Consider the following 72,089-nt stretch of genomic DNA (forward strand, 5'->3'; position numbering starts at 1 on the left):
GACTTCATTTTAAAACATCAAATGAAAAGAAAAAAAAAACAATTTCAATGCATTTTGTCTGTTGAGCAGGATATAGTTGATATTTATTTTTCTGTACATAAATCAGATCAAATCCAGTCAAGAAGCAAATCATTGTAATTTCATTAAATAAATGAATTAATTTCTTTGACTGTAAATTCTGTGCTGAAAAAAAATCATGGTAATTTCATCTTAAAAGTGAACTTTTGTTTTATCATAGAGATAAGATAAAAAATAGTCTGACATCAACTCATAACTTGTCTTCTGCTGCAAATACAGTTGATAAATATTTATGACAAGAATTTTGGATACTGTATCTTTACAAGATGTGTGTGGGCAGAGAGAGAAAGAGAGGAACTGGTTCCAGTCCTCTGTCATGAGTTCAGAGATGATGTTATTATATTACAATGAGGTCAGGTGGTTGAGGCCAGGTCTTCCCACCCAGCTGTTTCATGCAACAGCATTAGCATTCACACATGCTCTGTGACGAGCAGGCCCGGATTAACACCCTAGGGTGCCCAAGGGTGACTACTCTTGAAGTGCCCCCTTCCTCTGACTTCACACATAAAAAAGGGAAATTTATTGTGGCTTGAACACCATAGATTTACAAGAACGTATAACTAAAGTACAGGCTTACCGCACATACTACAGAAAAAATTAAGATCCAACTAAAACTGAATGCAACTCATCATGCTAAATATCATTATCATATCACCATCATAAATTGCCTGTATGAAGACTCCATGCAAAAACTAGTGTCTGAAATACTTCTGAACAACACACTGAATCAGCACCTGGCTGTGAACCCTTCTGCTTTTCTTGTTATTTCTCTGTACAACATACAGCAGTAACAGCTCATCAGTTTCTATTTTCATTAGCAGCAGACACAGCTAAAACCAGCAGCTGCTCACAGGACGTTCTAGTTCAAGTGTGGATGCTCACATTGTTATCTTTATAGTTGTTGTTATAGTTAACATTCTTAGTGAGGACAGCCCTTAAGACTTACCTTTAGCAGAACATCATCTTTCTTGACTTTGCAGGTAAAGTCATTCATTGAATCCTCAATTTGTCACAGTCTGTTCTGCTCTTCTCCTGCTGCTGGTAACTTTCCATTCACCACACACCTGCTCTACTCCTGCTAATCAGCCACACCCACCTCATCAGTTAACTCTGTTCACCTGGGCACTCAGCTGCAGCTCATCAGTAATCACCTGGACTCTCAGCTGCACCCCATCTATAATCAAGCCTGTGTATATACTCCTGTTGTCCACTGACTCTTTGCCAGATTGTCATTTTGCATTTGCTTCATGCCAGACCTTCCAGCACTTAGTCATGGACTGTTTTCCTGGTTTTGACCCTGCTTGTTTTTGACCTCCTCTCCTTGTGTCTTCCCTGGTAAACGCACCAGCCTTCTGTCCCTGACCTTGAATATTGCCTGTTCCTGTTTGCCTGTGGCTGTGTGGCGTCCTCCAGCTTAGATCCTGTCAGGAGAGCACAGAACTTCCAGCTTGGTCAACCTCATGTCCGTGAGTGCTACTGGCATTGTCTTACCTGCTGCCAACTCTGTCTTTGGTGACCCTGAGCCCTGCCTGTTGCCCTACACATTCCGTCGGTACCTGTTCAGTTACCTTGCAGACTAAAATAAAGACATTTTCAAACTGCTCACTGGTGGTCTGTGCTGCAACTGGGTCCTACCACCTCCACCCGTTACACAATTGCATCTCATTAACCTGCACCTGCTGTCTCAACTAGAGCTTTCCTGCCTCTTTACGAGTAAAGTTTCAGATTGAATATGCCTGGATTCTTTCTCTCTCTCATTTATCCGTCCATTTTGAATTGAACTGATAAACGTATACAACTTGGCACTAACTGTGTGGACTCGACCTTGACCACTGTGATTGGTGAGGGGCACTCAAGTTGCAATTCTCTTTTTTTTTCTTTGTACTCGTTTTCATCTCTTCCAGTAAATAATATAGAGCTACATAGACAATGGGCCAGATGCAAGAATATGTTCATATTTTTCTTAAATCTGTCATACTTTTTTCGTGAGGTGGAATTTACGAGTGTGCCAAGTCGGATTCACCAACCGCTCGTATCACCAGGAAACTTTCGTAAACATGATGAATCCCACTTGTTCTAAATGAACACGCATTCTCGAGAATAGTAAATTAACATAAATGACGCCCCCAAAATACCATATAAGGTCAGATGACCGGCAGGTTGTGGAGAAGCTCCATTCATGAAAATGGCACTAAAGACTAAGAATAAGAACTTTGCGAGCTCTCAGACTAAGTCCAAAAAACATCAGTTTATGAGTGATTGTTAAGAACTTCTAACCTTGTTGGGCAGCAGTTTACTTCTCTGTAAAATCACTTCCTGTTATATGGCCGCCTTCATAATTTTAACAAAATGGCCTTTTAAATGGTGGTTATGCTACATGACAGTTCATGTGGTTCACTTAACTTGTCATGATTCCCCAAATTATATTTAGAACAATTGTATTCCATTAACCTTTACATAATATGAAAGAGTGATAATGTAAGATTATGCCAAACTAGTGGATATGGTTTTTTATTGAAAATTTGAAGATTTTTTAAGCAAGTGTAATTTTTTGGTTCATGTTTTGTTGGTTACACCACTGGGACATGTTTGCCATAATCCTCTAATATATTGTATCCAAATGGATTAAAAGCAGAAATGTTATACTCGGTCAACAAGAAAAGAATGAGTACAAAGTATTCATGTATTTATTATCAAATTATAACCCCTTTTAGATTTGACTAAACCACATAGAAACAAGAAAGTAATGTCACGTCATTGACCCAGGAAGCTCTGTGGATCCAAACAAATTTTGACAAGCTGTGTTGGCCTTTTCAGCCTCAGTGAACTATACCAGAGGAGGGCATGGCCTTCTCAGATGCTCCTCCATGTTTCCTCCATTTTTTCCCCCTGTTAAAGGGTTTTTTACAGAGTTTTTCCTTATTCACATCAAGGGTCTGAGGACAGAGGATGTTCTGTTGCTGTACACAGAACATCCTCTGAGGCAAACTTGTGATTAATGATGTTGGGCTATACAAGTTAAATTGACCTGACTCGACTTGCCAACAGTAAGTATACAGTATGGCTAAATTTGTCTTCTGTATGCCCATCTGAGCAGTGCATATTTGTTATAATTAAGTTATTGAGATAATTAACAGAATGGTAGTTATCTTCACATTAAAGGACAGGTTCACAATTTTTTAAGTCTGTCCTAAAACAATATCAAGGTGCACAGATGAATATTGACACTTTTTACTTGTTACAATAATTTGTCCTGTGCATAGAGTACTTGCCATTTAAAGATTATTTACATTGAATGCACGTGATGGGAGACATAATGCATAGTCCTCTGTCCTTACAAAAATGTACTTAAAAGTTTATATAAAGCTAATATGAGGCTTCAGCAATCCAAATTGGTCAAATCAAGTCAAAATCTTTGTAGCTTGACTACACTCATCCAAGTCACTTGTACCTGTCTCTAATCCAGTAACATCTGATTCTTACTGTGGCAAAGTTACACAAAACAGGCCAGTACACCCCATCCTGGGTGGGAATACACACCTTTTGTGTCCCAGAAAACAATGCCTTAAGACAGAAATGTAAACTAGAGGAGAATTTCACTTCACTTGAATTTTGCCTCAAGTGGAAGAAAATTCAATGTGAAATCCACCAATGAGATCTTGTACTGTGTGGAAACAAACAAGCAGCAGGAAAGTAAGTGGCCTGTAGCACTTATCACAGTAGTTCTGAAGGGCAGGTCTGCAAAACAGGCATTCAGCATCATGAAAGGATTGTGCAATAGTTATATAAGGTCTACCACTGATGATTTTCCTCCCACTTATACGATTATGGAATATATTAGTATTACTAATGTCAGGCATAGACATTTTGATGAATTAAGAAGTAGCAGTTATATATATATATATATATATATAGTGTCAGTAAAAGGAAATACATTCTTTTGTTTCCATTAAACAGTAAGATGATGGCAGAAGCATGCTGCCATTACTACAGAGTTGAAACATGCACTGTTCAGTATGGCATAATTTGTGACTTGCAATCATCAGTGTTTCTGCTTCAGTTTCACAAGTCTTATTAAAGTGACAACTACGACGAGTCGTGACTTCATGGCATTTTGATGGGGTTAAGCTTGCTGGTAAATTGTGTTCCCGCACCACAAGAATAGTATAATGACTTTGCTTCTATAAATACAGGAAATGTTCCAGATTGGCCTAACATCCGCGATAAAAGCAGCAGAGCATTAAATATAGTCCCACTTATCTTTAGTGTTGATTCCTTTTTTTTTTTTTACTGCTGCATTTTGAAGAAGCTCTGGAGCATGGTTATGTTGCTGTGTCCGCAGATAGCAGCGCACAGTCTGCAGACGGAGACAAGCTGCTAGTTGCAATTACAGCGGTACCCACCAACACTGCCATACTACATCACTGCACTCGCTCGAGGGGCTGAAAATGTTCCATTAACTTGTACGTACATCCTCTGAAACAGACATTCACTACTTTTCACACAAACAAGGAAATGAGATTAGAACGACTACACCATTAGCTAAATATCACACCAGGTGTGTCTCCGGTGATTACAGGGGATGTTAATTTTTATTGCGGCACTGATTTACCATTTTAAAAGTCTAAAGGAACACACAAGTTTTGAAAACTAAACATTGAATTGGAAAAGAAAATGTGCTGCAAAAAGAATAAGTCAAATTAATTACTTAAACACAATCTATCACACTTAGTTAAAAACAGCTCCAGATACAACTGAAATTGCACTTATGGGCCATAAATAGAAGGTGGAAAAACTTATTCTCAGGTAAAACTCTGATGCTATGATATTATGATGACTTGTATTGTCAAGTAGAACAGTATGTAAATTCTGAAATGTGTTGATACGCTTTCTAAAATTCTCTTTACACTACAATTTACTAAAATTGACATGCAATTAAGGACTCTATGTGGTTGTGGGTATGCATCAGAAAATAAAAGAAAAAAATATTGAGGCCTTCATGATACACATGGGTGCATGCAGTGTGTAGTGTGTATCATGATAATTTAATCAGCTGTCCCTCTTCAAATCAAACCATCCAACACCCACAATTGAAATAAAGTGAGTAAAGAATGTTTATGAGCATGTATTGCAAGGGGAAGGTGGGGCATCTCTAGTAACATGAGTTGCTCATATTGAAGGGGATAATGAAGAGGGCATTAGTGAGGGTAGAAACAAGGGGGTGTGAGTGGAATACAGGCCAGTAAACTAAGGAAGAAGGGAAAAAAGTTGGAAGAGAAGTTAAATGAATAAACGGATAGTGGAGGAAAAGAGGTAAAAAAAAAAAAAAAGGAAATAAAGTGAAGACAACAGCGATTTAACACAACCTAGACTAACTGGTGCCAGAAAATCTCTCCTCTCCTCCTCTCCTCCATTAAAAAGGACCCACGGCACTCTGGCCCACATCTTAGTCCATTTCTCCTCATCCTCTAATATTGGTCTTAAAAGTAATTTACAGCAACATATGTGGCGAGGCATCAAAAGTGCATTTAGCAGATGAAGATGCCATTCATGACAGAAATGTGGTGCCTGGAGCAAGGCTACAGCTCTGTATTCTCCTCTCTCTTTTCTCACTCACACAGACACACAAACAGCTTATCTGTCCACCACCTCTTCTCTCTCTCTCTCTCTCTCTCTCTCTCTCTCTCTCTCTCTCTCTCTCTCTCTCTCTCCTCATCTCCCCTTCACGTCTTTTTCCAGTGTTTTTGTCTATCAGATACTTACTTCCGCCTCCGCATTTCCATCCCTATTTCCCCCACTCACCACATCCTACTCAACTCCCCCCCAACCATCCGTCAATCTGATTTCATGGCCATTTAAAGGGAAACCATTCAACATTAGTTCCTGCTCAATGTTTTCCAAAATACGTATGCCTTATTCAAGCCAAGTTGCATCACAAGCCAGGATCTTATTTCCTGTTTCTGTGGTATGAAGCAGCTTAGGCACCACTGCAGCCCTCTGGACATGACGCCAGTGTCTCATAGAGGCTTAGGTCTTCTTTAACACCTCCTTTAACACTGTGTGTCAACTCACAGTTTTTAAGACTCTGAAATGACTCGACAGGGGATCAAATCCCAAACCTCTTACAGCCAGTCCACTGATCTGTAGCCTTCCACTAAAATTTGAGCATCAGCCATTACATGTCCACATCAACCTTCCCGTTTTGTCCTGTCTGGCTCTCTCCTAGCTTTCCTAACACACATTCACATTCCTTTCAGTCGTCTCTCTCTCTCTCTCCTCTATGTCCATTTTCCCCTGGCCTCTCTCATCCATCTCTCTCTGTAACACCCCCCTATCATCCTTTACCACAGTTTTTTTCCCACAGATTTACAGTATTGCCTTTCGACTTCTTCCCTGTAAATACTTCCCATCATCTCTTCACTTTCTCTCTCCCCCCTCTATTCAGACAGTATGATGTTGGTAATATGTTGTTGGGTTAATGGGTTCATTTCTCAATGTCCTCCTCCTTTTTTAAGTCTGAGAGGAGAAAAAAGGAGGAGATTACACTCCGAGGAGGATTACAGATGATCATTATTAGGCTGTCAAACGTTACCTCAAAGTAAATACTCCACCTCTGAATCAATTCAGTAAAGTGTGTTATTTCAACATATTTGGATGAGACATTTTGGGACATATACTAAGTTGCTATTTAGGGTATTTTCAGAGCTGCATTTTTTTTGTCCAGTTGAATCAGACTGTGGTTTGTTTCCCCCCTTGGTACAATTTATTTGGGCAGATCTGAATACAGTTATCATACTGAGATATTGACCAAAACATCTGTATGGAGCAACTTTATAGGGTGTGGTCCAAACTCTGGAGTGTTTCATATGTAGCGGGAATGTGATCAAACCAACTACTAGATGAATTCTACAAATGGCTGTGCTTTGCATACAGAGATACGGATGAGCAAAATCATCAGTTCCAAGCAATTAGCTGGACAGCTGAGAATTCAGATCTGACCTGGACAAAAAATAAGTATGTTGCATTCTTGATATTTGAGCAGATAGGATCTTATTCAGGACCTTCAAAAAATGTATTCCACAGCAAATATGTAATGCACATGTGACTGCCTTCAGGCTCTCTATGACATATCATAGTGTAACAATACTTAACTCATTGCTGCACCATTGCACAGCAAATCATATTCCATCCTAGCATCAGGTTTGATTTTAGATTCAGGGAACAATCTAGTATTTCTTTTAAGATAACCTGAAAAGAGACTCATATTTCGTGTCTCTATCAGCTTCCATCTCTTCTCTCATTTTTCTCCTGTTGAGCAACAGTTGTTGGGTGCATCCACCGCCAAGCAACCATTTCCAACACCAAACATGCTGCTGTTGCTCAGTGTGTTTGAAAGGCACCCTGCTGGTAGAAAAGGGATTAAGAGAAAGGAAAACAGATTGATCCAAAAAAAATCAACAGAAAAGAAGACAGGACAAGTCCTGCTGGTTGTTTTTTAAAGCCTTTTGACAGCAGCTACTGAGAAAAAACAAGAGAAATCTCTAAATGAAAACAAAAACGTTGTGGTAAATACTCCACAATATATCTCAACATAGGTTTCTGTTATTGACACAAAATGTCAATCTGCGACAGAGTTTTGCAGAAGAGTTCACTTCAACATTATAGAAAAATGGGGCACCCAAATGGAAAAATGAAATATTCTATTGGAAGATTCTTAGCCTGAAAGATAAGTGAGAGAAAGGGATGAAGGCGGTGTAGGGGGATAAAAGGAGAAAGGAAGACAGGCGGCTTTTTGTTGGTGTCAACATCATTTGGAAAAGTGATAGAAATCAACCCTGCCTCGCTTACTTATCTGCGCAGTCTGAGCTGTTGTTTCCACTTTTGACAGCCCTGAAAGTGTCTCTGCTTCCCAACGCACGTGTGTTTATATACTAGATTTATTTGCATGCACATTTATGTGCCTGTGACATCCCTAAAAGAATCTGTGTGTGTGTGTGTGTGTGTATGTGCAAACAGATAAGGCTTTGAGCATCTGAGATATTTCAGAAATCTAACGCAGGCTTGATGCCCTTGCTGTGTGATCAAAGAATACGGGGCTTCTTTCATTACCTTTGACGGAGGAACACATTTGGATGTTTGCCTGCCTCTCTCACTCTCTCTCTCTCACTCTGCCTGAAGGGAGAGGAGAGTGTTGGTTATCAGAGAAGCGCTGTGCATCGGAGAACCCTTTTAACAAGGTGGAAAAGCAGTGCTGCTTTGGAATTCAGGAATCAGGAAGGCTGGGTGGCTGCAGTGCTGATTCACGCTAAATTAGAGAGCAGGGTGAATTCACCTTATAGGTTGTTTCTTTGGAAACTGGGTTGCGTATGTGCTTTACCTCTTTGAAAGCATAGACTATAGCATGACAAATCATTCATATAGTCTCAAACATAACATGTATATATGAGCTGCATGATGCATCTTGAGGTGAGCAGAGCTCTGCAGTAAATAGAAAGCCTGACCTTCAGAAAGAGAATCTTCCATCTGCTGGGCTAAAGTATCCTGAATCCCTACCAGCTTCAGGGATGCTGTTTTGTGATTGACCTTCCTCTTTGGCCTCACTGTGGAAGGGGAAATGAATAAATAAATAAATAAATAAATAAATAAATAATTATTATGTTTCTCATGAAAAAGAATGTTTTCATTTCCTATGTAGTAACATTAGATGAAAACTATGCTATTACAAAAGCTTTTGAAAAAACTCTGCGCTGTATCATGTGTTGAAGGAACTTTATACTGTTAATTACTGCTATCATATTGAGGCTGTTATCTCTAAAGAGAAATAGGCTTGGTCCATTCATAATACCTATTCATTATATCTCACATAAAAGTGCTGTTTTAAATTTGAAAAAATGGTGTCTCGGGAGACCATGATGCCTTCCTTAGATGTTTGCTATATGTCATTTTTTGCTAAAACCATACTAGTTGTGTATTATTCACAACTATATTAAACAACAAGCCTTAGATATCTAACAAACATTAACACATTTGTAGAAAAGGCAGCTGTATGTAATCTACAGTAAAAGCTACTGTGTTTTTGTTATCACATGTCCTGGCATTTCATATTCTATTCTGGTGTTTTTAGTTCCAAGATATGAAAGTAACAGATAAATTAGACATAATGTACTGTGTAACTCATGCAGACACTCTTGAGTTTAAGAGCAGCGTACACACTGTAACAAGCTTGCGCCTACAAAAATGAGCAAATGTAGTTCTTCCAGCAAAGAATGTGTAAAAACTAAACTAAAAGGAGACTGATAACGGCTTATGTCAGCAAGGTGGGAGAAAGTTGGGGTTCTCTGCCAAAGTCAACCAACAGAATACCTGTACATTGGAAAAACTACTTCATTACTACAGTATGGTTGACATAGTCTATCACCTTTCCTCACATACAGCTTATGTAGGCATGTTGCAATGTTTCAGTTCTGTAGGTAGAACTAAAGTCTGTTTTTGTATATAAGTAAGTGCTAAGGTAATGTTTTCTGGGCCACTGAACAGTATTCTGTTGGGTGGACAGTATAAAGTGAAGAGTCAAATACGAGGGTGGCATGAGGTAACGCTGAAGTCAAGAACTGAATACAAACAAAGACACAAAGTAGTTCTTCCTACTTTTACTACTGGACCAAAACACATGAAGTAAAGTGACTGGCCAGCAATATTGCCAAAAATATAATCACCCACTTCCAATTACATCTTTGATTCATATTTCTAACATGACTATACACATGTATTTTCACCATAAAATCATATTTTGGGCAACACTGCTGGTTGACATACTTACTAATAGGGGTGCAAATGAGAAACAGCACAAAGTACACAGTAGAATTTGCATGGACACCAAGAACTTGCTTTGTAATTAATGCAACACATTGGCAATAACCCCTCAGGCTGTGCTGCCTTGGAGCACTAAAGCTGTGATGCAACTGACAAGTTTTTTGGGCAATGTGACGGCACATCTTTCCTGGGAAAAGAAATTGAAACGGTAACAGATAGAAATGAACAGCAAGAAGTTTCCAGGACAATAGACTTGTTTTCTGTTCTCTACAATGGAACCCAATATTTTTCAAAGCAACTTTCTCTTTTGGAGGTTGGAGATGGGCACTGGCACTGGTTGCATTGAGTAAAGGTGAAAACAATTGTAGACTGAAGTAAAACAAGACACATGATAATGGATCCAGCTAATCAATAGAAATAATCTCCCATCTTTGCTGTAGGGTAATAAGGTTAGGGTTAGGGTTATACTGTAGAAATGCTCATACATTTCTATTTTTTTTTTAACTCAGAAGATTATGCATTTAAGTGTCAGTGTTGCCATTAATCAGTCAATAATCACCCTTCTGTCTGCTGGTGTTAAGCCCAATCATAGTTCTGATGATCATTACCTTTTGATCACTGCCAGCCTGTCAGAGGCTGTGTTGCCACCTAAAAACCTGCATGCTGCTACAGGTACCAATGAGAAGATGAAATACAAACAGGGAAGCTTTAAATCTTACCAGGTGCCAAGACATTGAAGTTACCAGGGCAGCAATAATTTGATCTGTGTCTCTGTCTCTGTCTAAAAGGTATAATAAGCGAACACGGTACATGTTAATAATCTTACTGGTAGGGGAAATGGCACAAGTGTTCTTGCCTGGTCAAAACATATTTTTTTGCAGACTGTGAGCCTTCCTTTTGAACAAGTGAAGGCTGTATTTTACTGTGCCTGCCCTGCAAGTATACATTTATCATTTACTCACTTTGGTTTTCTCTCAAATACACACAAACTGCAGAGAAACCATTAACTATTAATGTTCTTATCACAGACTCTAAAAAAGTATGGACAAAGTCTTAATGATGTGCCTCCAGTTTAGTGATTTGACTGTCGCTATCTTTTTGAAGCTAGAAGTGACTATATTTGGTAAAGAGTGTACTAGCTGCTAGATGCTTGGTTACCATGATGCATTTAAAGCCTATGGTTGACTTTGATAATGCTTAAGCTAATTCTATTTTTTGCTTGTGAAAAACAGACCTAAAAACAATAAAATAAAATGTACTTCTGGCGGCTGTGGCAATGTGCTGCAGCAGGGGTGGCTGTGGCTCAGGAGGTAGAGTGACCGTCCACCAATTGGAAGGTTGGTGGTTCAAATCCCAGCTTCTCCAGTCAAGACACTTCACCTCAAAATTGCTCCTGTTGCTGTGCCAACAATGTATGTGTGTGAATGGCTAGTTTCCCTGTGTGGTAGCCCCTGCCATCAGTATGTGAATGGGTGAATGAGATGTAGTGTAAAAGCGTGTTGAGTGGTCATAAATTTCTGGAAAAACTGACCAGCTGACTCCTTAGCTGGCATTTTAGTGATTCTGACAATGACCAAGACTTTTTTAGGAGACCAATATATCACAACTTTCATGAATTGAAAATACACAATAGCAGTAGCTATGACTATACTCTATATGACTGATTGACTATAGTGAATGTAAGGTCATGCCATACTAAAGTTACCATTGTAGCGACTTGTCAACCTCAAAGTAGCCAAATCCACCCTGCTTTATCATTTTATTCTAAATGGGACCAGCATTTACAAAATGCATATCATGAGTTGTCCTCCCTTGACCATTGGAAAGATGTCAGGTTCAAGCCACTTCTGCATTGGCTTTACTTTTCAGACCAAGAACTTCTTATGTGGTTATTCGTAGTTTTTCAGGGACTTCGAGATTTTTTTTTTTTTTTCCTTTTGGGCCATCTTGAGAAGGAACACCTACGTTTGCAGCTCCCACACAGATAACATGAACCTGCCATAGAGGTGAGCACTTGGTGGGATGAGAGATACTCCTCCAACAATTCTTACGGAGTGGAGATGGATTCTTGTGCTCACCTCTTCTGGTAAAGAGGGAGAGGGATGGAAGAGAAACTGTGGTTTTGTACCTTTGAGGGGATCATCTTGAGATGTCTGAAGTGGTAGATGAGACTTTTCCCAGAGGGACTCCACTCATCTCCTCTCCCTGCTCCTATCTGCTATCTCAATTTCTCCCGTTTTGTCTCATCTTACCTCCACTTGTATCCCCATATCATCCTCTCTAAGCTATGTATTTGTCCTGACACTATATGCATTTACATATACGTTAGGCAATACAATAATTATCACAGTTGTTGTATCAACAACTTAAACAGCTGTTTTACTAATAAGTAGAGTAATTAATGATATATTACAGTAATAATCCTTAAGATTTTTAAATAAATGTCTGTTAAGTCACTAGCTTTCACAGAATGATGTAACATAATGGATGCATTTGCAGTGGCTGCTGCGCCAGAGAGGGTATGTGAAGCTAATGCATATCACATAGGTGACACTGTTTGGATCTCTGAGAAGTAATGATCAATAATGCACCTGCTATTATTGCTTATCACCATAGGTGAACAAAGAGAGACCAGAGGCTAAAGAGAACAAAACAGAGATCTTTGAGATTAATACTTTATCAGAGCTGGAATGCTCATCAGTCTTTCTAATTATTTATGTAGTGTTGACAGGATAACGGTGTTCAGAGGTCTGCAAGTTTATTGACTAACAATGTTGCTGAAAAGTTAAAAGGACTTAAACTGTGTAACTGAGGGGTTTTTGCAAATTGAATAAAGCATTGCCAAAACATCTCAAACTAACAATGTAATTGATTTGAGTGTGCAAACCCTTTTGTGCAAACATACTTTTTGTAGCCTATGTTTTTTTTGGTTTTGTTTTCTCGTTTCTTTGGTTACACATAACCCAGCTGTTTTATTGTCTTTTGTTGAGCACTTTTTTATTCTTCTACTTCACTCACTGTTTAGATAATAGACTCTGGTATCTGCTTTTTTTCTCTTCACTAAGCATTTAGAAAATTATGGCTTCTGCTTAGCCACAGTCTGCATTCAATCATTAATTGATTGACATCTTGGTGCCACAGCACAGGAATTACTGATCATCTGGTTAACAAGTAACTTTAATGAGCTGCTATCAAATCGCAATTATGCTTCTTCAGTTATCTGACAACAGTAACAGAGTATGTTAACTAAACTGTGAATTGATGGAGAGCATAGGGAGTTATCAAGAGTCATTTTACACCAATGGTCTGAAAATGCTAGTGTGCACTAGCCTGGCTAATACCAGACCACGTGAGATTGAGGTAGGGTCTGGTGAGGAGCCGTTCATTTCCTCGTATTTAAGGTGGTTCTGTACGCTACTGGACAAATTTACAGCCAATCATATCAACAACAGACAATGACATATTCAGAGCCTGTAGAGAGCAGCGAACACATCCTTTTTATGAAGGAAAATCATGTTGCGCAAGTTTTTGTTCTATTTTCAAAGTGAACTTGCCTTCCAGTTTATTTAGCACAATCTACTGCTGCTTCGAACGGTTGCTGCACCTCCGTGGCCTCCATGCTGGATGTAAACCGAGTCGCTCTACAGTCGTTATCATCGCCTTGAGCCCGCCTCCCTGTTCTGTGATTGGTTCACTATCTCAGGCGAAAATGTTATCTTGGTGGCCATGCTAACTTTCTGAGAGAAGTAGAATCTCGCTGGAATGAGAGAATGGGTATAACCATGCTAAGTGTGCACTATTTCCACATGCAAAAGGACTCAGTTTGGATTCAGCTGTCTTGATCTTGAAAGAAAGGTGTCACAGGTAGCATTATACAAGGTTTACACCAGATACATGGCCCTGCCTGAAGGGTTAGGGTTGAAGGGTTGCCTGAATAGGTCTTTGTCTACTGTGACCCTGAACAGTATACATGTGTATAGAAAATGGATAAACAATGTGCCATAGGTTCAACAGATCCATACAATAGTTTGCAAGGATAGAAATACTGTATGGGTCTGATTTAAGAACACAAATAAAGGGTACCAAATTGCGTGTGCAGTGCAACAGATTGCACGTTCGGTTAGTGTGCGATTTGCAGGTGATCTAACTAACTAAGAATAACTGCAAATGACAACAGGTGCAGACAGCAGTATTTAAAGCGACCCTTACCCTTGTTACATTTTTACACATTTTTTTGTTTAGGTTAAAATGCTATTAATAAGGTAATGGCACTCTAAAATGTTAGCGAGATCCACCAGGCATAGAAACTTTATATCATTCTCATAACATTCTGTGAAAACTCGGACCAATCATATCATTCAGTCCGAATGATATGAGGGAGTGCAGGAGTGGGACATAGGAGGGAGGAAGGGTTGTTGCTGTTCAAGTTGTTTCAAAGTGCTGTGTGAAATGTAAAAAATGTAAGAGTCGCTTTAAATGAGAGTTTTGTGTGTCTTAATGGAGCGTTTCAATGAGCAGTTCAATGAAATCTGATCCCATGGAATTAGAGGTTTTAGTGGAAGAGGTTAACAAACATACTGAGTTACAGAAAAAACATATTACCAGACAAAATGCTATATGGGAGAGTATTTGTGACAAAGTCAATGCTGTTAGTGAAAGCAAAACTATTGGAAAAAAATCTGTTCTCTGCATATTCTATCATTGTGTCTTTGTCTCCTCCTCGCCACAGCAGCAGCCGGTTAGTAAACCTGCCCTTCAAACATATTATTTATAGACGCACTTATCACCAGTAAAATTACCTTCGTATTGTATTTTTTCCTCTCTGTATTTTGCACACTGGGGTAAAAACTCTACATATTACATGTTGATCATGGCAAACGTACTAAATGAACAGCGTATATTATCTTGCACCTTTGATCAGTTTGTGGATCAGTATGCACATTTATTTTGTGATTATGTCAAATTTGCACACGTTTGTACACACCCAAATCAGGCCCTATGTATGTAGACTGCATTGAGAGGTAATCTAAGTGTCAGTCTCACAGCGTTGTCTCACACAGTTGTCGACCCCTTTGGAGCTCTCTGTTTCATGTTTTGGGACTTTGGGTGTTTATGTGTCAGCTTTCTCTCTCTCTGTCACTTGGTCATTTGGTATTCGTCTTTTAGTTGTTCTTTAGCCTGAACTCTATTTGTCTTCATCTCTTTGCATTTCTCTGTTCTTTCTTCCTGTTACACCTCTTTTTCTCCTGTTTTTCTCTTTCTTACCAGACCATCTCTGATCTTGTGTGACAGAAGCAACTTTAAAGATTCCCGTTTTATGTAGGAAAACACACACACAGACAAAAAGACGCTCACACTAATGAAAGTGTAAAATTCTCACTCACGCGCATCGGGTATTTTTTGTCTTCAGTTTTGACTATTGCACGGTATCCTTTGCTTAATCTTTACTGCTTCTGCACACATGAAGGACAACACAGAAATCCATACACGCTCACACACATGCACACACACTTGCTCCCTGCTCCAGAGGCCCCAGAGCAAACGCTGTTATCAGCACTCCACAGGAACAGACCAGTGACTCAGCCTGTCTGGCTCTGTGTGTGTGTATGAGTGGATCTGTGTGTGTGCATGCACAACGTCTCAACAGCCTAAAGACTCACAGGTTCAGTCAGATGTCCCCAGCTCTCTCTGTTCTCAGAGTTGAAAGGACATACACACCTACAATAATATTACAACACACACATATGCTACAATTGGGAATTTTGGAAGTTATGACCGACTAGTCACTGAACTAAGGATGGCTTGATAATAATCACCCTGTGGGGAAAAGTAATGTTTTTGGATGGCACAGCAGAATGCATGTGTCAGCTCACCATGGGTTGCCAGAACAAAGTGGGAAAAAATAAACAAACAAGGATGAGTCAAGAGTGGGAGGAGGATGAACACACACATGCATGCAAGCACACACACAATCCTATATATATATATATATATATATATATATATATATATATATATAGAACAATATCAAATGATTTAGTTGCATTCAGAAAATACCACTGTTCTCTGAAGAGGCTTCACTGTCATTTTTACACCCCTCTCAAAGCTAGGTTTGCATAATTTATTATATTTTTCTGATATAAATATATTTACCAGATTAAATAAGCCTTTTGATCTCAGATATGTCAGTAGTTATTAACTTTGATTGACTCAGTATTTTGTGTTAGTGTGATACTTATGTGCATGAGATAAGAGAGATAATGTTTCACAGGCCTTAAAAGCCCTAAAAGCTCATCTAATAGATATTTCCACAGTGACAATGGTTCAAATGATTGCATGTAATGAAAAGTTGTCACTCGTAGTGAGGAACCCACAGAGAATAATCTGGAGGGGGGGGGGGGTGAATGTCTCTGTGAATGTCTCTGCTCACATTAGCGTCAGCAACAGCAGGAGCTGTCTTCGCCAAAAAGCTCAGATCAACCAAGGTGACAGCGGCCACCCCTAAAAAGTGCCTTGCCATCCCAGTTTTGGACAATCTATTCAAATGTATATATGGAAAGGCTGGCCAGAAATGTAAAAGAGTGAAACTCTGATGTCTGAGTGCAAGTAACTCAGACATCAAATGGATAGTGGCGGGGTTGTTTTGTTGGAGCATGTTTTGTTTAGTAATAGTAACTTGTGTTTGATTGTGTGATGGACAGATTAAACCTGACTAAAACTAAATATTCACTGTACTTACACGTGTCTCTGGATTGCCTGCAACAACCAATGTCTCTGAAACTGCTCATTCTGCTGACAAACATGTCCATATTTCAGATCAGTCATTCAAGTGCAACATACAAAAGCACCCAGTGTAAAAATCACTAGAATCACTCACTCCAAGCCCCAAACCAAAAGCCACATTAGTCATCAAAGTTCATTCAAAGCCTACAGTTTGCACTTTTGTTTCTCACACATTTTCAAATTGAAGCTCAGAGAAAAAGCTGTTTGACGTTTAATCATCATTACTGGATAAACATTGGATATCTTGGTTCATTGGCAACATGGACGTTAGCGATGGACTGATGTTCAATGAAAACAGACGTATATTTGGAGAAAATGTTGAAAGATTTGAAAACAAAACAATTTATTGATTTATAATGTCTCCTTTAGCTATTTAGCTATTCAATGCTTTAGTCATATGTCACAATAATGTGATTTTTTCTGGACATTCACTTGGACTATATGCAGGCTATGTAAGGAGGTCTTTTTGGAGTTTGATTTTGCATATTCTAGTGCACACACCTTGTGCATGTACTTAGTTTTCTTAATAAATTGTTGGGTTAGCATACTTTTCAAGTTTCCATTTAGTACATTCTTTTGTTACTATCAAGAACATTTTATAGGCATTGAAAACCAAATTTACTCATTTAACCATACTTTAGTCAATAGATCACAGTAACTCTGAATGATGATGGTACCTAAGCTTCAAACGTAAGCTGATTGCTATAGTCCCTACTCGTCATTTCATAAGGAGGAAATATTTTATAGGCAATTATAAACAATATACATTTTTTCCTCACAATGGATTTCCTAAATCATCTCAAAAACATTTCAAAACATCTCAAGAATCAATGAAGGGTTGACAATCACTGGTTCTTGTCAAAAACCATGTTGAACAGCAATGGGCCACAAGCAGATAAGACATAACACACCTGAACACAGTAGATAGTGACTAGTGGGAAACAATGGAGGGCCTGTTTGTTCCTGCTAAGAAAGATTTCTCATTGACACATTCCATACACACACACACACACACACACAGATGAACACAGGCACATCCCGCTCTTACACAAACATAAATGAAAGAACATTATGAAATGTTGCATTTTTATCAGAATAGTTCATGTTAGCTGTATATTGTGTTCCTAAAATGTAAAGTAATTTCATCATAGTAAGGACTAAGTAACAAATAGAATATTGTGGATCAGAGTGCTAAAGACTTGTACTACTTTTGAGTGTGTACCTCGTATAACAACCCATTACTTTTTATTACTCTGTTTTGTCCATGGTAATTTGATTTTGAAGGCTGAATGGGTGATATAGTCAGGCCTGCTCTGGTGGGTGTTCACCCCGGGGGGTCTAAAGGGACAGCATGTCAGCACAACTGGAGCAACAAGAGGTGGAGTGAGAAAGTAAGAGGGTAAGAGTTAGCAGCACACATACTTCATCTGAGAGGGACTGAATGAAGTGAAAAAGAAAGCAGAAGAAACAAAGTAAATGTAAAGACAGAGAGGAGAGACAAAGCTGATGGGTGTTGATGTGAAACAGACTGCTGACCTCCCTCTTTGACTTCTGACCTCTTCTGTCACTCAGACAGGAAGTGTACCCTTCTCCTGGCAGGAAATACACTTATAACCTTTGGATTTATGGGAGTCAGTAATATAATTGTCTAATTACGATGCTTGGATTTATAGGAGTCTGTGTTCATTTCCCTGGAGAGGGGAACAAACCCTCAGGATATCATTGACATTTTAGTTGTGATGGGTATATTGAATGACTTTGTTGTAAATGTGATAGTTACTTGCCACTAAAGTTATGTATAGATGTCATCCACTTCTCCAACATTGCGAGTAACCCTTGATATAATAAATTTTTTAAAGACATATTGTTTTGAGAGAAATGTGTATGAACCCTAATTATGTGTTCCTAAACAGGAAGCTGTAGCAAATTTATGTCAAACTAGGCACGGTGGGTGTTTATTGAGGCACAACTTTCTTTTAACTGTGATGAAGCAAAGTGATCTTTTAAACTTTTATTCTCTCTTTATCTTTTCCGAGTAACAACTACTGAATCATTGCAGCCCAGAACTTTTCTATCTGAAACTATCTAACTTTTTGTTTCCATTTTACAAATGTTTGCCAGGCCATTTTTTTGTTGTTGATTAAAGTGGTCTGAAAAAAGGTTTGGACAGCATTTACTGGGCACTTTGTTGTTTTACAAAGAAAACTGTCTGGCAGCAGGGCTAGACGGAGTTGCAGAATAAAGGACGAGAGGCACAGAGAGAAAGAGGGAGATGACACACACATGAACGCAGCAAGTTAGCTCTGCAATAAACGGTAAAGTGGACCACCTCATGGGGACGGAACACAATGCTGTTCAATTAGATTTCAGCAGCATTTGCCTCAGACCCAATACAGAGGCGAAGGACCCTTGCTGATTGCAATCAGTCAGAGTGGCAGGCAAATTGGATTACTATTATACATAAAAACTATTGAATGTGTTTCTTTACCTCCCTTCCCTCTCATTGCTCTTTTTCATTAATTTAATTTTCTTGCTGGCTGTCAAAGGGTAAATATAGGTATATCAAATATTATACTTAATTCAGTAGAATGGAAATTATATTTTGTGACTTCCGGAGGATGGAGAAGTTGTTTTAGGAGACTGAATTTGATTATGATGGGAAAGTACATACTGTTCTTTTAAAGTAGGCTCTGTGACTTTGTTGTTTTCTAAATGCAGTTTAACTAAGTTACTGTATTTGTATTTGAGGAGGCCCGCTGTGTCTCGTTTTTTAAAGACATGACTCATGACATGAGATTGGTCATAAGTGATGTGTTCACAGCCACCTACAGTATGTTTCAGCAAGATGTAATTATACTTATTGCTATGGAGACCATTCAAAGCTATAGCCACTATAATATCAGTTAATTGCATATTAAAGTTAGAGATGTTCAGGGACCTACATGACGTGCAGAATGATTCCCCAGCCAAATGATGCGTCAAAGGTCCTCATGGTTCAATAACTTGTCTTTTAATTTTACTTTTTTGTGTTTGATACTAAAGAAGAGCTTTGCTGTGAACAGTTAAGTCTAGTATATACATGTTCCAATGTATAGCATATATTATCTCTGTTTGTCCTCTAAAGCCAAAAGCACACCACAGGAGTTCTTGCTTTGGAAGTGGCACTCACCTTGGCAACTTGGTGTAATAGCTCAAGGATGTTAACAAGTCTTGTAAAGGTTTTGTGATGTGTGACCCCACTATGATTATCTTTTAATAGACAGTCATTAACTTTGGCTGAATTTGGCTAAGGTTAGGGAACAATTGTGGTCATGTTTTTAAAGAAAACAACACAGACAGGAAGCAAACACCTGCCTCCTGTGTCAAGGCCTACCTATCCAAACATCACAACCCCCTTTGTCAGCAGACTTTGAGCCACTGTAACCAGGGGTGCATTAATGAACAGGCTAACCTGGGCTACAGCCCCAAGGCCTCCACCATGGGGGGGGCCTCTAAAAATTGAGAATAATTATGTAGGGTATTGAACACTCAACCGTAACGCACATTACGCTGCACTACAGTCCCCCCATATCTTTCATTTTGATACAATGTAACAAAATCACACCATCCAACACGCAGCTTAGTAGACGGCACACAAAGCGACAGGCAAGACGACACATAGCCTCGTAGTTAGCAACAATGAAGCGTTCACACCCAAGTGGCGTTGTAATTGTTGTGATGTAATTGTGCATGTGTGTGTGTGTGCGTGTATGTGTGTGTGAGTGCATGTTGGCTCATTTGCAAAAATGAAATGCACATAGTTAATGTTAGGCCTACATACATTAAATAAATAAATGGCACAGAGATGAATCAGTTATTTGTTTGCAATATGTTTGATTTGTTGCATGGAACAGTTATTACCATCCTAAGTGAAGTATTGTGCTGATGTAGTTGTGTGTGTGTGTGAGTATATGTTGGCTCATTTGCAAAAGTGAAATGCACATAGTTAATGGTACATACATTGGTACATACAATGGTACAAATAAATGGCACAGAGCCGAAGATGACCTTGTATTGAGTATAGGCAAAATATAGTGTGTCAACCACTTAGGGATGGGGGGCTCATAAAGTCCTGTAGCAGAGGTGCAGGTTGGGGTGGGGGGTGGGGGGTGGGGGGGGGGCATTGCTTGAGAGTCTAAACTCAGGGAGTGGTGCGCAAAGTGTGTGTTCAAGTGATTTTTTTTATTTCAGCAAACTGACCTTTTCATAGACTTGCCAGGCAGACGAGGAAAATTGACAAGGTAACAGCAGATGCCTGCTAAATAACCAATGTGAAAAATATACTTGTCTGCTAGATGTTTCAGAGCCTTCCATATTCTTTGCAGGTAAGCTTTTCTGAGTGAATTTTCAGACACTGAGTAGCCTCATCTCCCTAAAACATTTGACTATAATGTTATAATAAAGGTAAACAATAAATACATTGATACCTGATTTCTCTCCACTCGATCCAACATGACCATATTAATACTAGACACATACGAAAAATCAGACTTTGTAGTCACTAACTTCTCTACCTTCCACTCTTTGATGGGAGTGTAAACGCTCATCTCACAATGTGTATTTAACCTTGAGAAACTCATTTCTCATTTCCACAATCAGTCTTCCGTCACCACAGAGAGGGGAGCTGTTTGTATGCCCCAGATAGTGAGTGACTCTTCAGAAGACTCGCCTCTCTGATTTATGATGTAACTGTCAAGTTGGCCAGTTAGTGGTGATTGACGGTGCTCAATGATAGCATTGCAACACTGCACATTTTGCCCAATGGTGTTTCATGATAAGACACAAATTTTCACTTCAGATTTTCCCACAATGGCAATCACAAAACTATACTGCTTGATTGTTTCATTAAAACAGATTCATCACTTGAACCTGCAAATCCTCTTCCTGACTTGCAAGTTTATATGAATCCTGAATGACAACATAAGTTAACATTGGCTAACATTGGTCAAAATGATGTTTGATACATAACATGGCAGTGTCAGGATTTTATTTAATATGGTTCTTTCTTGTACCTCCATTAACTGATTGTTGGATAATTGTCTTGGTTTAACATGCTATAGCTGAAATGGATCCTTTTTTAAATATTGGTCTCTCCCTTGTTTAATTGTTATAATTTCTATTCATTTTCTCATCAAATAAAACATTTTACTGCATAATCTGATTACATGAGTGTGTTTTTTCCAAGCCAAAAGGTAGAAGACAAACTATCATTGCTTTTTTTTATTCATTTTTGGTAAGTCTAAGTAAACCTGTGGAGAGGCTTCCACTTTGTCTGAAAGTGCTGCTAAAGCCTGAGGCGGTAGACAGCTAGAATTAATTGTTTTTCCGGCAAGTTGAAGAGGATTTAGTTAATCACATCATCCTTAAATAGTGACGCGGTGTAGTGGCACACCTGCACACGTTTTTATGACGTAAAAAGCATTTTCATACTGCACAATGTTGCTTTATCTGAATAGTTATCTAATATTTTAACCCTTAAACTGCTTAGTGATACCACAAATGTACGTTTTTGTATTTTGTTTTCAAGGCAGAACAAAATGAGAACATTCCACTAAAATGAATCTCCCTCATGCTTGCAAAAGGTGAAGTGTTTTGTCAATTAAAGATTGATCAACTGTAAGATTTTACAGTGTCAAAACACCATTTATCTAACTGCTTGAATTCAGCTTACATAAATGCATAATTTTGTGACATTTGAAAGATTCACCTGACTGTTCAGGAAACACACCTTTCCCATGAGGACAATCTGGATCACAATGAAAAGATAAATATACTGCAAAGATGAATACAACATTAAAGAAACCTTAAAGCTGATTTAGAGTGCACAGAGGATAAGTGGATAGGGGTTTGGCATGTGTGTGTGTGTGTGTGTGTGTGTGTGTGTGTGTGTGTGTGTGTGTGTGTGTGTGTGTGTGTGTGTGTGTGTGTGAACTGTGGGAGGTAGGAGGTGGTATTTATGTATGTGAGGGCAAAGAAAAGAGGGGATGTGACAAGGTTGAGCAATTACAAGGCAGTGAAGGAAGGAGGAACAGAGCAATAGCAGAGGGTGGGGAAGAAGTGGATAGCGTGATGGAAAGAAAAAAAAACAACAAATAGGGAGGGAGAGGCAGGAAGTCCCCACTGAGATGGACATGTCACACACTAGTGAGCCTGACACACTGAGAGGGAATATCACATTTCTCTCACTTTCTCTTTCTGTCTTGCCGTTGCTCCCCACTTTTTTATAAATATATATATATTTTTTTTTCCTTTTCCATCTTCTTTTCCATTCTCTTTTTCAGCTGAAAGCACAGTACAGTAACTGGTGCTCAAAGAAATCTTTTGGGCTCTTCTGAATAGCATTTCTCCACCTTTGAAATGCTGCTGTTCAATAATGCATGACTTTATGCATAACTTACCTCTTGATTTTTCTGTCACTATGAGCATTTCAACTCTATTTCTTCATGCAAGCTAACATTATTGTTTATGGTAGCGCTTTATGCTGTAATATTGCCTTTACAGTCACCCACACACACACACATGCTCAAACTTGCACACGCATGCCCACAGACACATATGCATACAGGCAAACAGAGCATTTGGCTCATGCTGGGAATTACCTGTTTACCTAATTAACAGCACTTGGCTGGAGGCTAAAGATATGCAAACCAGGAAGGGAAAAATAAACAGCACGAAAATAAAATATTTCCCTCTCGACATCTTCTGGAGAAACAGCATTTCCCTATCATTGAAAAAACAAATGTCACTTTAAAGTATTTTATTCAAAACATTGATCACATTACAAACGCCTTTATTCTGATTAAATCTCAACATGGCATATGATTAAAAAATAACACTATAGCTGATTCTTTTCTTTGATATTTCGTGCTGTTTTTGTAGCTCTGAAAGCACATGATGCGGTGTAGCATCTCTTCTGACAAGCTGGCGAGGCAAGTGTTTTTCTTTCTCCATATCTTAGGGACCAGGCCTTCTTATTATTATTTCATTTCTGCTTCATGTTTTGGTTGACACACGATGAACGCTGTTGGAGTAATTTCTTTATAAAAGAAATTATGTGGCTATATTCCATATAAACTGCAGTGAGACGGTCTAATATTAGTTCAGAGGAATGTAGTGGGAGAATATGCGGAAATGATATAGCTATCATTCTCTCCTTCCTGTGAAACCAGTAGCACCCCTGAGATTGATAACCTCCTTGTTTATACTGCCTTAATCAATGTGTGTGTGTGTGTGTGTGTGTCTGTGTATGTGTGTGTGTGTGAGTGTGTGTGTGTGTGTGTGTGTGTGAGCGTGTGCGTGTGTGTGTGTGTGTGTGTGTGTGAGAAAGAGAGAGCAAGAGAGAGAGAGACCAAGAGAGAGAGAGAGGGAAAGAAAAGAAAGAGTATCAGAGTAGGTCTCCCCTGTCTGACTCCTTGATACTTTTATCTGTTTTTGATTAACACTGGGGATATTAACCAGACACAGGAAAACCCCCAAATTACACACAAATGATTACACCAGCTTGCGCATACACCAAAGCCCCCAAACACACACCCACGCACACTGGAAGAAGTCTACACAAACGCGCACTTGCGAGAGTGAACCCTCTCACATCCACCCACACTGCTGCAGACACCCCGAGTGAAATGTATTGATGAAAAGACCATGAAACTGGCTTAACAAGACTAATTCACACTTTATAAAGACCTCTTTCTCTGTGTAATACAAGGCAAAGGAATTAAACATGACCATATGGTTGCTAAAACAAAAGAGGCTTCTGAGGTTTTTGTTTCAGCTCTGTTACAGATGTCACTAATGTGCCACCCCATTACACACACATACAAGGGACATGTGCATACACACACATGCAGCCTTAGACTTATAAACAGCTGCAAGCATGTGAAGTCACACAAAAACATACAGACACACAACCACACCCAGATACGGAAAATGTCAAAGTGAAAAATTAGCACAGGGCCAATGGTCAGACACATATTTGTGTTTGTTCATTTAACTAAACAAAGCAAACTAATGGAGGCTGCTTCCATTAAGCATAAACAATAGCTTCACAGATCTATAGGTTTGGCAGAATTCAGACAGCACATGTGAAGCAGTATTTTTCTTGGTTCTCATATGCATATCAATATGTTTGCAAAAATACCAACTTATTCAAAATGTTAACTTGAAAATGTTCCAATATGAAAATCACCTAGAGTATAAAAACAAATTCAAAAGTCAAATTAAGCAGTGCATTATGCAAAAGCTGTAGCATATATAGTGCCAAGCAATTATGGTTTTGTGCCAGATAACTTTCAGTGCTTGCTGTGTTATTAATAAAATACTGTAGTCATTGTCAAACCACACCAATAACAACAAAAACTGATTATAGTAATGGAGGGACATGTAAATGAATTGCAGAGGTTTGTACCAGAATGTTAAGTCATGCCTTTGCTCAAGACTGGTCAACACCTACAACTGTCATCACACTTTGACTCAAATGTTGCTGCTGTATAATACGTGACAACAACTTTTCCAAACTAAGCTTTGCCCACTTAGAATTAGAGAGAAACAAAAAGACAAAAACAGAACTAGAGAAACATCTCAAGTGAAATAATCTAAACTGTTAGAGAACAGTGTGTTCATGTAAGAGACCATTACTCATGGTGAGCTGATTAAGAAAACCTGCGTCACAGCCTATACTGCTGGAGAGGTCAGACAGTGGACTGATAAATAACAGCTTTCATTCACCAGCATTACAGGTTCACATCCTCTTTCACAGACTCACTGATGATGTTGAGGCCGATCACAGTCCCCAGCCTCACAGACTGATGGAAGTAAGATGTAAAAAAAAAAAAAAAAAAAAAGCTTTTAATAAAGCATATGTGGATAGATGGATACAAGTCTGGACTCAGATGAGGCTCTGCAAATTGATTACATTGGTGACCCACAATGAACACTGAAGGAGACATTCACCATAAACACTGAGAGGGGGAAGACCAAGGGACTGTACCTTTAAGGGAGACGTTTACGGGGTACTAGTTGCGGGTTTACGTTGTGGTTGCAGTTTCACCTCAGTCGCTGTACTGTGTTGTTGATATATATGAAGTAGAGAGTAAAAGCTGACTCGACGCATTTCCGTGTCGTCTCTTCACTTCTCACACTCCACAACATCTCTTTGTTGACTTTGTGAGGTTGTAGGTTGAACTCAATGTTAACCCATCATGCTATCATGCTAACATGGTCATAGTGACAATGCTACCATGCTGATGTTAAGTAGATCTACCTTGTTCACCCCCTTATTTTGCATGTTAGCATGCTAATATTTGCACACTGGCAATAAATACAAGGTATAGTTAATGCTGATGGTAATGTCATCACTATTGCAGGTATTTGGTAAATAAAACTACAACAACAAAGCCTTGGAAAAAATGACATTTTCGCCTGAAGATAGCACTGGAGTTAATGTCAAGTGATCACTACAGTTATTACAATTCATGTGTTAAAAGATGTGTCGTTTCTCTCAGAGTTCTGCTCAGTGGTGAGCCAATAGTTGTAGCACTGAGAAATCCTTACAGGGGTTACCACAAACCTTGTGCTGATTAGTGACAGCAGTGGATACACAGCACTGGGTGGCAGTGCGGTATGGTCTCCCTGAATCACCTGCTACTGAGCAGTGTGCTGGACAGATAAGTTGGGTTTTGCAAGTGTCACCTTGCCCAATTTTTTTATTTTTACATGAGTAGAAGGTCCATCTTTCACACTTAGACAGGATTGTGAAACCTTAGATGTTTAAAAGTTGAGAACAATCTTACAGAGAGGAAAAGATATGTGTGGGCTTTTTTGTAACTTGTAGAGTTGACCATTTTAATGTCCTTCTTAATCTCCCTCAGAAGACAGTGGGGCTTATTCAGAAGGATGCAACCACATTTTCAACAAGAAATGAGAAAAGAGCTTATTACTGCTGCTACCCTCAAATCACATAATTGGTTTCCAGTACACAATAGAATTGACTTTAGGGTTAGTTTGATTGTCTATAAAGCTTAATCAATTCACTCCAATATTTGGGCATGCCTAGAAGCTATGAGCCACCCAGACCTCTCTGGTCATCTGGCACTGGCCTTCTTAGGGCGCACTCACACTAAGGCAAGTTGTTCCGTACCATGCTGGCCCACACTCACATTACCTCAAACCCAAGTGTACTCAAGCACGGTTGCCTCGGACACATGCGTTGCGCAAAAACATAGACAGACAGTTTACTCTCATAAAACATGCACAGGTGTGTGTTTGCGTGCTGTGTGCCGGTAAAACACAACACAGCCGATCAATTAACACAACGCACTATGATTAAAAAGTGCAAGCTTGTTCTTCTGAGTCATGTCTGTGTAGTATGCAGTACTACAGATACTTGTGTAAAAAAGACTGTAAATGCAGACGTAGTGATTCAACTCTTTATGGTAGTAAAAGTAAGACTTTAATGACTTAGAAGTCGCCAAGTAACTTACTTTAACAAATTCTGTTTATATAACGCAGATTTGTAAAATATTACTTTATGAGGGTCACAGTCACAGACAATAAACTTAGCATTTCATAATTGTGGTAGCAGTGGTGCAGCAAATGTAATAAAGTCAACGCAGCACGCTGGATTCAAACTAATATTAAGCCTATTGCCTATTCATTATAATGTTGATGGACATAAATTGAGTTCTTTTGCCTTAATAATGATAAAATAATACACAAAAAATGGTTGGATTGGGAACCCATATATGCATAATGCCTCCTCGTTGCACCTAGTGTTGCTTGAAATGACCAGGGCTCAGCTAGTGTTGCCTTTTAAGGATTTAAGATGCGCTCAGACCTGTTCTTTTAAAAGCAGCCTCAAAGCTTTTATTTTTGAATAATGCCTTTAAATAATGTGCATTTGTTATTTATAAATGAATAGTTATTTGTATGCTTTTTGTGTGTTGTGAGTGTCAAAGAATGCATTTTTTAACAAAACATTTTATATATTCAAATTACACAGATGCAATTTAATGTTCAGAAGATCACATTGAGTTCCACCACGTCACAAAAGAAACTTTATATTTCCACTTTCTTGCTCATCAGCATGATTGTTGGAATTGGCAAACAGGGGATTATGTCTCTCAGAAAAATACGTAAAAAGGGCTTGATTTAGGTAACATATTTTATATGCTGTTCCTCACCAGCAATAAAAAACACCTATAAAATTGGAGAGAATCAGTCAAACCATAGCAGTTACAACATTACAAATGCAGCTCTATGAACAAATCATTCTAACCTTGTCACTTTGGCCCATTTACACAGGGTATTAACATGTGATCTGTCTCTGGATACATAATCTGGAGAGTGACATCTGATTCTTGGGTCTTTGCATTTGCACCTGGTAATAAAATGCATTATCTCCGTTATGCCTCAATTGTAATGGGATCTCAATATGCAAAATAATTAAGCAGCGCTAGTGGTCTTACAATTATTTTTATTAATTTTTTGATTTTTTGATCAACCAGTTGATCTGTTAAATGTCAGAAAATAGAGGAAAATGCCAAAAAGCCCAAGGTGATGTTTAACACATTTCCAATTTGGGTCCTTTTTTTTCGTTTCAGGGCGAAAATTTGAGTCATCATGGCTCGTTGACTGTGAAGTTTACACTTGACACTAACAGACATCGGGTATCATGAGGTATTGGAAAAACAATGATTTCTACAAATACATAACATAACAATGAATGGATTTAATGAACTATCACCGGTGGAGTGAGGAAAGATCAAGCAACGTTGCAGCATAGTAAAACAAAACTGCAATCTGTAACAACAGCCACTCCAGCATCAGCCTGAAGGTAGTGAACCATGATGCCAGCAACAGTCAGTGTTGCAAGTTACATGTAGTGAAGCATCATCCCGACATTTCATACAGCTGGGATTGCAAACAATTAGAGCTTGAACCCAGAAAAACAAGATAGACTTTATTCAATTGTCAAACTACATGTTAAAGAGTGTGTGCATGTTCATGAGCATCTTAATGTGTGTGTATGAATCAATGGCATCTACAGCTGGTGATTAGCTTCACAGTGAATCTCCACTCTCAGTAAAATATTTTTACATTTCCAGCCTCAATGCTCTCTTAGCTGAGACTAAAATGAAAACAGGGGTGTTGAGGTCAGCACTCTGACGGACAGCACTGCATAGCAAAATACATCAGCCGTGTTACTTTGATCACAGGGAATCATCTTGCCATCAGGAAATATTTGAATTTGTGTATTTTTTAACTTGTCTGCTTCTGGGCATGAATCCCATTTATATTCCCCACAAATCTGTGCAATGATTAGTGAATGAATATTTACTATATTAAAGCTAGCAAAGCTAGAAATGTGGTGACTATGGCAGTCTAGTGGTTAGTCTATCATAGACAGCTTATGTAAAGCCCTACTTGATAAAGTATTGTATCACTTATTACTTGATGAAGTATTTTATTGCTATAGTAAGGATGCAACAGTAATACATTCTTACATTTGCTACTGGGATGTTAGGAAACAGTATGATTTAGCAAAAAAGGTGAATAATAATGATCACATTACTGGCTATTGTAGGCTATTTTTGTGGTAATTACCTTGACCTTGGCGCAGTCTGTGCTGCATTTTTCCTCATCATCATGCCTCCAACAACAATACATTCATTTCTAATTAAAGAAGGTCATCAGTAATACATCACATTTGTGTGAGGCCACTATCAGAGTGTTGCTGAGAGTCTGTCTGTAATTTTTTTAATTAAGTAACCACAAGGAAGTACAGACGAAAGCATCAACCAATAACAACTAGAATGTCTTCTGGGTAAACACAGGATAATGCACCAAAGCCACCCAAACTTTCCTCCAACACATCCTCCTTACTTACACCTCTGACAGAGTGTGAAAGAAAACACTCTGTCAGAAATCAAGAGTGAGTAAGACGTATCTTGGCCTTCTTCATGTAGTACAGGGCAGAGTTGAGCTGCAAGGAAAGTAAGGGCGCTTTCATAACACTAGTTTGATTATTTGGTCCACACCAGGCAGTAAAATTGTTATTATGTAGCGTACAGGCTGCGGTGTGGTCCGTGTTCACACCTGCAAACGAATCAAGATTGGTCCGATTGACGTTCCCTCATCTTCTGGTAGGTCGGCATTTGGTGCGGTGTCAAGTGGACCGAGACCACCTCTTTTTGGAGGTCTCGGTCCACTTGATTTAGTGCGCACCCAAGTGCAATTGATGCTACCAACAAAAACGAACTGAACTAAGAGCTTTTGGTCTGAATGGACTGTTAAGTGCGCACCAACTGCTGTTAGTGTGAAAGCGTCCTTAGTGTGTTCTATAATGGTACCACAGGACTCCAAATAGGTTCATACATAGAGAAACAAAATAACAGGAAATGTTAATGAAGTAAAGAATATATGTGTGTCTGTCCTTGGTGTGCTTTGACATAAATTCAAAATTTAATTAGCTAGTCTGCTCTCTTTTTTCACAGTGCAGGTGAAAAATTAACAGCCTACTTCTTTTCTCTGATTTACTTTAATATCCCACAGTCTGACAGCAATTATCTACACTCTTACCTGCTTTTTCCAAAGAAGTAAACACCAAAATTTAAAACCAAATAATAGAACAAACCAGACTGCACCCATTGAGCCAAACCACTCTCAATCCATTACTCTTCACACGTGTGAAAGTGTGTGTCAACTATTTTCAATTAAAGGTCAAGGTTGATTCAACTAATCCTGGATCGCAACTGTGAGACAGACTCCACATTATTATTGTGGGCATACAATGCTTTTAATCATTCAATTCAATCATTCCTCATCAACTTTTGATTTAGTCATTCATATACTGTTATGATGTTAGATTGCTGTGTCAAACGTAGTCAAAGGTCCAAAACTTGAGATGAACATATTTCAGACATCAGGGCTTCAGAGGCTCCTACTCTGAAAGCTCCATTTACAAAGTTACGACTACTTCCCTATTAAAATGACATCAGATTGTTCATGCATGCCCATAAATGGCCATCCGGTTCTGTAACCTTTGCTACTAAGGTTGTTTTCATTGTCCACTCGCATATGTTGGATCAAATTTCAGCTCAAACATATAAGGGTGTATTTGAGAAGTTGACATTTTGAGTAAAGGTGAAAAAGAAATGAAATCCTACTATTACTGTTTGTTTACATAGCCTCAGGAGATTCACAAGCCTGTCGAGATGCAGCTTCCAGAAGACACAAACTAAACTCAGAGGCTGATAAAAATTCCAGTAAAGACCGAGAATCAAAATAAAGACCTGGAAATGTACATGATATGACCCCTTTAAAAGCATAAAAGTAAAACAGTGATCTACCCCTATAACTACATATTGCTCAGACCCAACATCAGCCCCAAACATATACACGCTCAAAACACACAACACACTTACATAAAATACATTACCAAGGCCATATTACTTGTTTTGAACTTTCTTCCTCTGTGCTGCTTGTTATTGTTTCTCAGCTACACTCTTCTATCTTCTGTGAGATTTAGGCTGTTTTTTTTCAAATATAACAACCGTTATGATGATTTCACAAACCTCACGGAACTGTTATCTGATTACTGCAAGAACAACATAAGTGTGTTTGTAACTCTCATCCTACAAGGGAGAGAAGATCACATTGTATTCATACACAGTCTCATACACACAAAACCATTGCCTTGACGTGTGCTTCTCAATCACACACCAAAACACATTTGGATGCAGGTGTTTTGCCAAATGAGGCCTCTGAGTAATTCAGATTTCAGCTCCTCAGAAATGAACTATCAGACTGAAAATTATTTCAGAGATTTGATTGCAACATATGTATTTAATGTCTTTCACTCTTTTCTTTCTTGTTTTTCTTTCCCCCCAACATTTCACTGTACTGCCGGAGATACATATAAAAAGGCTATGTCTTTGCCATTTGAATTGCTGCAGGGCGCTTGACAGTATGGTAGTCTATTTTCTTATACTATACAAACTATACAGTGCACTGTTTTATCTGCAGTCACATTGCAAGTTTTCCCAAGCTGAATTTTACAGGAAGGACTTAAAAGGACCTTGAATCTCTATCTTAACAGAATCCAACAGTCTCTGTATCCAGGCAACAGTGCCAATGTAATTTCCATGCAACTGAGCTGCTTCATCTTGGACGTATACTGTACATGCAAAACTAGGTCTTTTGTTACTGTTGACGATATTTTAACATAGTATCACATTGAGGCCAATAAATACCCCTAATTAGAAGCCAGAACATCTGAAGCGGTCTGTTCTCAATGATTCATTAATCATTCAGGAAACTTGTATAATCCTGTAGATGAAGCTGCAACAAAATCAGTGTGAGCTAGACTGTTAAAGAGGCAATCAGATGTTGTTTAAAAAAACTCTAAGAAGCATGAAACCCTCATTTCATTCAGAAACATTCTCGTGAAGGCTGATCTTTGTCAACTCTTTCACTTGAGGATACAAAGCCAACTACAAGTTAGCAGCTCCTTTCAAAACAATACGCCACAGAGTGAAAGACAATAATACATCAAAACAAGGAGAACAATGGAGAAAGGAACAAAACTGATCAACTGTAGGCAACATTAAGACACCAATGAAAAATACACTATAAATGTGCAACTTTTAACTATGAAACAGAACAATAAAAGTAGAGAAATGCCTTTACCTTACTTTTGTAAATACTGTGATTAATTGCCAATATTGCTTACCACTGGCACACTGTGTGTGTGTGTGTGTGTGTGTGTGTGTGTGTGTGTGTGTGTGTGTGTGTGTGTGTGTGTGTGTGTGTGTGTGTGTGTTTTTTACCATCTGTTTTTTAGTTCAGCAAAAGGCAGTGGATGAGACAAATAAAGAAGAGTAGCACGAAGAAGCTGAGGAAAGTGTGGATAGAGGAGAATCAGAGGTAAGAAGAGTAAAAAAGAAACAAAAAACTGCAGAGATAGAGGTATTGAAGTCAGCCTAATCTCTCATTGGTCTCTAATTTTAAAAAGAGATTACAGCTATGCAGTTTATATTCAACAACCATAGGCAGAGTTTGCGGGGAGGCAGGGGGCACTGCATATTTCCCCCTAGTGGCTGAAATATGTCACGATATTGAGTCTAAAATATGGCCAATAAAAATATTTATTTATAAAAAAATGTATTTTATTTTTTTTAAATGTATAAATATTTTAAATAATTCAATAAAACAAAACGATTGTATGAAATAAATATGAATCTTATTATATTATATTTTGTAATAAATCCATTTTTGAGCAGTCATGTGACATGGCGTTGTGACGTTAGCGACGGTTCCCATCTCATTTACGCAGGACGCAAAAAGGGCGTTTACCGTACTTCTACACTAGGTGTGCCCGCACGCACACAGACAGGTGTAAAAGGACACATGGAAAATGAAAGGCTAACAGTAGCTAGAAAACAAATTGATATTTTAACAGACTTGAACTTCATTATTGGCTGCCAGTGTGCTTCAGTTGTGTGCTCATGTGTGATGCACTGTGTAGTTTGGCTTTATGGCAGGCTTGGCACTGTTGTCTGTTACTATGTGTATAATGTGTAATAGCCTATGTCACAGAATAGTTAGCCTATATTGCACAGCATTCAGCGTGGACAGCAAAGGAATCATTTCATTGTACAGGGAAATGTGTTTCCTTACTGTGCACATGACAATAAACACTTTGAATCTTGAATCTTGCCCTGACGTTAAAAATGTTTGCTCCCCCTAGCACAAAAGTCAAACTCCGCCTATGCCTTGTAATAACTTTAGCTATGCTGTTTTCGTTGTGGACGGAATAGAGGAGAAGAGAGGATTTATTTTTAAGAGAGAGAGAAGTGGAGAAAGAAATAATATTGTTGACATAGAGACCAAATGCCAGAAGTCCTGACACTAAGTCACAACGAGATATTGACAGTCGTGACTTGACTGACTTGTAGTGGTAATCATTTACTCTACAAGGACGCATACCACCCCAGGGCTGCAAGACACAAATCAATAGAAGTGGTCACATGGAGAATACTTTCAACTTTGCAATTCAAATTTCTTATTTTTACATTAAATCAGTATTCTAAAAAATAATAATAAGAAAGACTAGAGAATAGAGAGAAAGAAAGAGAAAGATACAACAACAAAATGGTCACAAAGTAGAAAATGGTGAAAATAAAGATTGACAAATTGACACATGCAGGCAAATGAAATGAATATAAAGTTAGCATTTGTTTTGACAGGCCACAATGATGTCACTGACAGAGCACTAATTAACTGATGTCCAGCTGATCAGACCTCAAAAAACCTCAGTTCACTCTGTCACGTCATGATGACTGCTGATTGCCTCCTGTCTAATCTGCTGGTCCATCAAGGTGCTGCCTTCACATTCAACCTCAGTGTTATAACCGTATACTCTGCCTTAACTTTGAATTGTTTGTGTTGAGTTTGTTTGTTTGTTTGTTTATCACTCATGGTCAAACGAATGCAATACATGTCACAATCTGCTCCTCTGTTGCTCTCTCCAGCCACACTCCCTCATTCCCAGCCCCCTACAATGCTCTCTGTCCCTGTCTCTAGCCTGCTCACTTCTCAAACACCATGTTTTTCCTCCAAACTCAACCCTTAAACTGTCCACCAGATGCCCCTTGGACTTTCCCTCCTTTCCCCAGCTACAACACCTGTTCCCACCTCGCATCAGTTTAGCAGTTACCTGGCCTACTCCGCCTGCTTCTCATCTGTCACTCACTAATGACACAAGTCCATTTCCATTGTTCTCTGCCAGATTATTAAGTTGTCATTCACTTCGCCGGTATCTGTTCATCTGTTGTACCTGAAATCTGTTACCTGCCAGTCTTAGACCTTGCTCGCCTATTGGACTTTTGATTCTTGCCTCACAGTACTCGATATGCATTAAATCACCGAACTGCATCAAGCTCTACCTCAGACGTCAGCATTTGGGTCCCTCCTCTGTATCCCTGTTGCCCTTCTTGCACCAACCATGACATATAAGATCCCTCGTGCCATGGAAAATAAAATGGAATATAATATTTCCTCCTAATTATGTATTATAAATGTGATGAATGTAGTTGAAATAGCCAGACAGTTACAGTAGATTAGCAAGCTAAACTGAGCAAGGCAGAGACATGGAAGAAAGTAATCTAAAATGATATATAAATAGAAGGCACATTGCTTTGTGAAAGTACAAAAAGATTTTGCTCTCACTACTAGATCCAAGTAATGTTCCCTTCCATTGTATTTCACCAATATAGGCACATTTACATACTGTAAGCTGTCACACATTTGGATCTATTTCTCATATGAAACTCACTATGTTCATATGTATAATGTCTATATGCCTGTGTATGTTGTGTATCATAATTAACCCTTACTAACACTGGCTGCTAATATATCAAAATATATCACAGCGACACTTAGGATCTTTATTTTGAGTGTGAAGAGATTGAGCCACTGGTCAGAATATCCTGCTATCCCACTTTTTAGACCATGTGCTTAGCCAATGTTCAAAATGGGAGAAAAAATAAAACATAACACACTAGATTTGTGTCACCTTTTAGAATAGACAAGAAAATCTGAATTGGACTGTGAGCACATCCATAGAGACAATGTCAACTTTCCATTTCCAGCTTACACAGTTTACCTCTTTCCCTAACCCCCATTAGACATTAATCATGGAGGGAATACTAATTCAGCAGTGAGGGCCCTGAATGTTCAAAGCAAAGAGGAGAAGAGCTAGAGAGAGCAAGAGATACAGAGATAGATAGAGGGGAAAGAAAGGTAAGAGTTCAGAAAGTGAAAGAAGCAAAAACAAAGAGGGAGAAAAAAGAGATAGGTTGTCTCACATCCAAACAAACTGTAATTCAGTTTGGTGAGTCAGGAGAAAATTGCTAAATATACTTGCAATGTGATATTTGTATTGTTGGTGGGATCTCCTGGCCTGTATATTAGTGTATTTACTAAAACACTAAATCAGTTGTCCTTGTCCTGGACAAAATCCAAACTGCATTTTAGAGCTTGTATGAATGTGCGAGCTGCCTATGTAATGAGACCCCATGCTTCTGAGAGACAATACTTCAACTGTGTTGGATTTTGAACGTGAAGAACTTGATGTTCTTGTTCGCACTCGGTAGATGTTCTGTCTGTTCTGCAATATTGCCAATGTGATTAAGGGTCGAACATAACACGTTTTTTTGTGTTTGTTTTATAGCATTAATTGTGCTGCTCACTGACTCACTCACTCAAAATTACTGGCTGTCACTGATTTCCATTGCAGTTGACCCCTGTAAACTATGCACAATGCACAGCATGTGTTCGTATGGTAGGAGTCTGCTGTCATATTCCGTCCACTGTTGTGGCAAGTTATACACTTTATTATAATGTGCTTTACGTTTTGTGTATGCACTTCTGCAAATTTCTCAATGTGGAACAGTGTTATCACTCCAAAAAAATGTATTTCACAGAATAAGCACTTTGAAGTTGTCTCCTACCTCAAGACCACTGGTGTTTAGCATTTCTTAATACTATACTTTTGAAGTAGACCTTGTGTTACCTCAGACTCATTGCACTTCTTTTGATTTGAAATAAATATAAAAGTCAAGTTCATAAAGTAACCTTCTTTGCATTCATTTGATTCCCAATCAAGATACTTTACATTGTTGATATGGACTTAAAAACTGTTGTGAAATGCGAAATAATAGAATTTTAAACATGCTATAAAAATGTGATTAATCTCGATTAACTATTGAAATTCAATGCTTAAGTGCAATTTCAGATCAAATCAAAAATCTAATCATTTGACTACTTATTATGCAGCAGCACTACTTTTTCTATACTTATTTGTCTGCCAGTCTCGTGCCTGTCTGTTTGTATATGTGTATGCTGTCTCTGTTTGTCTACCAATGTCTTTCCATGGTTCTCCTTCATCTATCTATTCTTTTTCATGTCTGTTCATATCTATTCTTCTGGAATTTCATTTATTTCAGCAACCTGTCCACATTTCACTTGAGTTAAGTTGTAGATAAGCACCTTATCTATAACTATATCTCCTTCAGCTTTATTAAAGACCTGATAATTAATGAGTTTGTCTGCTCATTGTCAAAGACAAGAAACTAAGTTGAACATAAACAAATTGTGTTATTTGTGAGAATGTGTGTATGGGTTTGTGTAGCTTGCTACATTTCTAACAATAATAATAATAATAATAATAATAATGCATTTTATTTAAAGCACTCAAGGACACCTTACAAGGCACATATAACACAACAACAGTACATCAAACAATATAAATCAGGTAACGTTTAGTGCAAAGATAAAGAATAAATATGAATGCGACTACAAAGTGCATTAGTACAATAAATAAACAAGAACGTGATTGCATAGTTAGTGTGAGACATAGTATGCCACTCTGAATAGGTGCGTTTTCAAGCGGGATTTAAAGGTGGAGCCAGAGTCAGAAGTGCAAATGTCTGGTGGAAGAGAGTTCCATAGGCGGGGGGCAGATTGGCTGAAGGCTCTTGACCCCATGATGGTTAAGTTAGCAGATGGGGCAAAGAGCTAGTTGACAGAGGAGGATCGGAGAGTTCGCGAAGGTGTGTAGATGTGAATAAGTTCAGAGAGATATGATGGTGCCAGGTTGTGAAGGATCTTAAAAGTGAGGAGTAGAATCTTAAAGTCAATGCGGGATTTGATAGGGAGCCAATGAAGTTGCTGCAGGGCGGAAGTGATGTGTTCAATAGAGGGACAGTATTTGTCCTCAAATAAAAGCTGAGTCCCTTACAAGCTGTTCAGTCTCTGCATAAGTAACAATAAAGTAAGAATTTTTTGTCAATCATTGAATCATCATGAACATCATGAAGAAAAAGGAGAATTATCGGTGAAACTTCAACATTTAGGCAGCATTGAAAATGAAATCAGCCCTATGTCAAACAGTGCAAGAGGCTGGCGGAGTGTTGTTTAAGGTACCAGTGACAAAATGAAATACAATCTAGGAAGCTGAATTGGAGCTACAGATTAATGAATTTAAAGGCTTATCAGATGATAGAACACTGCACAGTGATTTATAATAGTCACAGGCTTGATTGCAAAGCTCTGGAAACATATCACAGTGGCAAACATTTAATCTTTGTTGCGCCGATCGCAAGGTAAATAGTCGATTATAAAATGGATAGTTACAGTCCTGGATAATGATTGGCTGAGCCTCATTCAAAACCATTAAAGGCAATCTGCTTCTGCTCATACCTAACAGCACTCCTTAGCTGTTCTAAAATCACTGTAAACCACAGCCTCTTGTGGTTTATTGCTTTAAAACAACATTCACGTTACAAAGTAATCCACCAGGAATATGCTCTATGTGACTGGCCAACGTCCAGTTGCGTTGCAGTATATTTTTCCCGGATGACTGCTGCAGTGTTTATCCGGACCCTCTGCAGTGGCACCCCTGCTGCATCAATGCACTGCCCCCATTCAAATTAATGAGAGGGAAACTTTTTTTTACAGAGCTAATGTCAATCTAAATCCCAATACAAAGTACAGCACTGTAGTAAATGTGGATTAGCGCTACATTAGCCTCAGACATCTAGCTTTAGTATAATGGCCAAAGTAAACTCACAGAAAATATTAAGAAATCAGAAATCACAAAACAGCTTACAGAGTACCTACAGATAATCACATAATGTTCCAAAAAGGGCATCTGGTGCATAACACTAAAAATAAATAATAAACAACACCCCTCCATGTTGTTGTTGTTGTATAGTTGTCAGTTAAACTGCAGCTATTGTTGTTGGGGTTACTATTAGCAACAAAATGTTCAACTGAAGTCAAATGCTGGTGGCAGAATATGTAGTAGGCGTTGCATAATAATAAAGACATGAGATTAGTGTTTAATATTAGAATATTTTTCCCTTTGTTATATACCGGTAGTTCCAGGGTAGGGGGTAGTCATGGCCACATTACATATGTATATGTTGATATACAAAAAAACAAAAACAGGAAAGAATAGTATATAAAAGCAGCTAGCAGTACACAGATGTATGGACACAAACATTAGTGTACTGCATAGTGGGACAGCTTTGAAGCATACTACTTAGTGTTATTAAAGATTACAACCTTGATTCTGTAATTTGGTTTTCAGAGAGATGTCTCTGATACGATTATGAGTTGTCTATAAGAATGGAATCGATCCGTCTTAGTCAGAGGAGATTATATGATTACTGATGGGCAATTTCTTTATCAGAGCACCAGCCAGCAATTTGTTAGCTTTACTTTCAACGTTTACCATATATTCACAGGAACAAAGCATCTATTGTTAATCAAGAGTGATGACAGTGTTCAATTTTTTTCTTTCCATGGTCCACTTCTGGGTCTCAAACAAGTTTCTTATAAAATGCTGATCTCTAGACTGTCAACCAGTCAATAAAGAAACCAGATGTGACCCACCCAATCAAACTTATTTGAAGCAGAGAGAGAAAAAATCTTGACTGAAACTTCCCACCATAGATCAGGGGCATATCACCACCTACATATTCAAATTACAGTCTAATCACATTGGCACCTTTGATGTGATAAGAAAATGGCCAACTGTAAATTGCCAAGAACAGGAAGTTGATACTGACATTGTCAGATTGGTGCAGATAACATGTCTTTCCAATTGTGAGATACAGACTCTAAAAGATGTGTTCATAAATATGTGTGACCAAAAACAACAATAATGCCCAACTTCTTTCTTGAAATAGAGTTGTTGGTTTTTTTACATTTGTATTCATACTTTTCAGCAATATTTGGTTCACAGTAAGAACATCAATCCAAATTTACCATTTAACTGAGGTTCACCAAGGGCACTGTCACAGCTTTATTTTGCTTATCATTATGTTGCGCTGGACAACCTATATTTTAATGCATACATGGCTACTGACTTTACTTTGTCAATGTGATGCTCACTGACTGTGATTTTGGCAGGGCAGCCATTCTCCCTTTGTATGTGTCATCTGCATATGACTGAAACCACTGATGCATATCTGTCATGTGTGCATTTCCCTAGAATGCTCTCCATGGAAAGGTCTGTGGAGAATAACCAAGAATGAATATTGCTGTCAAATGGATTCCAAGGAGCAAGCCTGGTTTAAGCTTTCTCCACTTCCTCCATATACTGTCAATGTCTCTGCTAGAAACCATATAGAAAGAATATTTTTTTATTTTTAGTCATATGATAGGCTTAGAAAGAATCTGTGTAGTTCAGTGGACAAGAGTAAGGCACACTCACTGTGTAAGGTTAATGACTGTTTCTCCCTGACTCTTTTTTATGAGATAAGAAACAGTAACAGCACATATAATGTAGGTAGAAAAACACTTGCTTATTGTCACACAAGCTTGCTCCCATGCAACCATCCCCCCATAACACTCCCTCTGTCTTCAACACACTCTCACTATATAAGCTGAGTCTAGTATATGGTGTAGTATTAGGTTAGCTTATTGTGTCTTTCCAGTATGGGTTGTTTTTCCCGTTTTGTGGATTTTCTATTTTAAATCGGATCACTGTAATGAGAGAGATATGAAGTCCTCTGCACAGAATTAACTCTAGTACAGGTCAAGCACAGGTAAGGCAAAACAAACAAAAGAAAAGAAAACATCAAATGTGAAGGAAGAAAACTCATCTCTGACACATCTGATCTAAATGTGTTTCCTTCATTTTTGTTCATTTCATGTTCTTGTTCTCTGGAATATTAGGCCATTTTTTACTGGGTGCTGCTGACTGTGCAATTGTTCTAAACCAACATTAGCACAGGTTGGGTACTGAGATAGGTCTCTACTGGCTGAAATCCCTGTCATCTCTACTGGCTTTTGGTGACTCCATTTCAGAGTTTCTCTGAGTGGTTCCTCAGGGTTCAGTGCTGGGTTCAGTGCTGGGTTCAGCACATTCATTCTTAATGTGTTGTTTGTGGTGTATCTTGTATGTTAGAGTTAATACAGTACATCTTATAATAGTAAAATGTTGAAGTTTATCCTCATGTATCTTACAAGCAGTTGTGGATTACAACATTGGTAACAATAACCTACTATCTAAGACTCAGCCCTATTTTTATTACATTAAAAGTTATATTGATATAACTTTAAATGTATAAAATATATTTTTTATTATTATTGTTAGTATTATAAACATCAAAGTTTAAAACCAAAATTCAACATACTTGTTTTTGTATGAATTTCAACAGTTGTGAGACTAATTACAGACTTGAAAACTGCTCCTTGAGCTTACAGTGAGAGGTAGTCTGAGCAGGTGGAAAAGTACAATGAGAAAGTGACTCTTTTAAATTTTATTCTGGTGAAACTTGACTGAGAGCTCAGAGATTCATATTTTGTATAATGCATTAGGGTCTTGGAGACTGGATAAAAAATTAACTGTAATCTTTGTTTCTGTCTCTTCTTATTTTCATTTATTATTTCTAATTGATCTGTCTGCTGGTCTGTGGTTATACAGAACCTTTCATTTTCTCTCTCCTTCTTATCCATCCCCCTTCTCCTGCCAGTGTATTGTTCTCTATCCCTTTATTTTCATGCTGTCTTTTCGCTCTTCCTCCCTGTGGAGCCATTCTCAGATTTGTAGTGTTTGCCAGGATGATTTGATAAACACCATACGCCAACATGTCTGCTCTTTAGTATTAATGAGATCAATCACAGCCTTTGCTGTCTGCTCTTTCTCTCCTGTCTGTCCGCAGGCTCCAGAAAGGAGGAGCGAGACACAAGCAGAGAGTAAGATACATAGAGGTACATGAAGAGGGCCTGTGTAGGTGTGGGACGTTGGTCTGAGTGCATGAATGTGTTTGCATGTGTGGCACTGGGGAATAAGTGTATGTGTTGCAATGTGTCTCAAACGTTAGAGAAATAATTGGTTTTGCGTATGTGAATGTGTTTTGAGAGAGAGAGAGAGAGAGTAGGTGCATGGGAATGTATTGTGTCTCAGTTGTGGGTTTGTGTGTCAGTAAATGTGTGTGTGATGCAGCAGATTGCAGAGGGCGAGAGCGAGTGGGTTTTGCTGCACACTAACAGATGGCAGGAGAGAGGGGGCTTAAGTTTCTTTTCAAGGAGTGTGTGTGTGCGTGTGAAACAGTCAGATGTGGGTACTTGTCTTTCTTATGGGGACAAAAAGAAAGTCCCTTCAACATAAATCATTAATTTTAGGATGAAGATGTGGTTTAAAGTTAAGGTAGGTTTAGGATGATGGATTAGCCTGAGAGTTAGTCATGTAGTGGTTATGGTTAAGATTAGAATATGTTTACATGTTTTTCTACGTGCAGCTATTTTTTCATGCAGGAGATAAAGCAGGACTCTATGTTTCATTCTCGAGAGTCTTCACTTAACAAAATGTATACAGCATAAGCAAGCTTGCTCTTCAGCTGAAGTGCACACACACACAATCAAACAAATACACATGAACACAAGCACACACATTCGACACACACACACACACACACAGGCAGGTGTTGCTGCAACTTCATCAGAAAAGTGAAGAGCTTGGAAATAAAAACACATATTTCTCTTCTCTGATTTTTAGCACCTTAGGGCAATAAACGATGTGGGGAGAGGCAGAGTGAGAGGAAGGTGGTGGGATGGTGAGAGGGCTGCCATGAAAGTCGTGGATGGACAGAAAGTGAGAGCTCAAGGGGAAGAAAAGAGAGTGAGGTGCTGAGATGAAGTGTAAGAGCAATGCGTGAGAGAAAGTTAGCAAAGTATGTAAGTGTTTCTATTGAGTGTTAGAAATAGAATGATAGGATGAAAACATAGACGGAGATATTCCTCTTCATTTCACATTGCAAGCTACATCAATATGTGTCAGTATTAGTTTGGATGATAGTCCAAGATCAAAGTGAAGGTGCATATTCCTTAAAAAAGCACATTTCACAAAAATACAAACTGTTATCTTTACCAGTTTTACTTTAGATAATCAATTATTACAAAATTAAAGAGTGAATTATTTTTATTGTAGTTAAAGGAAAGTTGTTACCCTAAGCCTAACCCTTTATTTATTTAAACATATATTATTAATATAACATGTACATGAAATACCATATTTCTAAAGCCATTTATGTTGTGATTTGACAATTATCAACTACATGTCAAAGTTCCATCTCAAAGCATAAACTGACCAAATCATCATCATGCTGGGCTGTGTGCGTCACTGAAGACTTGTTATCTGCATGTCATCATTATGGCATTGATGAAAGACACCAAATCTAAAGAGAGTGCGAAGAGGATGATTTTACTCATCAAATCAGTTTACTCCTCATGGTGAGTGCTACTCAGCCTGTAACACAGCTGTTTAATATTTTCTGTGGCTGTGCTGGGAGCTCCTTAAAGTCTGACAAAATAACCTGGTTGACGTTTGCAGGATACACATTTTTAAGGTAAAACATTCATTTCAAAGTTGTGGTGTGGAGTTTGAACAACACGGGCATTTACCAGGTTGGGAGGGTCTGAAAAAAAGGAACGAGTAAGTTACAATATGGTATAAGTGTAGGATGTGTTTTTGGAGCTTGGCCCAGATTGAAAGCCAAGATATCTCAGCCTTTGTCAAGTACCCCAAATGCATGGAAGTGCTGTATTGCTGGGAAAAAAAAACATAAAAGAAAAGCTTTACAGACATGGTGTTACATGGTGTGATGTGTGCACCCAAATGATGCAAAATGTATTACAACATGAATGAAACCACATGTATATTCACACAGAACCACACACATTCATACAAAAACAATGCATGGACAACCAGGGGCAATAACACATCTCAAACTAACTTCAGAGGACCAACAAGTCAACAGATGGCTTATTTCCCAAAAGCTGCCCTCCTGAGAAAAAGACGGTAGCAGGAAGATAAATGGAGAGCTTTATTTTATTAAATTACCGTTTTAGTTCATGACTGTCTGATTGTTTTTGTTTTTTTTTGTTTTTTTGTTTTTTTTTGGGGGGGGGGGGGGGTCCTACCTATTTTTGCAGTCAGCACACCTTCATAAGCTGAATATATAAGATAAAATAAGAAATATAATGCTTTGTGACACAGAAGGGGTTTAATAGAGTAATTTGAATTTATCAGAGCTAGTGGTATATTTATCTTCTGCCATAAGGGGATCACATACTGAGATAAACTGCAAAAAATAAAAAAAATAAAAATCTGCCTTAGTAAATCCAGCCTTAGTGTAATATCAATAATACAATTTTAAATATACTGTAAGGGAGGGTGTTAAAACCAACAACCTTATTGTGCATCACTACTTAGGACATCATTACTTTGATTCAAAATAACATGAATTCCTAAATAAACATTTTATAGTAAATGGACTACACTTATATAGCTCCTCTCGAGTCTTCTGATCACACTAAATGTTTTACACTACATGCCAACGGTCACCCATTCAGACACACGGTCACGCCGGCTATCAAGCAATGTGCCCACATGTGAACTGGAGGAGCCGGGGATTGAACCGCTGATCTTTCAATTAGTAGATGACGCGCTCTACCTCCTAAGCCACAGCTGTCCCTAATTTTAGCAAACACCCTGAAGAAATGTAATGCTATGGACAGGCATCCACTCACATAAAAATATCCTTTAAAAGTGCAAATGTACAAGGTGTTCACATTCAAACATTCACTCTTTTGCTCATCCACCTTCTCTGAGAAACAAATGCATATACAAATGCATGTTTTGTTCTCCTGATCATAATCACATTTATGATCTTCTTTAGAGGAGATTTTCAGATTTGGCAGAAATTGAATGGTGTGTCTCCACTACCCATTAGCTATCACTGAGTAGTACACACACACGCCTTTTTCACAGTCTGTCTCCTAAAATTATGTTTCATCATTCAGGAAAAGAGCCACGTTGCCTTCTTTTCTTTTTCCTACAGTTTAACTGTATTGTCTACTATAAATAAGCTTCTTAGAATCCAACTGCTCAGTTAAGTACTCTCTAAAGCCAATTATTATTATTTTTTGTTTTCTCGAGTATTCTGTCATAAACTCTTTTTTTTTGTGAGTGGCCAATGTAATCCCAAAAAACAAAAAGAAAATATTCAGCACTAAAGGAGTAGTCATAAAAGGGGATTAGGAAACCAGAATGAATATTTGTAAATCACTCTCAGAGACAATATAATTTACATGAGGAAAGAGTATTCAGAATTCATGCCAGACTCCTCCTATACATGTTATTGTGCATCCTTTTTGTTATTACCTCATGGGATTACAGGGCTATCGAGTAATCCATCATTTCTATACTTTACCTGCTTAAATTGTTTTCATAGCACAACAAGACTGATTATTTTATAATGCACCGATTAGAGAGGACAAATCATTTTCATTATGTGAGAACATGGGTAAAATACCTGTAAACAATTAAATGCACTGCACTGCACACAGACTGCATTACCAATCTGACAAAGTGAGCATATACCCCATTGCCCCAGACCCCCAAAGCCCCTGAAACCACAGGAACTGTGAGCATTTATTTTGTGTTAATTTGATTAAATACAAACCTGTTTGGCAATATGCACCACTAAAGCACAATAAGCTGAAATGATATGGGCCACAAGGGGGTCCTTAATTTTTACATATTGTTCAAAATTACAATTTTTTTTATATATTTATATTTAATGAAATTACCACAAACAAACAAACAGCAAACTTGGGCCAGGTGGGTATTCCAGCATTGGATCATGGTTTCTGGGGCTCAAGAAAATCATAATGAAGCTGGCTTGTGTAGCCTGCCATGTGCTGTACCTGATAGGCACTTGGAGGCAACATGATACATACACAATGCAGAAATAGTGGGAGAAAGGTGGGATCAAAAGGGGCCAGGAGATCATTTTTGTTCCAGGGCCTTTAGTGACTTAGCCCAATTCTGGTATACGAGAATGTATTTGTTCCACAAAGCTGTGAATAGCGAATCGCCTGGCAAATAGGTGATGTATTGTCTCCATCTCAGCCATAAAACCCTGCAGCTCCCCTTACTGTGTCAGCAGGCCAGTTGGTGGCCTCCTTCACATGCCCTTTTTGATTGGACTGTGCAGTAAAATGGATTTACTTTGGAAGTCCATTTATTTTGGACAGGAACTAAACTGTTGAACCTTCCAGATACAGGTGTATTTAACCTGAAGTATCTATTCAAACCTACAGTACTACTGTATGCAACTTCTGCAAGAGAAGAGATGGTCATAGTAAGGGAGTGGATACAAATGCAGCCATTAAAGTTGTCTTATATTTGTAAATCAAGATGTTTTGTTTGTTTTACTTTTTTATAAGAACTTTATATGTATAAAAGACAAAAAGCACAAAAAAGGATTCACTTAAAACACATTGTCATAAAGGAGGAATTGTATCCACACTATATGGATAGCTACAAGGATGAAGAGTTGGTTGTGAGTAAGAGTCTGCTGGTTTCTTGAAAGATGTCCTCAGGGAGAATTCACAACTGTCAGTGTGTGACCAGCTAAAGCCCTGCACTGCTACACTGTCACCTCTATGAGACATGAGCACACACATGACTTTACTCTCACACAACAATGTGTATAAAACTTACACACTGACTACCAGGAGCATCAGCAAGAAGGGCACACAAATGAAGGAATGGAAACACAGGCATGGTCAGTGGTGTATATAAGTACACAGGCACACTATAGAGGCCAGAAAAGAGGGCTTTGGCTGGTGACAGTGTCTGTCCATGTGTCAGTGTCAGTCTCTCCAGAGGAATGAAGCAGAGTGACACAGTGCCCAGTGGTTACGCACAGCCTGTCATCACAAAGTGACATAAATGACCCACTTTCCTTTCTAGCAAGACCTTTGCTGTCGCCAACGCTTTTGCTTCTGACTTTGCATATTTGGCTTTACTTTCCTCTAACTCTTTCTTGGCCTCATTTTCATACTCATTCTGGGATGCCCCTGAAACTATATGTTCAAACATAGATGGTGGATAAAATTAGTGAATACAATGTCAGCAATAGGGACAATGAGCACACATTTCTGCCTTCCTGTTGTAACAATCAGTAACAGTCTAGCTACAGTATGCTACACCTTTCTTCCAGAAGATAAACACGTCTATGAAGTTGTCTGTCACTTTTGATCATAAAGCAAAGCTGCTGAACACATTTTAGTTTCACTGCAGGCATTATTAACTTAGATATTGTCAGCCTTCCTCTCCCAACAAAAATTATGGGTGATCGAATGAAAAGCTAAAATAAAAAGACACTGTTGACAGGGGATGGATTAAGCGTGGAAAACAGAAGATGATGTAAACCTGCAGCAGAAGTATAATGTGTGTCAAAAGTGGGTTATCAAGAAGGGAAGGTTGATTTCATGGAAGGGAGGAAGGAAGGAAGGAAAGTAGGATGGTATATCCTTAACATGGAGTGATGACAGCATTAAATGCTTTGACAGGCAAATTAAGTGATTAAAAAGCAGCATGGCTCTATAGATGAATAGTCACAGATGGAGAGAGGCAGGTTGATATATTGTTTAGGAAACAGACAGTGAGGTAGATATACACAGACATATTTATGACAGTCAGATAGGTAGTTTTTACTCACAGCAGTAGTCTTGTCATCTCTCACCCTTATAAATTATATTTGTATGCAACTGCTGTGCTTTCTAAAATATATATATATATAGATAGATATACATTTTTAAAGGAAAAGCTACTTGTATCTCACAGGAGTTCAGACCAAACCAGAGGTGAATAGCATTATAACAAAAAAGGGAGTGAGATTCCAAAAGGTTCATGGGTGGTAACCTGGTTGTGGCAGCCCTTTTTTTCATTTGGTCGCAAATTAGTGGAGTTAGAGCCATCAGCCGAATGAATTAGAACAGGCGCTAACGGGACCACCAATGTATCTCGTAAATGACCCCACTAATAATGCCTGGATTGTTATCGAACTTCTACAGTAGTACAAATAAGGTCTTTACTCATAAATCCATGCATTGAAAAGTTTGTAAGTACACCAGAAGTTACTTACCTGATGTCTTTTACTCTGCTGCTACGATCGCTGAAATACCGTGTGGTCGCGCGAGATTACGACAATGTTTACAGCTTTAGCAGTAGCAGGAGAGTAAAAGCCATCAGGCAGATTAAAGTCAGAATTCTGACTTTAAACTCAGAATTCTGAGATAAAAGTCAGAACTCACTTTTTTTCCCCCACAGTGGCCCTAATCCTCTTCCATATCTACTGAAATATTTGCATTTCTTCAATACTTTATTTTGTTGTTTTTTTTGTTCTTGTTTTGATGTTGTGTTTTTCTGTGATTACCCCAGGTAATATTGAGCTGATCTTTGCCCTATTGTTGGCCTTCATGTTAGACTAAATCCACTTGAGAAAAACGGTTGTTAAAAAGTGTATTTCATGACATGAAATAGTCACTATCCATATTGGTTTTGGATGTTGTCTAAGCCAAATTTAAAAAAAAACAAACCCAAAAAAGCAAACAAACATGTAAAGGTGATGACAAATCTGTGTATTAGAACAATGCATGGATCAGGGCCTTTTGTATGTGTGTGCAGAGCTCTCTCCCTGTTATTGTACAGGCATTACTGCTTTTTACCTTGTGTTGTTTTACACAGACACGTTCTTTCTAACCAGTGCTTTTACGCATTGTAAACAATCCGTTATATGCTTAGGTCGCACATTCTGTACTGCCTTTGATTTTACTCATATGTCATATATTTTACATGCACAGACAGACACACAAAACCCCTCATCCACAGACACACACACATGCAGGATGAGCGATTTTTAGCATGACATTGAAAATTCCCTTTGATCTTCACGTTAGCAGAAGTCTGAGCTGTTTACTAATCAGCAAGTGAGAATAAAAAAAAAATATATGCATGCACAGTATCTCAGTCATACACATACAGATTAGTGTGTGGGTACAAAGAAATGTTAGCAGGCTACATGAAAATCACTGTGACACTATTCACTGTCATGTTGAATCCACTCTGATAATCCATGCAACGTCAAATGACTACAGTCATTAACAGGACTTAAATGCTTAACTTCTGGATCCCAGTTTCTGACAGAGAAAGAGAGGAGAGTAAAAATGGAGGAGAGAAATGTGTATTGTGGGTGTTGTGGAGATTAAAAGGAAGGAGACACAGGCAGAAAGGGGGAGGAGAGAAAGAAGAAAAAGGAACAGTAAAATTAGAGATGGGGAAGAAAGAGCAAAAAGTTATGCTTAACCAGTTTTATGTGCTGCTGCTGCTGCTGCTGTTCACAGATCCAATTGAAACTACTATTTTTGGTTTTCTCATTTCAAGAGCCAAACCGTTTGGCTGATTGTTATTTTTCTCGTTATATGAGCTTATACTTCTGTTATTTGTTCTGTACCATAAAAGTCCAAAATAGTTTATTGGCCATTTATTTTATTGTAGCAACCAATAGTTGTGAATTTTATATGATGGATGAAGATGAATAAATCAAGTAGTGGCTGTGTCTCCTCAATCTCTGTTATCTACTTCCTCTTTCAGATTCCTTCCCAGATGGACTTCCTGTGTTGCCCTGGAGACCATTCATCACCGTGACAACCATGTACACCACCTGCAGTTATTGCTTGAGTCATTATTATTAGGCGAAAATGCATCATGATGTACAGTATACATACAGCATATGCTAAGTGTATGTGTTAAGAGAAAAGAGAGGAAAGTGAGAGACAATTCATGCATACCTGCGTCTTTCAACTGTATGTATATGCTCAATATCTGTACATCCTCTTCACTTCATTCCCACAGATTCACTCCACAGCATAGCACTTTATATCACTTTAGCCTACTTTACTGCTGTGTTAAACAGAGGACAGAGCAGTAATGAAAAAGAACTATCCTGATTGAAAATGCCACAGTTGTTACTGCTAGCTGGCTTGCACTGAGCATTCACAAAAATTGGTAATTTAAGCACAATTACAGCATTATAAAGGCCGAGAAGGGACAGCAGTGTTGGCCGCTGTGGCAGAAAAATGCAGCGCTACAGTACATGAATACACAGGTGTTCAAGCAAGACACCCAAGCGCACATATTGCATGGTGTCTTACTTATTACCATTGCACCCAGAGCTGTGAATTCAGTTGTGTTAATAAAAAAAAAATCAGTTGTTGCAAACTGTCTGCAAATTACTTTACAGAAAATGAACACTCATTATGAAATTAATCACTTTAAAATGGCAGCTCTAATACATTAGTGTGCTTTTACTCATTAAACAATTATCAGTGACAAGCAAAACCATGTTGCTGTGTATAAACATAGAATTAATGTCAAGATTATGATCAAAAACATAATCAAAAAACCAAACAGCATATACAGTGCAGTAGTTTATATTTAGGATTGGGACCTACAGTGAAAGGGTGCCCTAATTGATATGTGATGCAGCAACAGATCTACAGATGTACAAATCATATAATTAAAAGAGACTGACATGTCTTGACTATTTAGAACAAAAGGTCATATGTCTCTCTCTACCTAGTGCCTTTACTTATCTTAAATTGTAATATATTCACAAACATCATTAGCTTCCTACTGAAGAGACAGATATGCCCCTCATTATATCATGTTGCGACAGAGAGAGAGAGAGAGAGAGAGAGAGAGAGAGAGAGAGAGAGAGAGAGAGAGAGAGATCATTAAAGATTGAATTGAATTGCATCCCAGTGAGATTAAAACATTTAAAACCTGACACAGAGGGTGACAACTTTAATTAAGAGTTTCACATCACAAAAAGCCATGAGTGACCAAAAACGTAAGTTCAGTATGAGCAAAAATAAGATTTCATACATTTAAATAAAACAAAAGATAAATCAAAAGTACATAAGTCTTCTTCTGGCTGAATGACATGTGACAGAGAGAGGGAAATGAATTGCGTGAGAGTTGTGATCTTAGATATAACACAGGACCTTTCTGACAACACAAAAGTGTCAGGAACTTCTCAGCATGAGAGCTCATTATTGAGGCTCAAAAAGTTTACTTCAGAGGGTTTTCCCTCTTTTCTTCTCTCTTTGTTTTCTCCAGTTACTCAGAAAAAGAAAAACATCTAAAATAAAGACAGAAAGCAACAGCTAACTGCAGCATATTGATATAATGGTGAGGGCAGAACTGCTCATTTGGTCTGAATAGCTTGTATTGATTAGTGTAAACCTTTGAATTGATTTTCATCTCAGATATTTTTATATTATTTAAGGTCCCATGAAGGCAACATATTATTCCACAGAAGATTTAAGATAAAAAAGATGAAAAAATGGGCTATATAATATTTACAGACACATTACTGTATTTCAGCCAACACCATCATACCAAGAAAACCCAGGTTTCTATGGAATTCACATAATTCAATTTTAATTCCTAATTTTCATTGAGATAATTAAAACTGTATTGAAGATTACATTATCACTTTGCATATTGAACTGGGAATTGCCAAATGCATTTTCAAATTGCATTAGAAAATTGAAGATTGAATTGCCATTTTGCAAAATAAATTGGCATTTGAATAAAGGTGCAGATACGCTTCCATAGTTTATTTCCCTTCCCTCTGCCTTGGAACAGATCAAGGCACTGTCCAGTTATGCACAGTAAAGTGGCAAAGTGGGGAGAACTGGCTGGTTCTCAAACCCTGAACTACAAGTATGACTGCCCACTTTAGGCAGAGACCTGAAGACTAAGAAATGTGAATTGAGTCTGATATTATGTCTCTCTGCATAATTTACTGCACTCACTCTGAATGAGAGAACAAGCTCATTTATCTCAAAAAGATGTCTGTGCCAGTCCACTGCTTTTCCTCTGCCAGCTGATTCAGGCACTAAGTTACGAGTCCCCTGGAGCTTTCCTCGAAGGTGTACTGGTCACGCAGACCAAGGACATGCTAGAGTAAGTACATCTCATAACTGAAACACCAGGCAGCCTCACAGGAGCAAGCTGCTGGAGAAGATGTTGTCTGATTTGCGTTCACAGTTTTCAATGACTCTGACTACACAGATACATGTATTGAAATGGTATTCCAAGTCACCCTGGCAATGAGCGACTTAGAAAACAGAGACAATGTCAAATCAAATGTTGTGTATGGTACAATGAGTACTCTGGACGTATCGCTTAATAACATGCATATCAGTGTATACATATGCATAAATTTATCTCATTACAGTGACCTTCTACAAATAAGTGGATGTACAGTCGTTGTATATGTTTAAATATATATTCAAGATTTCATTAAGAAACAACCTGCTCATATGCCTAACACAAAGCACCAGACATGTACCTTTGGCACCAATTACCAACCTCGTCTGCACGAAGGTCTGCCTGTGTGTGTGTGTGTGTGTGTGTGTGTGTGTGTGTGCGTGCGTTGTGGTACAATCAAAGTTACAGACAGTGAGTGAGAGCTATCTATCCAGTTGTTAATAAGATGTTTTCCATTTCTATCGCGGTTACACTGAGACAGTGAGGTGACCTGTCTCCTCTAACTACCAATTAGACGTGCAGTCTTCTGTCTTCGCACCCACACGCTGCTCTGTAAGCTGCCCCCAGATGCTTAACTAACCAATGCGAGAAGAATATAATTGTGATTTGTAACATTTGTCTAGATAAAGACTTAAATACCAGACACTCCAGAGACCATCAAACTACTATTATGCCATTTTCCCCCCCTTTTTAAAAAGAAGAAATCAGGAGTTCAAACTTTGTAGGAAGTCCCACATATAAAGTCTTCAAGGCCCAGCAAACACATATGGCAGAGATATACAGGAATATATGAGACATTTTTAAGACATCACCTACAGTAGACCTCTACTTTTGACAGAATTATATACTCTATATTCATAGTACTGGGAACTGTTAATAATAGAAGTTTTTACTTGGATGTAAAATGTTTGTAAACAATATAATTTACTATTATGCCACTAATCACTTAGATGTATTTCATAACCTTTTATATTTGCAGTATAAAGAATTAAATTGGATGTCTGTTCTCCAGGACAGCCTCACTGCATAGTTAGTGTTGTGTTTTTTTATGCAGAACATTACCTAACACAAAAAGCAGCAAAATACCCACAATTCAGCACCAGCATTTTAACCATCTCACTGAATTGTAATCATCTATTTGCTCTGCTTCTCTTCCCTCTTTGCCAGTCTGTGCAAATTAAGCTTGAAGCTTTGTCTATTTTCTCAACCAACTGCACAACAGTTGTTTTTTTTTTTTACCATTTTAGCAGTTTGTTTTCAATATTTTGCATAGTGGCAGGTGCTGATTGTGTATTTGTCAGGCAGGAGTGTAACACTAGTGACTTATGATGGTGTTATGTGCATATACTCTATGTTAGCTACTTACCTTGAGGAAAAATCTAAAACTTTAAATTTTACTACCTGCAAATATGATGCTTAAAATATACTTCATAAATATTAATTTGGGTGTTTAAAAATCCATAAAACCTTTGTTTGATGTAAAAATGAAAAAAGGGCATGAGCAAACCTTTAATAATATAATTTCATAACTCAGCTATAGTTGTGTGCTCGTGTCAGCCCTTGCATTAATGACCTGTCAATACATTCAAGATGTGAGAGCAGTTTTCAGTCTTTTGTTTTGATTTTTAGTGGTGAGGCTTCTGCTGTGTTTACATTTAGATTATGGACTGTTTTTGTATTTATTCTGTGTTAATTTTGTTATTCATTTGCTTATTCTAGATGAGCTGGTGTACGTCATGGAATAAGATTTAAAACCCCAGTCCATCACTCTCTTCTAGGGAGGCTGTGACTGACAAGCCTGTTATTGCACCACACAGGAAGAGAAACAGAGACAGAAACTGGGACTGAAAAAGCTACAGAAATAAAACCCATAAAATAGAAAGACAGATACTTCCTGCACAGTGTATGCCCAGGAAATGTAATGTGTGATTGTCTGTACAAGTGCATAACCTTTGCTTGACTTTACCAGATGAAAAGACAAATGGAGGAGGGGAGAGAAACTCCTACAAGACGGGTCTCATGAGTTGATTATACTGTAGTATGAGAAAGGTCTTTCTCTAACTGAGAGCAGTTTTGCTTGAGACGTTGATCCCTCATCTCCCACATATTCCGTGATCTGTCATTCATTTTTGTACATTAATGTAGTAACACCAGGAATGACAATCACACTCAGTCTTTCACAAGTTATTCTTATCCCCTTAACATCCTTCGCCCGCCGGCGGGCGATTTGCCCCTCCCGCGGCTGAAATTATGATACGCAGCAATATATACAGCTTCAACTTCCGTCAATATGGACATGCTATACATCGTTAGAAAGGTTAGAATCTCCGCAATGCAACCATCCAGTTGATTTTACAGAAATCATGAGCACCAAACCATAAATCATTCATATTTACCGGAATGGTAAATGTGAGGTACATAAAATAAACAGCGACTCCCTACCTTTGAAGCAGTCATGAAGCCCAATTATGTGTCCATTCCTCAATTGTTTATATTCATTCTGTCCATAAGAATCCACTGATCAAAAGTATCAAAATAGTTTTTCATAAAATTATTCCAGCTTCTGAATATTGTCCTGTAAAGTCCATTGTTCACCGTCTGCCAACTTTGATCGTCAAATAAAATCCAAACTTTCCCGAGCCTTAGCGATATTTTCCTTAGTTCCTGTATAGTGTTGTTGGGTATGCTTGTTTTCCTTATCTTCTTACCTACAAAACAAAAGTGTCCCTATCTTTTTCTGTTGAGTTTTCATCCCGGTACACCCCGTGAAAGAGACCAAGCGCTCCCAGTTTGGAGGACCAATAGGCTCGGTCTTCTGTTCTTTGCAGCCCTAGTATAGCCTAGGCTTATTGGCTATCAACATGTCAATCATTCAGGATTGTAGCCAATAAATTTACCTTTCCAACGATGGTAGGCATGTCCATGGGGGGTTAGGTTGACCCAAACTATAACGCCGCGAGCAGAGCGCATGAGCTTACTAGTGACACACGCTCGTCCGGACATTTAAACTTTTTTCTACGGCTATTTTGGATATTTTACGACGCCGAAAGCTACAAAGAGGACCAAGTATGTACTGGAAGAGGCTTTGGAGGCTTTTGGAGATGGTTATGGTATCTGAAAAAAGTGAAGATAGTGAATATGACTCTGAGAAAGAGGAGATGTTTACTGACGGACTTCACTACATCTTAGATCGGTGAGTAACGGTATCTTTGATAATGTTTTATAGATTATATCTGTTTATTTATTTATTTATTTATTCAGCCATGAATGAAAGCTGAATGAACGTTAGTGGGTGGGGGGTTTCTGCTTATTCAGAAGTACAGTAGAAAAAAAGTTAGTAGTGTGAAGTTAGTAGTAGTGAAAACAGTACAGTAAAGTAGCGTTTCACAAAATGGCTGCCAGCCACTAAATCAAAACAACACAGCCAAGGGGTGGTGGGGGAGGGGAGGAGGTCTGCTTATTTAGACTTATTTAGACTGTAAAATACAACAGTATTTGCGTTACTTTTTTACTTTTATACACTTTTTTATAGTTTTTGTATGTTGTTCATATTTAGTTCATATTCTGTGTATTTTCTATAGTTTATTCATTGTTCATATTTTGTTGATATTGGCACAGTTGTACATATAGTACTAGTACATTTGAAGAATAAAAAAAAAATCCTTGTTTGAAATTCAGTTCAGTATAGTCTGTCATTTTTGTTACTTAGCATTCTGTAGTGTCTTGTCACATGACAATATTTCAATATAGCCAGCTAACATGTGAAGACCCCTTCAACCACTCATCAAATGAATGTGTGAAAAAATGTGTTTTGAACCATGGTGAAAGGTTTTATAGTCACCAAAATGCTGCAGCAATGTTTCCAGTGTCACAGAAGTGAGTAAATGCATTTGGCACAATTTGGCCATTTGGAGACGTTTTGGAGAGGTTTGGGAACGCCAGTGACACCACTAACTAAAAACGCCATAACTTTCATAAGGTTAGGCCTACAGGTCTGAAACTTCATCCAGGTGTGGTTGACAAGATGTAGAAGGTATGTGGTATGGTGGTATATGCCTGGCATAAAGCATTGCCTAGTTATTGTTATTAAAAAATGGCATAGTTTAGGCGAAGCCATGTTTGAGCTGATGTAGTTTAGGTTGTGTGTGTACATTTTCAGAAACTAGAGTTTGTCAGCTTTCAAATGAGGTATCATACATGCATCTAGGACTTGCAGTTATTGTGTTATAAGCTTTTCCATTTGGGTATGCAAAATAGGCGAAAATTACCCAAAACAGGTGGATGCTAAGGGGTTATAGAGTAATTAAATATCAGGCTGAAAAGCAGTATTTTACAGCCTTCTTTTGTTGAATATTCAAGATTGTTACATCTTTTCTGGCCACTAGAAGATAGATCACTTTATAATGCACTTACAATGAAAGCCTCCTTCTGTACAAAAGAATAAAAAGTTCATGTGTAGCTAATATAAAGCTTCAGTTGCCCACATGAGTCAAATCAAGTAGCTAGCTATATTTCAATGTTACAGTGTTTTTAGTATCCAAATCTCTCTTTTTGTTACTATACTTTCACCAAAGCTCAACAGGGAATCACTGAATGAGGGGACACAAAGAGGGAATTTGATGCTTAAAAGACTGTAAATGTGTCAAATATCCACTTGATATGATTGACTCAGACTGCTGAAGCCTCATATAAGGGTTAGGGTCAGATCAACTTTTAAATACATTTATGCACAAAATGACTCCATGCCATGGACAGACTGTGGATTTATGATTTCAGTGTTCATATGGGCACTTGACTGTTGTTTTAAGACACACTTGAAAAATTGTGGACCTATAACATCAATTTTAGGCAACTGAACAAATTACCACAGCTTTCCTTTTTTGTTGAAGCCAGCAGCTTTTATTTTCAGCTCCAACACAGTAAATCTAGGAGGAATACTTTTTTGTTTCTGCTGTGTCACATTAAGTTTTCATGGAGTACCAGCCTCTAAGATACCTCTCCAGGAGGGAGACCAGAACTTTTTCCACAGTGTGATCAACTTGCAAGTCTTGTCACTGTGTGTTTGAAGAGATTAATCTCTGCTCCCTTTCACCTCTCTTAATTAACAGAGGTATAGGAATGAAGTTAAAAAGAGGGAACTGAAAGAGAGACATCAAACAGCGAGAAAGGAAAATGAGAGGTACAATAGATCTCATGGCGACCACAGACTGTGCTCCTGCTCTAGTCTTCAGATTAGCAACATGCTTCCTCCATTGGCTGGATCACCATGGTAATGGCAAAGAAAAAAATGAGAACCTTGCTGAGTAAGGCATAACTGTCATATCTCCTCTTTTCTTTGCCCTCACATACATAAATACCACCTCCTACCTCCACACACACACACACACACACACACACACACACACACACACACACACACACACACACACACACACAGTGGAAATTGATAATATCATATTTTAGAGCTACATGAACTATATCTACATGAGAGGATATTAATGTTTGATGACAGTACCCACGATGATTTACAAGAAACGAGGAATGACAGTAAAGACATATTGAGATAATGAGTCAAACTGACACACTTAATTCACTTAAAAGCATTATGTGAATGCAATGAAGTCATGCAGCAGACCTGCACTTTCAAGCCCTCAAATATCAACAATTTTGAGAAAAGATCCACTTGTGTGGTCTTTGGTTGAAGTGAAAGCCTGCATGCACTCTTGGCCCTCCGAGGCAAAAAGACATTTTGAAAGAGTTCCCAGGTGCAAAAGCTTTGATTGCTGTCTTGCACACAAAATTGCTGTTGATGTTTACACAGCAACCTTACAGAACTGGCTATAATGATGACAATGTTGTCTAAAAAGCAAATTATATAGAGAGATACAGTTCCAAAAGTTTGGACACACCTTTCCGTACCCTAGAATGAGAATAAATGAGCTGTGACTTCAGATTTTTTTCTTTTTAATGTTTTGCTTGCATAAAATAGTAGTTCAGCTAGAAAGTTAATTCCCACACGTAGTCGAGATCAAGTACGACATTTCATCATTGTCCTCATTATCTCCACGTGTAGTGATGTGTTCTTTTACGTTTTCTGAAAATCCTCCTCTCTATCTTAAGCTAAAGAAACTATTAAAAAAATTCCATTGGGGTCGGCTGATGATCCATTGTTACAGAATTGAAAACAAGAAACAATTAAAAAAAGGACATGCACATCTCAATACCCAATAGGGTGGGTGCTGGATCAAAAAATACATTGCAGAGCTGAACAGAGAACTCCACACACCAAATAGCTCCCATTTGAAGACACAAGTCTGAGGAAGAGCCTTGTGCTGGAAACGTCACAACAGAAAAACAAAAAGTCCCTTCAAACGGGAGCTATTTGGTGTGCGGATCTCTCTGTTCAACTCTGCAGAACTTAAAACAAGTCGCTTTTTCTTGTGTGTCTGTAAGCTCATGAAAGGTTTTGGATACATGGGTTTCATACGACAGTGATGTCTGCTACCCACAAACAAACACATACAGTGTGCCTGCGTATGTGCTGAGAAGAGTTGCTTTGTTGCATGTGTGTGTGTGTGTGTGTGTGTGTGAGAGAGAGAGTGATTGTGTGTATGTTTTAACCCTCTTTAAATATTTTGTACATCTCCGGCAAACCCCTTGCATTGCAGTAGATAGATCTTGCCCAATTCATACACGGATTTGAGACAGCAAAAGTACCTCAGGCAACTGTTTTACCTTTTAAAAGTTATAAATGGCCCCAATTAAAATTTTTAACTTTGAAATCCTTCGAACTCTAATTAATTTGAAGGGAAGTGTGTCACATGTCAAAAGTATTCTTTCATGTTACTGTGTGGCAAGTAGCTTTTTTTTAGGCCTGACAAATTAGAAAAGGATGCTTCAGAGAGAGATGAAACACAAACAAACGCAGACTTGATGAATAAAAAGTGAATGCTAAGAGACAGACAGGAAAAACTCTTTGAGCTACGTTTGTTTTAAAAGCCCCAGGCTAACTGACTCATCTAATTCTGAACACCTGTTTCATAAGTTTGCTTTATTCCACTATTTCAACACCCGGAGAAGCTCACCATACTATCTGCCTCTGCTCAGTAAAGTCCCAGTGCATTTGTGAATGGACCTCTATTAATGTGTTAGCCCCCAGGGATAAACAAAAACTATTTTCTACCACGTAGTGGTAGAGTTTGTAGTGAGATTGTAAAGATTTTGCATGCTCCATTACTCCAACATCCTTAATCTGGAAATGCACAAATTCATTTGGAAATCTCTTTCCGCAAGGGGACTTTTTTTTTTTTGACAAATAACAAGCGTATCTACCAAATAACCATAAATGTTTATTACAAACCAGCTACTATATACATTAAACTGATAACTGTGGGCGGCAAGCCAATGCAACTTATCACATATTCTAAACTTTTTCATGTTTTTCTTTATTTGCATTTATCCTTTTTTCCCCCCTAAATTTAAGTGTTCAAAGCTCCATGTTTGTCCTACATTTTATTTTTCATGTTATTTCCTTCCAACGGACGGATCTGCACTGTAACTCCATAACAAAGTACTCTATACACTGCATACAAACTTTTTTAAGTACAAACCAGCTCTATCCAGCAATTACAGTACTGTGGAGGCTTTTAATCATCAGTAATCATTAAAATAGGATTACTTTCATACTCTCTATAGCCCTGAACTCAGAGGACTGAAGAATGGCCAGGGATTCAGAAAATCATGTTTAATAATTCCTTTAGAAGGAACAATTTACCTGCCCTAAAAAAAGTATTATGTTCATGTACAGCCTTATTCAATCTAGACTACTGTTACCTGTGATCAGTATTAATTGCATGGGTTGTTCTTATTCCTGGGAACCTTACATCAACAATAACTAACAATCATATGTGAATCTGTGTGTTGGTTTTTTAGGCTCATATTGCTTGAAGATTCTTTGCTTTTCGGGTCCTTTTTATGCATACTTTTAACTCACTTGCATATTTTACATTAGTCCTAATTTATACTGGGGTAAGCTATTTACCCACTTCTGAGAAATGTTAAATTATCCCCATTAACTTTCTTTTTTAACCAAGAGCGCCCATTAAAGCAACGGGGAAACATCTGTAACCTACAGAAAGGAGGTTGAAACTGCTGACACTATGGATGTTTGGATCCCACTCCTCATCCAGCCTAGTATCCTAGGAATTACAAATGGACGAATCTGCACCTTGCAATTTACATTTACATTTAGTGCCAAAGCAAGTAGTGTGCTCTTTATGTAGTGAAGTGAAAAGTAAGGGGGTGGAGGTTGAGTTGGTGGACGGATATGTAGCATGTTTAACCCTCTAGACTCCAGAAGAGTCTTCACTTAAAAAATCATTTTCCTACCCAATCCAACAAACAGCTCTATCTCAAAAACAGAGAAACTGACAAAATTGTGTTTACATTTTTAAAAAATGCATCTCTCACTTTAATTTGGAACAAACCTGTGGCATGAGTAGCAAAAAGAAAAAAAATCAAGTAATTATCACTATAAACCTGAACCTCACCTACCCTCAAGATGTGTTGAGGCGATGACTCAGTTTCTACAGAATGAAACGTGAGAATATAACTTTGCATTTTAATCATCTTCCTCACAAACATTCACAGAGCATTTATTTCTTCAGAAGAAGCTTTATCATCATAACTGCAAAAGTCACTACACACTTACATTTACAAAAAAATATAATCTCAATGTCAGTAAATAATAGCCTTTAGTAACATCCTATTGTAGTGCACATAGTATCAAATGAATAAATGTAATCATGCCGAACAATCATAACATTCAATGCATCTGAGTCTACCTAAAAGAATAGAAAGAAACCACTGGGTTTTTTTCTTTTCTTTTCTTAACAAGTATGTGATCCACAACATTTCTCTCAGTCTACTTCCTGAGTCAACATTCAGAGTCTAATAACAAAACAGGACAATGCTTGGCTTTCAAAATACAAGAGAAAACATCCCTTACTTACACAGCAATGATATATGAACAGACAACAACAGTGCAGTCAGTCCTCCATACCAACTCTTGAACACACTGCCTCCCAGAAAACAGTGTCTACTTACATTGATTATGTGATTTCAGGCAAAAAACACAACCTCACAATGTCTTTGTTACTTTCCTTAATGCATGGTAGTCAGGATCCCTCTTATAAAACATACTTAGAGTTTATATAACATTATAAAGATGGGAACGCTTTTGGAGCCCTTTTGTGGCATTACATGTAGAAACTGGGTCAAAGCCTATGAAGGAAATCACAGATATCAATGTTATGATTGTATATTATGATTGTATATTTCTGGTTTCGGTTCGGTTCAGTAAATCAAATGGCTGTAATTTTGTTGCTTGCCAAATAAAAACATGAGGAACTATGTGTAAGTAACTTTATTTTTTGTACTTACAAGCAGCTGCCAAATCTAAATAAGTACGTCTCTGCAGGTTCCACTGCTTAATACAAACTTGCAGTATGGCTAGTCCTACTTGATGCTAGCTACAAAAAGCAATATAAGGCAGCTGAGGATGCCAAACTGCCTGTCATCCAACGGCCTTCAGTGGGATTATGCACTGTGTCCTCACTCAGTGACAGGAGATGCAAATATGCTATAACACTGAGCCAAGCTGGAGACCACACACTGGAGAAACACACACACAAGCTCTGTATGGTGAAAAGTCAAAAGCAAAAAGACATTAAGACACACTGGGGTCACTGGGGTCAAGAGGTGGCGAAGCAAGGAAGGCAGCAAAACAAGAATGAAGGAAGAAACATTCATGGTTGCCCCTAATGTGTTTTTCCATATGTGTGAATTTATACTAGTAAACAATGCAACTGATACTCTGCCAATCATCCTCATCGAAATCAAAAGGACATTCAAAGACATTCTGATTAACTGTGGACCAGTTTGTAAAAAATATTTGATACTATTTATTTTATTATATTTCATTTAGAAGAGAGTGTGGCTTAATTAGTTAATATTAGTCCGCCATCCTAAAAGTATCACTTCACATTGTTTATACTATCTTAATCTTCAGCAGCATCTGAATCTGTGCTCTCTTTTACAATGTTTCCCTTTTTTGTTGTAATTAATAATGACAGATGCTGATTATTGTTAATCTGTCATTCAAAGGGGATTGACAATGAAAATCCCAAAAATGACATGTTAGATGTAAAATAAAACAATAAACGATGACGACTAAACAGCAGAAATATGGAAACGCCTACTATATACCTATCAATAACAACAAATCACCAAAAAATATATTTTATTGAAGTACAAAAGATTAGCAGAACTTTAAAAATGACTATATTTAATATCAAAACAGCATATTTAATTTGTAGTATGAAGGCTTGTGCATTCCCACACAGTCCAAACATCAAACATTATCTGACTACTATTCTAATATGCTGACACTGACAAAGGTGAAAAAGGAAAAATGATTCAGGGAAGAGTAACAGAAAGTGTCATTCATAGATAGAAAAGTCCTTTACCTAGTCAACTCCATTACTAGTTAGTTGACAGAGAGTCTATTGAGAGAGCCTGCACATTTCATCAGAGGAAGACCACCTCTGTCTCCTGTCATTGAACTGCTGTTGGTACAACTTGGCACAGACCTTTCTTTAAGCCTATCCTTGGCAACTTTAAAAACTTTTTTTTTTCTAAACTGTGATTGGTATAATTATGTGCTCTGCTCCCTGTCCCTTACTTTATGTCCACTGCTAATTATTTTAACCTTCAGACAACTTATACTTTTTTTTCTTAGTATGTGCACTTAAAAAAGTCTCCTATTGGCTCAGTTCTTCATTTTTTAAATTTACTTCATGAATCTTTTTGCCAATATTTTTGCCTGATTTAAGATCCCAAATAGTGGGTACTAAATTACTTTTTTGCGTTGCTTTAAAAAAAAAAAAAAGTTTTAGTTTTCATCAACCTTTTCTAATACAACACTTCAGTAAGCACATAAGAATACTTTTATAGAAAGTCTGGGGGGTGCATGGATCCATGGAACAGTGTCCACTTACACACACTGTTATGGACCTCAGACAAACCAATCAAGGGTAAAACACTGACTGATTCAGTCTACTCCATATTTTATGGTCAATAGTGTCAAAGCATCATTTAAATCTAACAGAATTTGGCAAGACATGGCAGAATTGTTATTGTGGAGTGCCTTAATCTCAGTACACATGTTTACAGTCATTTCTTTTTCAACACACAAGGAGATTCTTTAAAACTTTTTTTCCTGGGCGCGCAGGTGGTCAAGTGGTTAAGAGCGCATGTCATATACGCAGATTTGAGTCCCAGCCAGCGGACCTCTCTGCATGTCACTCCCCCCTTTCTCTCCCGTAATATCCTGTCTGTCTACTGTCAAATAAAGGCGTCTATGGCAGAAAAAACCTTTAAAAAAAACAGACAGTATTTCAGCCGTGTATTTCAGTCATCTATCTCACACGTCTGAAGAAATACACTTCTATTTTAATCAATACAGTTGTCTACACAAGTCATATATCACCTCAAGTTTCACTCACGCATTACACAGTAACTGCAACCTGAACTGCTATGCTTCAAGTCAATTTCCTATTTAATTTGTTGTTTTTGGCCATGATCTTCCAGTAGTTTTTTCATTGGTTCATTTAATGTTATATTTACAACTGAATGAAAGCAAGCACCTGCTAAAAACAACAATGTGATATTCCCTTTCTACAAATTGATGAGGACAACCTGAATACACCATTAAACAAGTGACTGCGAAACGTCCTCTTCATTTAGCCAAAAATATGCCACATAATGGCAGTGTCCCTGGTTCGTTTCTCGCAGGGGACCTATGCTTCTATGCTCTCTCTCTCTCTCTCTCTCTCTCTCTCTCTCTCTCTCTCTCTCTCTCTCTCTCTCTCTCTCTCTCTCTCTCTCTCTCTCTCTCTCTCTCTCTCTCTCTCTCTCTCTCTCTCTCTCTCTCTCTCTCTCTCTCTCTCTCTCTCCTACCTACTATGAAAATACAGGCAAAAAGGCCAAAAATAAATCTTTAAAATAAAAAGTGTTCCATTTTGAAGGAGACAATCCCTAAATTGGGACACAACTAACAACTTAATAACATATATAATAACATATGTCTACTTAATAACATATTGTTTGCAGACTTCATCATTCCTTGCAGGCAGAACTAGACAGATTACTGTCCTCATTCAGTGTTTTACATAATATTAATATACGTACATATTAAATGAACTGTATGTGGCTGACCCGACTGTCAAGAAATGTGGGTAGATAATCATCATCGCCGGAGAATGAACATTTTTGGTGACAACCTGACCTCCTTACAGGTAATGAATGTGAAAATATTAGTTACTTTGAAGTCACACAGCATTGGCAATATTTATCAACACAGAATATAGGGAATTTGTCCAACCATGACAAAAAATGTGCCAAAAACAACACTCAAACAACAGATGCATAACTGTAACATTATTATATACAGAAATATTAACACAAAGCTTTGCAGTTTGTCTGTTTTAAAGCAGTACCAAGAAAGAAACAGTCTCCTTTACATGGAGACGAGATTAATTGTTATTCTCATATAAGCACATATTGCATGCAGTATTAAACACACAATCACAGAGCACATAATGATGAACGCTCACACTGCACATTATGATGGTCTTGTGCATACACACACACAAGATGATTCAACACAGCATTTAAGGCAACAGTGCTAAAAAGTACTAATCTGTTTTCACCCAGATACAGTCATTGAAACAATATATTTATTTTGTGTGTGTGTGTGTGCGTGTGCGTGTGCGTTTGCGTGTGTGCTACATGGTATTTGCTGGTGTACCATCTAAGGGATGATTATTATTCATGGGTTTGCCTAAAGTGTAATTACATTATTATGTTGCTTATTATGAGCTTAGTTTGGGTTGATAAATCACTCAGGTTTAAATGTCTACTGATGCACCGTTTGTGACCAGTACACACACACACACACACACACACATCTCACCGAAGATACTCAGTGATTTCTTCACATCACTAAGAGACTGCTTTAAAATACAGGCACATTAGTTAATACTATTCTATCCTCTGCCAACAATTATTTCCATCCTTGTTAACATCTTCATTAGACAGATGTGTCAGCTCACACATGGAGATGCACAGAAACAAGTACAGATGTGCAAACACATACACGTACACTCAAACATCCATATTTGATCAGGATCCAGTGCCATTCTCATTTACAGTTTGTAATTAAGAGCAAGTCAATAAACAGAATCATTCCCTAAGGTGCAAACACAATTCATAGGACTACTTTAATTGCACATGAAAACAGAAGCAACAGATACACATACACAAACACTGCAAATTACACATCTTCCTGTTTGCTGGTGTTAGTCCAGTGTTTAAAATGTCAGTGTGATTACTTGCTTGTCTGCATATGTGCGACAAACTCTTGAAGTACACATTCTCATTTGTTTTCTCAAAATCAAGTCTGTCTGTGTGTGTGTGCGTGTGTGTGTGTGTGTGTGTGCGTACTGTCTTTTTGGGATGAGACAGCAATTTATCGTACTGAATCGCACCCCCCGATGGTGTTCGACCTTGAGCTGAAAGAACAGAGGAAAAAAGGAGAGAGGAAGGCAGGCAGTTTGAGCCTCGTGGGCACCTCTCCGCGGGCGGTCCCCATGCCTGCACCCTGGCTGATAACGAGGGATGGAAAGAAAGGAGGGACTTGAGGAGAAGCAGAGGGGGCAAAGAGACAGAGAGAGAGAGATGTATGTTTGGGGCAATAGGGTACCACATATCACCACAACTATTCAATTGTTTCTTCTTGTTTGATAGCTTGGTTTGTCTTTTTCACTGTCACATTTGGAGACAGTTCGACAAGTTTAGGTTGTTCTCACTCTTCCTTTTGCACCTTTTGATGAACTCCATGAAACAATTTAGCACTGAAATTAAAATTAAATGGCTAGCTACCTCCAGCTGAATAATTTTCACTTTGCTTGATAGGTTTGAACAATTATTTTTCACACATGTTCTAATTAACTTTTTTTTTTTCCAAAGGGAATTGCGAATTGTGTCCATATTTGATGATTTCACACCTCAAGATTCACATCCATTGCAAACACTCAGTGCTAATTCAGGAAGTGAGGGCACTCAAAGTACCAAAGTGCAAAGAAATGGTGTGGGACCAGATTAATGAGACACTTGGGAGTTTCATATAAGTCTCACAATTGGTACTGTGTTTTTTTGATTGCATGAACACACCTGCTATTGATAACTATTGTGTGTATTTTATCGACTGGCTTATTATACATCGCCTAGCAACAGCAAGACACCTTTTACTGCAAAAAACAATGTCAGTGTGACCTGAATCATGGCTGCAGGGAGCAAAAGCATCAGGGTGCCCCCTTTTTCTAGGCATCCTGAAGAGCCTTAAAATATTCTGCTCTGTCTTTCCTTCAAGTCCCTTTCTCTCCATCTCCCTCTCTGTCTGAGCCGCATATTTCACATTACCAATCCCTCTCTCCTGTTTTCTTTCCACATAATAATAGAAGTATGAGTCAGGGCAGTTGAGAGCCCTTGCAACTTCCCCACCTTTCTTTTTCACCAACTCCTTCACTCATCTTCAAAGTTTGGTTCTTTTTTTTTATATCATGAAAATATCACTGTTTGCTGTTATTGTCATGAGGAAATCAATCAATTATTTTACATTTCACTGACAGCTCTTTCTTTTTGGCCTTTTTGCATATGTTCTTTCTTTTTGCACTTTAGCTAAGAGTTTCCTGCTTTAAATGTGTTGACTTGTCCTCTATTTTGATCCATTTGCTTGTTTCCCAAGTTCTTTTTCTGTCCTTGTTTGCTAAAGTCATCACAGTCTCATCTTCTCTTTCTCTGTACTCCTTTCATTGATGAACAGCAATGAAAACCTGACCACCAAAGCATTAAAATGATAATGCTAGTAAAAATCTTCATAATAGGATAATGCAAGTTCTTTTGATTTCCTGAGCTTTTTGTCATAATGACATTGTGTTAAGAAAACACTTACTTCACTGTTAAAGTCAATTGAAACCAGAATTGCATTAAAACGTGTTTGTTCAAGTCTCATTGATGTTTGATAATTAAAATTTGGTTTTGGGTTTAAATGTTAAGAGTAATGTGCCTCTTTATTGTATATTAGAAAGCAGTGCTCTCCAGGAGTTTAAATTGATTAAATATTGAACCCAGTCAATCACCAGCATAGGCTAAAATATAAAAATGTCCCAATTAGAATATTTATGGAGTCATACTTTAAATGGTTTTAGTTAGCTGTTCCGTAACCCTTTCTCTGTGTGTGTGTGTGTGTGTGTGTGTGTGTGTGTGCGTGTGTGCGTGTCTGTCTGTGTGTGTGTGTGTACGTGTCAGTGTGTCTACTTTATATCAGTCAGGTCAACAGGAAGGCATTACATATTCATGAAATTACCAAATTATGAAAATGGAACATGAGTCAATGCTGGGATGAAAGAAAGCCAGCCTTCTGTGGCTTCAAAGCTCCCATCTGAAACTAGTTATAATCTGAACGCATGGTGTGCGTGTGTGTGTGTGTGTGTGTGTGTGTGTGCGAGCATGATCACACTGCATGTGAGAAAAGCAGCAGACAGAGAGAGAGAGAGAGAGAGAGAGAGAGATAAGGGCTGACCTTTAGTGAATCACTTCCCTCTCTGGACAGACTTGTAGAGAAGCATCATGTTTGGCAACTGTTCTTACAGACAAAAAAGACACAAAAGAAAGAGCTAGAAAGAGTCAGAGAACTGGAAGGAGAATGAATAACGTAGGTGTGGAGTTAAAGTAGGATGAAAGTAAAATGAGATAGAAATAGAAGGAGTAAGGATCAGAAAAAGTTGGGGCAGGAAGGGAGCTCAAAGTATCCAAGAACATCCCCAGATTTGAATGAAAACCAAGAATGGCTTGGCACAAACCACAATGAGGGCACTCAAATGTTGTGTAACAAAGTTCCCGTCTTGTGAATCAGCATGATAGTTCATCAAATAAGCATATTAGCTCAGAAAGCAAAAATGGGAGATTATTTAGTCATCATAACCTGAAGGCAGACCTTTAACAGCAGAAAGACACTAGGAAGTACTAGGAAGTACCGGGAAGCACCGGGAACAAGCACCTGAAGGGGGCAGCTAAAAATGCAATATTGTTAGCTAGCCAATCACGTAGCACAGCATTATGCTTCAGCTGGGTAAAATGTTGATGAACTGTATTAACTTGACTTTTGGTGGCCAGTGAAACAGAACTCCAATGATTAGTCTTCTGCTTTGATTCATTTGATTCATCGCTTCAGTCATTTCCCTTATGAAAAAACATGAAATTCAATCTTTCACATATGAACGGACATATTTTATATGTGATGTTGTGTTTTCATATGTAAACTTTAATTGCATATTTGGAAATCACACATGCACCTTAAAATTCACATGAAAAAGGGCAACGTTTTTAGCCTTACCTGTTAAGGCAGACTTTGCATGTGAAAAGGACAGTGTCACATGTGAAGTGAAATGTCCGAAAATTCAAACAAAATGTGACCCTGAATGCATCCATTGTTAAGCCATCTGTGACTTATCACATGTGAAACAGCACCTCACGTGTGATAAGCCATGTGCTTTGTTTTGTACATGTTAAGCAAAAAGTGCCAAATATTCTCTAGTTCCAGCTTCTTCCTCATCATATATTACATTTTAGACTGTCAAGCAGACAAAACAAGCACAACGAAGACATTATTATGGCCATAAGATGACATTTCATTGTTTTTAATATTTCACAGACTAAACATAAAAAAAATAATCAACATATTAATGAAAAGAATCATTAGTTTTAGCACTACAGTGAAACCGGTGACATTTACTTCTCAAATTAATGCATTTCTTGTCTTCACTTTGGGTTACTATGACAACTATCAGTGCATTGCTATAACCAGAAACAATGATAAATATAAAAATTAATATACTTTTTTTAGATGAGAGAAAAGTCATTGCTTTTGGTTTACATTTGCATATGAGTTTCTGTTCACTAAACTACAGTATAAGCATGATGGCTCACAGGAAGAGAACAGACTCCTGTGCTTTTGATGAGAAGGTTAAATGTGTTTGTCATCATATTTTTAGTTGTAAAGGTTAACTATAAATTTATCTGAAACTTATGCTGTTTCAAGATTCAGTCAGGTAAAGTAGCTTCTCTTGACTCTACAATTAGCCACAAATCTTTGGAAAGAAAGACTTTGTAAAGGTTATTTCACATATTTAATTCAACAGTGATATATACAAACATATACATTTTAATTCTACATTCCTCCACATTGTCTTTACACACAGACTTAGCCAGTTCAGAATGAAGGTGTTTCTGTCATTCAGAAGTGAATGCCACCCTTATACAGTCACCTCGCTGCACCTCTATGGTTATAAATCAAACATGACGCTCTTTAAATAGGGAAATTAATTATTTACACTTCAAGCCAAAATACCTTGAAGAGGAAGGAAAAATACTGACACATAATAAGTCATTTTCTGAGAGGCTGGCCACTCTATTACCATAGTCTAGATTTATAATGCTCTTATAAGAGTCGAGCCACCGATGGAGATACTTTCATCTGGCAGTACTCTGCACCCGCTCTATTGCCCCTTTTCCAAAACAAAAATGTGGTTGTCAGATCCTTGACTAAGAGCATTTGGTCAGTTTGTGCTATGGGTGTCATGCTGTTACCTCATTCTAATGAACAGGAAGTGCTGCAAATATGTAGCACTTTTTTCCCCCAACATCACCATGCTGAGATGTTTGAACAACATTTCAGCTGGCAAGAAACTACATGTTACCTAGCAACGATGATGGAGCAGAACTGTGAAGAGTACACTGCAGTGACTAAAGTATTCCTACTAGTGGTGTTGATAACAAGGGACCAGGCATTATTTGAGCGTGGAAGCCAGTGGCTTTTAAAAAGAGTTATCATCATTTCTTTCCAGGGTTGGAGGGGGGGTTCAGAGCTATAACAGAAACGGCAACAAAACAGCTGGACAAGTTACAAAAACATGCAGGCAGCATACCAACATTCGTAAAACTGTTAGCTGATGTAATATTATGAAGTACTGCAGATGCAACTTCAGTCAGCTATCTTTCATGTTGCTATCAGAAGGAATGAGTAAGTGTCAGGATCAATGTCGCCAGCCAACCATTTAAATCTTTCTCTAGATGTTTAGTAAAGCCATGTTTTATCTTTCCTCAAGCTAGACCCACACAGGTGACAGTATGTTAGTGAACAGATGAGTTAACCCAGCTTCTGAATGAGCTCACTGCTCACTGAGTCTACGGTGGATAGTGCACGTAGTCGTGGTAATGCTAGGGAAGTAAGAACAATAGGAACAACTAAATGATTAATCATTTAATCTATGAAATGTTAAAAACTATGAAAACATTTCTTAGAGGCCACAATAATGTCTTTAATGTTTGTATGCTTGAAAGTCTAAAATGTAATATATGATGAAGAAGAAGCTAGAACCAGAGAGTGTTTGGCACTTTTTGTTTAAAAATGACTGAAACAAGTGAAATATTCCACTCAAACAACCAAAGTTTGGACATGACTACTGGATTTACTTAGGAGAGTCAGTCTGCTGTATTACTGCAGACATGTAAAAACATGATGGAGACAATTGCAGCCTCCAATAGCTTAGAAGACATTTACAGTAAATGCTAAATGCATGACAAAAAATTTAACTGAAATTTGGATGGAAATTAGACTAAAACTGATGAAAATCAAATGACTAAAATTTGACTAAATCTAATGTATGTTTTTGTTTAATAACTATCAGGTGGCAAAAAGAACACTGGTTATCCTTTTACAGAGCCTCTGCTTTATTTTCCACATTCTCAAGGCCATGCTGAACACACTTATTTCTTATAAAAGTAGGATATTTTCATGCTTGGTGTTGTGGGTTTTTTATTAAATAAGTAGGCCAAAGTGGGGGAGCTGTCAATGTCATGGTTAGCAATCTAGCAATAGCAGCTCAAAGTATGTGCTATACAAGGCTATTACTTGTAGTGTAGTGCTCAGCATTCATGAAAGGTTTGCCTGGGCCAAGTTCCTCTCCCTCACATGAGGTTTGGTATTTTTCCACACCCAAGGACCCTGCTTCTTCCCATTAAGATCTTATATACACACTGTCCCACTCACACCACTAATTCTATCAAGTTTCAGAGCTTAAAATTAATAGTGCAGAAAAATATGTGATGCCTGTGGCACAACATATGATGTACAGTATGTATGACTCTATGATGCACTGTTTATGCATATCAGGACAGCTGGGGCTTGGATTTACCAGAGTGATATCCTCATTTGACTGTGTGGGTGTTTTATGAATACAACAGGCAAACTACACAGCAGTACTTAAATGACAATAATACTTAAAGTACTTGACACTTTGTTTGTGGCAGGCTGCATTATAATAACATCACCACCTTCAAAAAAGCTCCCAAAGCAAATTATGGAGACACAAATTATTCACATGAGATGAGTTGCTGTTTTCTGTAGAACACACCACAATGTGTATAAGACATGCAAGATGTATAAGATTGAGATTACTGTTTCTATGGCGACAGAATGAATCACATCTCAGAATGAAAACGTTGTGAAGATAAATTTGGCTAGCCTTTATTCTGCCATACTGTCCCTGTAAACAATATGGGTGACAATGAGTGAAACATTTCATATTTATTGTTAAAAAATGTATTATTGTACGATACAAACTCAGTGTCGATAGCAGCAGTGCAAAGTGGGCATAAGACAAGTTTAAACAAGGCTGCATTAGAAGAAGAACTTTCATTGATCCCAGTGGGGAAATTGATCCTTTACATTTCACCCATCCTTTACACATACACACACAAGGAGCAGTGTGCAGTTGCAGTGTAGCGCCCAGGGACAGACTCCAGTTCTTTTTGCCAGTGCCTTGGTATTAACACAAATGGGGTTAGGGGAGGAAACTGGAGCACTCTGCTGAAACCCACGCAAACATGGTGAGGACATACAAACTCCACACAGAAAAGACTTGGAACAGTCAGGGTTCAAACCCAGGACCTTCTTCTGTGAGGCAACAGTGCAAACCACTTAGCCACCATGCTGTCCATACAACTGATGTAAAAAACACACCACCCACCACATGTACTGAAATTAATAACTGGATGTACTTGATCACTCCACAGAAAGGAATCTTTTGCCTCTAACGTTTTGCTGTCTCATTACATCCATGACTCAAAATTACAATGTTTACAAAACATATGAAAGCAGTCATTTGCAGACTTGTGTCCTCACCGCACACACACATTCATATTACAATAA

The sequence above is a fragment of the Scomber japonicus genome, chromosome 9 (assembly GCF_027409825.1).
Source record: "Scomber japonicus isolate fScoJap1 chromosome 9, fScoJap1.pri, whole genome shotgun sequence".
NCBI classification, from domain to species: Eukaryota; Metazoa; Chordata; class Actinopteri; order Scombriformes; family Scombridae; genus Scomber; species Scomber japonicus.